The sequence below is a fragment of the Bidens hawaiensis genome, unplaced genomic scaffold, assembly GCF_021521415.1.
Source record: "Bidens hawaiensis isolate Kalapana, Puna unplaced genomic scaffold, B.hawaiensis_p1.1 tig00058904_1, whole genome shotgun sequence".
In the NCBI taxonomy this organism is placed as follows: Eukaryota; Viridiplantae; Streptophyta; class Magnoliopsida; order Asterales; family Asteraceae; genus Bidens; species Bidens hawaiensis.
This window is the reverse complement of record NW_027500602.1, coordinates 8,158-80,246: the sequence shown is the minus strand read 5'-3', so window position 1 is coordinate 80,246 and position 72,089 is coordinate 8,158. Positions and strand designations below refer to the sequence as shown.

General features: G+C 38.4%; 1 protein-coding gene and 2 pseudogenes across 1 annotated transcript; 2 read left to right on the top strand and 1 right to left on the bottom strand.

Annotated features, from left to right (window-relative positions):
• The first annotated feature begins 28,075 nt into the window (after positions 1–28,075).
• On the top strand, positions 28,076–32,834 carry LOC143602418 (uncharacterized). The gene is made up of 3 exons (XM_077079530.1): positions 28,076–28,147; positions 29,259–29,698; positions 32,342–32,834. Exons 1-3 carry the CDS (start codon positions 28,076–28,078, stop codon positions 32,832–32,834), a joined length of 1,005 nt encoding a protein of 334 aa, XP_076935645.1.
• Positions 32,835–41,528: 8,694 nt separating this feature from the next.
• Positions 41,529–42,698, top strand: LOC143602419 (F-box protein CPR1-like; annotated as a pseudogene).
• Positions 42,699–57,209: 14,511 nt separating this feature from the next.
• LOC143602421 (protein NRT1/ PTR FAMILY 5.14-like) lies at positions 57,210–67,742 on the bottom strand (annotated as a pseudogene).
• Positions 67,743–72,089: the final 4,347 nt, after the last annotated feature.

Genomic DNA, 72,089 nt, shown 5'->3' with positions numbered 1-72,089 from the left:
ATAGTAACAATAATAATAATAATAATTATTATTATAGTAATAAAATGAAGTAACATAAAGATTCAAGCAACAGAGGTATACCTCATCTTTCTTCTGGCTGGCCTCTAGAAAACGCTTGGTATCCATCGGATATTGCCAATCCCTGGCCATTTAAATAGATGAAAACAAACTACAAAGAGGAAAAGAAGCACATACTTACATGTAAGAGCCACTTGAAGATAACTCAAACCCTATCAGTATCCTATAATTTGTATTTCATGTTAAAATTCTGGTTCGAATCAACATAATTGATGAAAACTGTAAACGGGTCAAATGGTTTTGGCCATATGGTAAATATGCATAATTCAGTTTAAAAGAGAACTTACAAATTAAAGTATTTGGTTGTGCTTCTATAGCTGATCAATCGTATTTAAATTGCATATAAGAAACATGGATTCAGCACTACATTGGATCACATTACTGTCTTCTTGATCCAAAAGCCCATTTTCCAACAGATAACCATCTTCAAGTCACCACAAGACCAACTTTATTATCTAGCACATATAAGATCACTTTAAGTTGACTTGAAACACGATTTCATGCGAACTCTTTACATCATTTATAAAATTTAGTGTGTGGAGTATGATCATGAAACGTATATAACCACAGTATATATCTAGTTTCTTGCATAAAGTGACTTTCAGATGTATGCAAACACTATACCAATTAACAAGGATGGCGTGATATATACAAGTGAGACGTGGCGCACCTAATTATCATAGAAACAAGAAGAATGTCTTCAAGAACTGTAGCATAAAACAATAGCATATAAGAATCAGATTCACATGTATATGTGCTAATGACAAACAAATGAATGCAAAACATTTTGTTGATGCATTGCAACTGTTTTAACATCCAAAACAACCCATTCAAAATCAAACATTTAAATAATACAGGAAAGATATTACTAACATGTGATGACTCGTGCTGCCCTGAATCGCAAACTCATCTTCAGCCTCATAAGCTCTCGGATATGCAAACTCTGTAAAATCACCTTCAGAAGTTTCATAACTGAAGAGGTAGGTCCTAGCAGAGCCCAGTTGGACCCGCAGGACTCACCTTGAAGAGAGACGTCTGCGCAGAAACCAACTGGATCCGCAGGACCCACCATGCTCAGAGACGTGACGTCCTTACGCGCAGTACGCAAGCTGTTCCCGCAGGAAATGCCTCCCAATGGTGAAGTACTCCGCCTGTTCCCGCAGCTGCGGATACAAGCCATCAGGGAAGGCCACCCGCGCAGCAAGGCTACACGCACAAGGCACTTAGCTCTCAATAATTCAGTAGTCACCTGAAGGAATGAGCAAAGCCGGGAACAATCCCGCACAAAGGCGGGATGGGGAATACTCCCGCCCAAATAAGCCAGTCCGTACGATACTGGAGGATCTTTTGTACTGTACCTGACGAGGTATGGGCAAAAGATCTGACCAGAGATACGACAGCTCATCGACAACAGTATGGCGAGCAGCATGCTCTTGTACTGTATGTCACTATTAACCGCTGCCTACTCACCAACTCCTGTCATACCACGTGCATAGCCGGCAGTTGGTGGAAAAGGAATAGTACACAGCAGGCCTGGTCACTGTCAGCCGCTGCCTACCCACCAACTACCAGCATGGCACGTGCGTAGGCCACAGTTGGTAGAACAGGAATACTATTCAGCCGGCTATACCTTCTTGGAAACCTACCTTCGGCTATAAATACCCCAAATGGTATGATCATCTTGTATCTTATATCATATACCTGATATCTGCTCTAGCAATCTCTTAATATACACTTATATTCAAGAGCAATCTAGTCTGATTCTCACGCCGGAGGGTGGTCACAAGGAGGTACCCCCTCTTCTCAGTGACGAGCTCACGGTGTCTGTTTTGCAGGTTATCAGAAGAACCATCTTTGCCGGGTCTAACCCCTCGTGGGAAACATCTATTTAACCCCCAGATTATCCGTAATCTGCCCGGGGGTCGATTAGTGTTTCTTCATTGGCGCCATCCGTGCATAAAAGCTAGAACTTCATTTCTTTTCAGTTTTTTCAAACTTCTGGAAAGATGGTTAAAGAAACTCCGGTAACCACAACCCCAGCTACTGGGGGGAATACCGGCGACTACACAGTTTTTACAAACACTACCCCGGTTACCCAAGCCGGGGCAAGTGCAGTAAATTTTACGAACACTACCCCAGTTACCCAAGCTGGGGCAAGTGCAGTAAATAATCGCTCACTGGGATTCACCGATACCCAGTTAGAGAAACAACGAACGAGGCTCCCCCGCCAAACACTCGATGAAGTTAAAGCGTGGGCGGAAGCACGTCAAAAAGAATTCCAAACTGAGTTGGATGAACGCTTACGTTCACTCCAACAGCCTGAGGAATTCGAAGAATACTTGGACGATGATTCGGAGGAATCCGATAGTGACGCAAACCCTCGTCATAGGGCGAAAGGGAAGCGTAAGGAAACGGACTCCCAACCGAGAAGGCGTTTTGGAGAAACCTTCAAACCAAAAAACGCGGGTGGAAACCCACGTGACTTCTCCAAAACATTTACACCAACTGCTGCAAAGGCGGGAACGTCCAAATTTGCAAGGGACATTGCGGAAGCAATCGTCCCGAAAAGTGCCAAACAGATGTCCAACATCGGCACTTACGATGGTATATCTGATCCAGACGATCATTTAAACAGGTTCATAGCGGGGGCAACCGTCAGTAGTTGGACGGAACCTACGTGGTGTTACATGTTCCAAATGACGCTTGTTGGGGCAGCTAGAGCATGGTTCGATCGTCTACCGGTCTACCACATCTACGATTGGGAAGACTTCCAGCAGAAGTTTAGCCAACACTTCAGCCAACAAAGAAAGTATACCGAAGAGCAATGGACAATCCTCAAATGCATTCGAGAGAAAGATGAATCTTTGCCAGACTTCATCACTCGCTTCAACTCAAAGAAGCTAAGTCTGGGTAATATTAGCGAAGATCTTGTTCGCGCTGCTTTTATCCAGGGCGCGAACGACCCAGAGCTCATCCGCACCTTAACGGGTAAGGATGGCATGCCATCCACATGGGATGCCATCATGACAGCAGCTATACGCTTTGCGGAAACGGAGAAGCAACTGGGTAGAGATCTCCCCCAGAGCACAAACCTCTACACCCAGAAAACAAGAGAAAACAACGTCCTTACCGCCCGACTAAACAAAAAGCGGAAGCTAGGCATTTGGCAGTAAAGGGTAAACTTTGACACCTCATCCGGCTTGCAACATCGGTTAGGAGGAAGGGATAACGTACAGTCGAACCAGAACAGATGGACGCCACTCACCAAAAGCGTCACCGAGATATTCGCCACTGAGGAGCTCCCATGGCCAAAGACTCCAATAATCCGACATCGTCACAATGCTGATCGGAGCAAATACTGTGACTTTCACAGGATAAAAGGCCACGACACTGAAGAATGCACAGACGTAAAGGACATCGTCGAAGCATTTGTCAGAGATGGGACGCACGCGCACCTCGTGGCGTAACGAACGCTGAGCAGGCTGATGCGTGTAGAACCCTAGTTGGGGAAAACACGAATAAAATTGCAGCTTCAATGTTGGAGACTACATACTGCGTAAACAACGAGATCCCGAACCAGGTGCATATCGGCTCGATGGCACTCCCATCCCAACAACATGGAAGGGAGATCAATTACACAGTTTGCATGTAGATCAATTCCAAATTTGTAAAGAAAAGGCCCAGAGCCACTTCTAATGGAAATGATTCTCCTTATCACATTGACGCTGATGATTTTACATTTATACTTTATGAACTTTCCATACGGATATGTCGGTCTTCACCGCATACATAAGTGTGAAAGTCGTTGCGTGGAAAAGGCGGCAAAACCCGCATAAACCCATCACGCAGGTCAGTTAAAGGTAAAGTTCAGTCATCCCACTAAATGAAAGTGCCGGTCCTAACCGCACGAATCATGATAGAGGAAACTGAACACTAACCTATTAACAACCGCGTGTCAAACGGTTAATTTATTCAACACTGATGCCGGTATTCACCGCATAATTACGTGGAAAGTCGTTGCGTGGGGAAGGCGGCAAAACCCGCATAAACCCAAAAAACGGCAAACCTTCACGCAGGTTAGTTAAAGGTAAAGTTCAGTCATCCCACTAAATGAAAGTGCCGGTTCTATCCGCACGAATCATGATAGAGGAAACTGAACACTAACCTATTAACAACCGCGCGTCGAACGGTTAATTTATTCAACACTGATGCCGGTATTCACCGCATAATTACGTGGAAAGTCGTTGCGTGGGGAAGGCGGCAAAACCCGCATAAACCCAAAAAACGGCAAACCTTCATGCAGGTCAGTTAAAGGTAAAGTTCAGTCATCCCACTAAATGAAAGTGCCGGTTCTATCCGCACGAATCATGATAGAGGAAACTGAACACTAACCTATTAACAACCGCGCGTCGAACGGTTAAGTTATTCAACACTGATGCCGGTATTCACCGCATAATTACGTGGAAAGTCGTTGCGTGGGGAAGGCGGCAAAACACGCATAAACCCAAAAAACGGTAAACCCATCACGCAGGTCAGTTAAAGGTAAAGTTCAGTCATCCCACTAAATGAAAGTGCCGGTCCTAACCGCACGAATCATGATAGAGGAAACTGAACACTAACCTATTAACAACCGCGCGTCGAACGGTTAATTTATTCAACACTGATATGCCGGTATTCCCCGCATAATTACGGGGAAAGTCGTTGCGTGGGGAAGGCGGCAAAACCCGCATAAACCCAAAAAACGGCAAACCTTCACGCAGGTCAGTCATAGGTAAACGTTGGTCATCCCACTAAATGAAAGTGCCGGTCCTAACCGCACAAATCATGATAGAGGAAACCGAACTAACCTATTGACAACCATGCGTCGAACGGTTAACTTATTCAAAACACTTAGAAAATTTCAAAGAAAAAGATGAGGAAAACTTCCACGCAGGTCAGATATAGGTAAAGTTTAGCCATCCTAAGTGCAAGTGACGGTCTTATCCGCACAATCATGAAAAAGGACGCAAAACTTTAACTTATTATCTACCACGTTGAAAAGTTTAACTTATCTAAGTACTAAAGAAATTGCTAAGTTAAAACAAAATATGCGTGAAATAAACAAGGCAGGGAATTGACGCCAGGAATACCTGGGAAGTAAAGTAACCGTAAGACGAGTGCAGGTACAGTGTCAAGGCAAAACCCTTCACATACCTAGCGCTCCGCAGGGAATTGAAACCAAGAAGAATCTTCTGGGCAATGCTTGCGGAAACGGGAATAACATCCCCGCATAGCGGGACCGTCGAGAACTACATTGTTTGAAGCTCCAAGATGGAATTGGTGGTTTTAACATAATTGATCACTATGTTCAAAACTACCAAAACCTAATGGAGAATCTACACAAGTGGGACTCAACGCTCCTGACTTGCGAGGAGGTTACAGACCTACCCGCATCATACCCAAAGATCAAGCAGGAAAGTCGGGAATTTCTGCAAGTGACATTAGGACTTCCGCGGGAAGAATCCCCATGGAAAACCTTAAAACTAAACCCTTTGCTTAAGTCCAAAAGTTCACCTCACTTTATTAAACATTCATGAGAAGAACATTGGACTGGGGGGACTTGAAGAGGTAGGTCCCAGCAGAGCCCAGTTGGACCCGCAGGACTCACCTTGAAGAGAGACGTCTGCGCAGAAACCAACTGGATCCGCAGGACCCACCATGCTCAGAGACGTGACGTCCTTACGCGCAGTACGCAAGCTGTTCCCGCAGGAAATGCCTCCCAATGGTGAAGTACTCCGCCTGTTCCCGCAGCTGCGGATACAAGCCATCAGGGAAGGCCACCCGCGCAGCAAGGCTACACGCACAAGGCACTTAGCTCTCAATAATTCAGTAGTCACCTGAAGGAATGAGCAAAGCCGGGAACAATCCCGCACAAAGGCGGGAGGGGGAATACTCCCGCCCAAATAAGCCAGTCCGTACGATACTGGAGGATCTTTTGTAATGTACCTGACGAGGTATGGGCAAAAGATCTGACCAGAGATACGACAGCTCATCGACAACAGTATGGCGAGCAGCATGCTCTTGTACTGTATGTCACTATTAGCCGCTGCCTACTCACCAACTCCTGTCATACCACGTGCATAGCCGGCAGTTGGTGGAAAAGGAATAGTACACAGCATGCCTGGTCACTGTCAGCCGCTGCCTACCCACCAACTACCAGCATGGCACGTGCGTAGGCCACAGTTGATAGAACAGGAATACTATTCAGCCGGCTATACCTTCTTGGAAACCTACCTTCGGCTATAAATACCCAAATGGTATGATCATCTTGTATCTTATATCATATACCTGATATCTGCTCTAGCAATCTCTTAATATACACTTATATTCAAGAGCAATCTAGTCTGATTCTCACGCCGGAGGGTGGTCACAAGGAGGTTCCCCCTCTTCTCAGTGACGAGCTCACGATGTCTGTTTTGCAGGTTATCAGAAGAACCATCTTTGCCGGGTCTAACCCCTCGTGGGAAACATCTATTTAACCCCCAGATTATCTGTAATCTGCCCGGGGTCGATTAGTGTTTCTTCAATAACTTAACTGGAGGCAACCAATTTTATTACGTGGTCAACTGCCTTAAAATACTTTTCCACCTCATCCCACTCTTCATTTGTCACCATTTCCTTAAAGTAACGAATGTTGAAGAAAAAACCTTACTATCGCTCCAATCTTAACAAGAAAGCAAACGCAGACCAAAATTTCAAGTATGAAAAAAGTAAATATGTAGTAGATAACATATACAGAAAGAATATTGTCAAATTGGTACCTGTGAACAGATGCCTTAAACTTCCTTTCATCTAAAAACACAAGCTCCCTGCTTCTCAAAAGCTGTAGTAATTCAAATTGATTAAAAATATAATCCTCAAATTTGAACAAACAAAGCCCTACATCGATGTATGACTGATAATCTACACATCTAATTAGTAATTACCTCGAATATTGATGATACATGGCCGATTTCTACTTCATCGCATCCCTCTCTCGGCAGAGTTTTTTTTTTTTTTTTTTTGTGAATTCAAAATTTGAAATTTGTGAGGATTAGTAAAGCAGACGTGGGATTTGGGCGGGATAGTTTCTAAGCTTTTGGTGTTTAAGATTTATATATAACCACTTGTACTTAACTTGTTGTAAAACTCTTACATTTTCAACATCTTCATTTTCTCTCTCTTATCTCCATTATATATATATATAGTAAATAGATATATAGGGCTATAAGCCTACAACATCATTACACCCCAAAAAATAAAAGTTAACCCTTTGCTGACTGGGCACCTAATGGCGCAGATCGCCCCATTTTGTAGCCCCTCACTAGTCACTACACATTGCCTAACTAATAATGAACTAATAAAACAAATTTTTAACTTAAACAAAATATAATGTTTACATCAAAAGGCAAACGCGCAACAAGCTGCACCGCAATCCTAAAAAAAACAAGTTAACAATGTTGTGAAATTAAAATAAGAAACAAACTAGCAAATAACAAATATCAAGGATGCAATTTACTTATCTATAACAATGTTGTAATTTGTAATGTTCCAAGAAAACAACTATCCAGACGCACATACATATATACATTTATATATATGTATATTGAAATAAATTGGGAGTATTGGTTAACAAACCGTGGAAGGAGATGATAGCGGCTGTGTGGGTTATTGGTTAATATTTTGAAACCCTAAAAACATGAATAGGCTTATTTCAACCTCCATTTTTAACTTTTCTAAATAATTTATTTACTTTTTACAAAAACTATAATCAATCCCAAGCTTCTTCTTCTTTTTTTTAACAACTAAATATTTCCAAAATGTGTCAAGTAGGAACGAACGTTTTCAGTATCGGCTATCGAATTAAGTACCAAGTTTGAGTTTTCGATACTGGTATGATATTGGTATTTTTCTGAATTTTGCACAGAATACCGGTACCATCCCGAGCTCATCGATAGTCTCAAGTAAAACAGAACACGCAACATTTTGGTTAAAGGCCAAGCTAGTGGTATCACACAGGTCCGGCTCCGAGAAGCCAAAAATATTTTTGGGCCGAAGGCGAAAATTTGCGAAAAAAATTTTGAGCCTCAAGTAAAATGAGTATTTTGTTAGCTTTAAACAATTAAATTTTTAAATGGACATACTTGGTTATGATTTGAGTTGTGTAAAAAAGTTTTATATAAAAATAAGCTTAAACATGTTCCAAATGGGACTAGAACACACAACTTTTTGGTTGAGAGCAATACCTCTTTGTCACTAAGCTAAACTAGTTGTTATGTAATTGGGTTTAAACATTAAATATACATCTTACTATTCATAAAAATACATATAATTTTTTTTAAAAAAAAATCGGGCCTAACGGAGTGTCGGACCGGGTGCCGTCGACCACCCCGCCCTCCCTAAAGGCCGGCCCCGGTATCACAAGCACCCCAAAATTAGATCATGTTAAAAAACAAAACAAAAAACCGGCTTCTAACAAGACTCGGAGTGCAAACGTGCCGAGCCTAGCCTGAGCTTGAATCGTTAAAAAAACAAAAAAAACAAAAAAAAAAGAAAGAAAATGATTCCCTTAATTTCTTAACTCAAGTCAAGAACCCAATGTAAGAGCATTTTTTTTAATCTCTTTTTTCCTTTCTAACTAGAAAAGTAGAATAGTAATTTTACACCCACTTAACAACGATTTTTTAATGGTCATTCAAATTAGGTGGTATTAAGTGTTACTTTTTTTTCCAAATAGCTGGGATCAAGTCCGTAATTTTCAAAGTTAAGATTGAATTAAGGTGCAATTTTGACAAATCATATGAACCTTTCATATAATTTACTAGCTCTTATTATTATTATTTTTTATTCTAAAGATGAGTAGATTATATGGGTCATGATTTTAATTTGTAGCCTTTTATCGATTGGAACAAAAAAATTTCATTATTATTCCACTTCAATAAGGCTATTCGTAATGGGAGAAATTTTAGGGCGACAAGGGGCGATTTTTGGGGGGTGGGGGAACACCGCCCCGGGGCGATTTTGGGACGAATTGGGGTGGGGGCGGGAGGATTTTGTCGCCGGAAGGAAGAAAGGAAATATTATTATTATATTCATATGTGTTATATATATATATATATATATATATATATATATAGAAAATGGAAATAAAAAGAAGTTGTTTATTAGAAATTGTAAGAACCAATAGAATTTTGACATTTGACATTAAAACCTATGGTGAAAGAACAATTATAGGAAACTATAACGGTTTTTTGTAATTTTAAATCTCAACCATTGATTGATATAATCCAATGGCTATGTTTTATTCCTAGTCTTCTTAGGAAACTACTTGTTTTTAGGATAACCCTCCCATATATATAGGTTTAGGTTCATTTCAGAAGTATTTTTAGTCCGAGAAGTGCGAGAAGAGACTTTAACCAATCACATATTTTCTTTTTTATTTTCACTTTATTTAATCATATGGGTATATTAGTAAATTAACTAGTTTTGTTGTTATGGTAACTAATAATTATTTTTGCAAGTTACTAAACATCATTATTTATTTGATTATGTTTTATTATCATTCTTAATTCATGATTTTGTTTTTCATCAAACTAATTATTTTTCACCAATATTTTATTTGAGATTATGTTGACACCATCAAATTTATATGAACAATCAAATTCAATATTTTTGAATTGTCCCATATCCGTCTTCTATCAGTTCATCATATTTGTTGTGTTATATATTCGTATTACAATTTCGATTTTTTGATTATTCAAAACACAAAATCAACCAAACTAAGTTATATTAAATTCGTTTATGCCAAATTCTATATTGTCATAACATCAATTTTGTTATTTAGTTGATTCATGGAATTCGTTTAGGTTATACCATAATCCTACACAAGTTACATAAATCAAGAATAAAAATATACTACAAGCAGATGCTAGCCTATTAGATTAAAAAAAACACTTTCAGCATGTCAATCCTTCAACAAAAAAAAACCCAAATTCATAAATGATTCATAGAAACTTCACTGAAATTGTATATAGCCATAATCAAATGTGGTGAATGTCATTCTTGTGCCATCGCCCTTCAGTAGTTCAACGTTGTTTTTTATCAAACCCTGTACAATTTTTAGATGAGCCTCACACAATTTACAGAAAATTGAGTACCAGGTTTAGAAAAAAACAACTACCATTTTTCATATAAACCTTATACAGTCTGCATAAAACATAACATAACATGAATTCAAATTAACTCTACACAATTTGCAGAATAACAGAGTACCAATTTCTAGAAAAACAACTAGCAATTTGCATATGAACCCTACACAGCCTACACATAACATAGCGTAACATGTATTTTCGTGTTTATGTCTGAAAGCAAAATCTTAGTGGCAAATTCAATCTTTAAATCCAGAAATGGCAGATTCCACTTTGTTGACTCCACACATGCACCACAAACTGCATATAATATTAGTTTTAAGCATAACCCTCCACTCTTTTGTTTGGAATATTTTCAAGCGCCATACGCAACAATTAGTCACCTTACATAATAACAAATTACTTACATGAGAGGCCCATTAACCCTAAACATAAAGCAAATTACTTACACAACATGCCTATTAACCCTACACAGAAAATAAATTACTTACACAATAGGCCAGTTAATCCTACACAGAAAACAAATTACTTACACAAAAGACATGTTAACCCTACACAGAAAACAAATTACTTACACAACAGACCCGTTAACCCTACACAGAAAACAAATTACGTACACAACAGGCCTGTTAACCCTACACAGAAAACAAACTACTTACACAACATGCTTGTTAACCTACACAGAAAATAAATTCCTTACGCAACAGGCCCGTTAACTATACACATAAAAAATTACTTACACAACAGTCCCATTATTCATATTTAACTCGTTAAATATTTAAACAACATGCATACACGAAAACCACGTTCCCACTACGCATTAACACATTACTTACACAATAGGCCTATTAATCATACACATAAAACAAACTGCACACACCCATACACATGCAACATTATTCATAATTAATTCATTAAGTATTTAAACAAATTGCATAAAGAACAACCACAATCGCCCCTACAAAACAACAAATTACCAAACTCAACTTCACATGTACTTATATTAAATTAATTTTGACATGTTACCCAATTAATTCATTTGGTCATCTCTAGGTTGAGACTCGTCATTGTAAGAAAGACGCAAAATATACCTACATATTCTAAACTTGTTTGTAATACCAGCTACACAGATCATCATATAGTATTCAAAATGTATCGTGTATGAACTATCAATATTTTTTAATGGTTGCGTACACTAACAAGACAATAAGGTTACAAAGATCATAATACCAACTACATATTCTACACTTGTTCATCATACCAGCTACACAGATCATAATATCATCTACACAGATCATCATATTATTCAAAATTCATTCAAATATATACATACATGTCGTTGCATTAACAAACAATTACATATTAAACCAACATATCCCTACACAACCATTATCTACACATATGCAAGTTGACTCATAAACAACCTACATATAACATAATTCGAACTCAAATTAATACCTACACAACTTACAAAATTTACAGATAAACCTTACACAACCAACACATAATAAAATCTATACATAAATTAACACCTACACAATCTGCAGATACACCCTACACAGATACACATAAAAAATTTGTGGTGTATTGAACTATGAATAGCCACATCAGAATTACTTAAACGAGCTTCCATATTTAACATAATAATCTACATCTACTAAAAAACAAAACTTAAAATCGCCCAACATACCTTCAACACCTTGTGTAGGGTTCGATCCCTCTAGCATAAGAAAAACCCCCAATTCAGGTTCAAAACCAATTTCGTTCAGTGCACTGACGACCGTTTGCTTCTTATACTCATGGAATAGGAATCAATTGACTTTCGTTTGGTCGTTTGTGTGTATCAGTCGGACATCGGAAGAGGATTTCCAGCCATGAGTTGTGTGGAGGAGTTATAAAGTAAATCTAGGGATACTCCAGCCATTCCTTTTTGATAGCTATACACTAATGACTTTTTAGACCTTGCAAGCAATTAAAATCTAGTTAAAAGTTATTAATATTTACTAAATTGCCATGGTGTAACATAAACCATTGATCTTTGTAACCAACGGTTGAGATTGACTTCTCGCGCTTCTCGTTGTAATATTACTTCTCGCAAGATTCATCCCCTATATATATATATATATATATCACCTACACCATTACATCACAAAAACAAATTCTCACCCCTTACTGACTGGGTGTCACATGTCGTAATTCACCACAATTTGTAGCCCCTCCACTACGCATAGCCTCAGAAGTTAAGAAAAGTCTCCTAGTTATTATGATATTCTTCAAACCCATTTTAAAAACTAGAAAAATATGAAAGTGTAATTAATGATTGAATGAACTATCACCCCTATTAAAAAAAAAGTCACATACGTATCACCTGCGTTTCATTATATGTTTTTTTGATCATCTCCAAATCGGATGATGAAATGTTAGTTCTTACAAAAATAAATTACAATCATGACTTAAGTTGATGACGATGGTATCTACATGAAGAAGAAGTGCACACTTACGTAGGATTATGAACAAATTGACCTAGTATTATGACACGAGTTGACAATACAAACTAGTATACAATAGTTGCGCAAACTTAAAACGAAGTAAAATATAGAACAAGTCCTTTTTACCTTCTGTCAATCTTAGTAAAATATAGAACTAGTGGATCGATCGATGATCATGGTATCTGCATCAACAAACGCATACTTAATTACATAGGATTACGATACGAGTTGGCATAGGATTATGACACGAGTTGACAACATAAACTAGTATTTAAGAGTTTCTCAATAAACTTAGACCAAGTAAAATATAGAACAATCTTTTGTACCTTCAGTCAGTCTAAGTAAAATATAGAACCAATGGATTGATGATCGCGGTATCTCCATCCTAAAGCTCATACTTACATAGGATTATGACACAAGTTGACATAGGATTATGACACGAGTTGATAGTATAAACTAGTATAATTTAAGAGTTAGCTCAATAAACTTAGACCAAGTAAATACATAATAATTTTTTTTTCAGTCAATCTAAGTAAAATACCGAACAACCAATGGATGATGATGGTATCTGCATCATCAACGACGAGCACATACCTATTTAGGATTATGACACACGTTAGACAATATAAACTGGTATTTGGTAGTTTCTTAATAAACTTAGACTACGTAAAATCATAACATTTTTTTAACGACACATGTTACCTCAACTTCTAGTTACTCCTAAATTTACTCATTGTCTGAATTGAACCCAATACATCTCATCTAAAAGCCTTTCACCTCTACAATATGAACTAGTCCTATAATGATAAAGAGAAATTTAACCCACATAACCTTTATTTTGGAAATGTTCGAACTCACACTACTTTTGTAGAGATAAATTACATAACACTACACTACTAAATTGTTGGTGAATGTGTATGACTGATGAGTCAACTTGGACTATATGCTATGGTTAGCGAAAGGTGATAGTGCAAGACATGTCACGTAGGCATAAAGGCAATTACATTTCACACTTATTAGAACGCCCTGCTTGCGGTGCGCATATATGTGTGAAACCTCGGGTGGGCAAAATGAAATTGCACTAGTTTTAACGTTATTTTACTAATCTCGTGAAAATAACGTTAAAAGTGGCGGAAAGTTAATCAGGCATCATGTGGTGGCGTTGATAGCCCAAAGACAAGGGTACATGCACCAATCGTTCGGTGTCCCGATGGTTGAGTGTTACGTGTCTTATGTCCAAGGCTTGATGCAAAACTACTATCGAGCCGGGGACTCACCGGAAGCAACATCTCTATCTCTATGTGGTAGAGGTAAGGCTGTCTACATCTTACCCTCATCAGACCCTACCATAACTTTGCTATTTGTAAAATATACTTAGTACGATGATGATGATTCACAATTATTAGACATGTGTAATGTGGCGAGGTGAGTAATAAAAATTTAGAAAAAATTTGTAAGGTGAAGCTAAATTATTGATTGGTATATCAATTGATAATTGAAAAAAAGAAAGAAATCAATTGTGCGTACGTAGTGTTTGTAAAAGGAGGTAGTCTTGTAGCAAAATTAGTGTTTTTGGAGAATCTTGAAATCGATATGATGGGGTAGAGCTGACACGTTTGTGGGTGTTTGATATAGTAAGCGTTTGGTGGATGCTCTAAATAATATTTCAAATTTTGTCTACAAATTACAAGTTATATAAGTTGTGTCATAACTTTCTTTCTACCTCAAACTCAAGAACAAATGATCGAATTAACAAAATATATACCTATTCACAAGATTAACCGTATACGTATTCCAAAATTGAATGTGTGAAACAATCACAAGTGAATACCAAATAACCAAACTAACAAACACAAACACCAGGTTTGCTCTAAACAGTCGAGCGACTCTTTTTTGTTTATTAATCTACTCACGAAATTACAATACATATATATAAACCAAATTACAAAACATGTACATATATAGAAAACAAAAGACCTAAATCTTATATAGGCATTACAAACATGGAGGAAAAGAAAAGTAGTAAATAGAAACATAATCACCTTCTAATACTAAGCAAATCCTTTCTAAAAGTAAATAACTTAATTGGCCATCAAGTAACCAAGCCTTGATCTCCTCCAACCAACCTGTGAGACCAAACCGGACCTCACAAAACTTCGAGTGTTGTTACGTTTTACAATAAGAACAAGTAATTATAAAAAGAAAATTTTCCAAGATTTAAGAACACTTCTCACTTATATATCTTGTTCTTGGATATATAAATCCCAAACTAAATTATGAAAACGGTGTTTATTCTTGCATAGCGATCCACAACGAAACCCAGCAGTGATCTCCAAAATCACATGAAAATATATTGGGTTATTCTGCAGCTGATCAAATAAACCAGGCAACCCAGGTGCGCGCACATTAATTTCCTTATGGTTCGGTTGATGCTGGCTGAACCCTGGATCTATGTTAATTTCAACAAGAGCATTTTTGTCTGTCTTTTGATCAACATAAAACATAGTCATAGTGATGTTGAGATCATCATATGTAACTGATGTCAGTCTATTGCGGTTGTAGAAGCTGACATTTAAGTTGATCGTCTGCCTCATTTCTTCGGTTATATTGTCTGATTCTTTCTCAAATACAGGAAGATAAAGTAGTATATTGGGTTCCGGTGAAAAGGGATATTTGCATGCGGTTACAAGAACAAACACTAGATATAACATCAAAAAACTAAAATATAAAACATAGAAACAGACTTTGTTTATAAGATGTTTTTTACCAGATGAAGAGGTAGGTCCCAGCAGAGCCCAGTTGGACCCGCAAGACTCACCTTGAAGAGGGACGTCTGCGCAGAAACCAACTGGATCTGCAGGACCAACCATGCTCAGAGACGTGACGTCCTTACGCGCAGTACGCAAGCTGTTCCCGCAGGAAATGCCTCCCAATGGTGGACTCTGCCTGTTCCCGCAGCTGCGGATACAAGCCATCAGGGAAGGCCACCCGCGCAGCAAGGCTACACGCACAAGGCACTTAGCTCTCACAGTGTCACCTGAAGGAATGAGCAAAGCCGGGAACAATCCCGCACAAGGCGGGAGGGGGAATACTCCCGCCCAAATAAGCCAGTCCGTACGATACGGGAAGATCTTCTGTACTGTACCTGACGAGGTATGGGCAAAAGATCTGACTAAAGATACGACAGCTTATTGACAACAGTATGGCGAGCAGCATGCTCTTGTACTGTATGTCACTATTAGCCGCTGCCTACTCACCAACTCCTGTCATACCACGTGCATAGCCGGCAGTTGGTGGAAAAGGAATAGTACACAGCAGGCCTGGTCACTATCAGCCGCTGCCTACCCACCAACTACCAGCAGGGCACGTGCGTAGGCCACTGTTGGTAGAACAGGAATACTATTCAGCCGGCCACACCTCCTTGAAAACCTACCTTCGGCTATAAATACCCCAAATGGTATGATCATCTCATCTTATCATATCTGATCACATTATCATCATATTATACCTGATATCTGCTCTAGCAATCTCTTAATATACATTTATATTTAAAGAGCAATCTAGTCTGATTCTCACGCCGGAGGGTGGTCACAAGGAGGAACCCCCCCTTATCAGTGACAAGCTCACGGTGTCTGTTTTGCAGGTTATCAGAAGAACCATCTTTGCCGGGTCTAACCCCTCGTGGGAAACATCTATCTAACCCCCAGGTTACCCGTAATCTGCCCGGGGTCCGGTTAGTGTTTCTTCATTGGCGCCATCCGTGCATAAAAGCTAGAACTTCATTTCTTTTCAGTTTTTTCAAACTTCTGGAAAGATGGTTAAAGAAACTCCGGTAACCACAACCCCAGCTACTGGGGGGAATACCGGCTACACAGTCTTTACAAACACTACCCCGGTTACCCAAGCCGGGGCAAGTGAAGTAAATTTTACAAACACTACCCTAGTTACCCAAGCTGGGGCAAGTGCAGTAAATAATCGCTCACTGGGATTCACCGATACCCAGTTAGAGAAACGAACAAGGCTCCCCCGCCAAACACTCGATGAAGTTAAGGCATGGGCGGAGGCACGACAGAAGGAATTCCAAGCTGAGTTGGACGAACGCTTGCGTTCCGTCCAACAGGCCGACGAATTCGAAGAAAACTTGGACGATGACTCGGAGGAATCCGACACCGACGCGAACCCTCGCCATAGGGCAAAAGGGAAGCGTAAGGAAACGGACTCCCAACCGAGAAGGCGTTTTGGAGAAGCCTTCAAACCAAAAAACACAGGTGGAAGCCCACGTGACTTCTCCAAAACATTTAGACCAACTGTTGCAAATGCGGGAACGTCCAAATTTGCAAGGGACATTGCGGAAGCAATCGCCCCGAAAAGTGCCAAACAGATGTCCAACATCGGCACTTACGATGGTATATCTGATCCAGACGATCATTTGAACAGGTTCATAGCAGGGGCAACCGTCAGCAATTGGACGGAACCTACGTGGTGTTACATGTTCCAAATGACGCTTGTTGGGCCAGCTAGAGCGTGGTTCGATCGTGTACCGGTCAACCACATCTACGACTGGGCAGACTTCCAACAGAAGTTTAGCCAACACTTCAGCCAGCAAAGAAAGTATACCGAGGAGCAATGGACAATCCTCAAATGCATTCGAGAGGAAGATGAATCTTTGCTAGACTTCATCACTCGCTTCAACTCAAAGAAGCTAAGTCTGGGTAATATCAGCGAAGACCTTGTTCGCGCTGCTTTCATCCAGGGCGCGAACGACCCAGAGCTCATCCGCACCTTAACGGGTAAAGATGGCATGCCATCCACATGGGATGCCATCATGACAGCAGCTAAACGCTTTGCGGAAACGGAGAAGAAACTGGGTAGAGATCTCCCACAGAGCACAAACCTCTACACCCAGAAAACAAGAGAAGACAACGTCCTTACCGCCCGATTAAACAAAAAGCGGAAGCTAGGCATTTGGCAGTCAAGGGTAAACTTTGACACCTCATCCGGCTTGCAACATCGGTTAGGCGGAAGGGATAACGTACGGTCGAACCAGAACTCCAGATGGACGCCACTCACCAAAAGCGTCACCGAGATATTCGCCACCGAGGAGCTCCCATGGCCAAAGGCTCCAATAATCCGACATCGTCCCAATGCTGATCGGAGCAAATACTGTGACTTTCACAGGACAAAAGGCCACAACACTGAAGAATGCACAGACGTAAAGGACATGGTCGAAGCATTTGTCAGAGATGGGACGCTCGCGCACCTCGTGGCATAATGAACGCTGAGCAGGCTGATGCGTGTAGAACCCCAGCTGGGGAAAACGCGAAGAAAATTGCAGCTTCGACGTGGAGACTACATGCTGCGTAAAGAACGAGATCCCGAACCAGGTGCATATCGGCTCGATGGCACTCCCATCCCAACAACATGGAAGGGAGCTCAATTACACAGTTTGCATGTAGATCAATTCCAAATTTGTAAAGAAAAGGCCCAGAGCCACTTCTAATGGAAATGATTCTCCTTAGAACATCGACGTTGATGATTTCACATTTATACTTTTATGAACTTTGAACACGAATATGCCGGTTTTCTCCGCATAATTACGTGGAAAGTCGTTGCGTGGGGAAGGCGGCAAAACCCGAATAAACCCAAAAAACGGCAAACCTTCACGCAGGTCAGTTGAAGGGGAAAAGTTCATGTCATCCCACTAAATGAAAGTGCCGGTCTATCCGCATGAATCATGATAGAGGAAACTGAACACTAACCTATTAACAACCGCGCGTCGAACGGTTAATTTATTCAACACGGACATGCCGGTTTTCACCGCATAATTACGTGGAAAGTCGTTGCGTGGGGAAGGCGGCAAAACCCGCATAAACCCAAAAAACGGCAAACCTTCACGCAGGTCAGTCATAGGTTAACTTGGTCATCCAACTAAATGAAAGTGCCGGTCCTAACCGCACAAATCATGAGAGGAAACCGAACCTATTGACAACCGCGCGTCGAACGGTTAACTTATTCAAGAGAATTTCTAACAAAAGGATGAGGAAAACCTACACACAGGTCAGATGTACGTAAAGTTTAGCCATCCTACTAAGTGCAAGTGACGGTCCTACCCGCACAATCACGAAAGAGGAAGCAAAACTTCAACCTACTATCTACCACGTTCAAAGGTTAACTTATCCTAAACACTTAGAAATTTCAAAAAAGATGAGGAAAACCTCCACGCAGGTCAGATGTAGGTAAAGTTTAGCCATCCTACTAAGTGCAAGTGACGGTCCTACCCGCACAATCACGAAAGAGGAAGCAAAACTTCAACCTATTATCTACCACGTTCAAAGGTTAACTTATTCTAAACACTTGGAAAATTGCTAATTTAAACTGAAGTATGCAAGTCATATAACGTTTATAAAGCAAGGAATCCAGTGAAAATAGCGGTCTTACCCGCACAAAGATTTATATTTCATAATATTCGTTACAAGAATGGCCGGGTAACTACCCGCCTACAAGAAAATAAATCTATACAAGCTAAATCTATCCTAGCAGTGGGAAGGGATCTTCAGGATCAAGCTTCAGGGCCACTTCCACTTGGACCAGCACCATCAGTAGAGCGTGGCAGTTCAAGGAAAGCTTTAAGGATAGCTAGCCCATCATCAGCAGCAGCAACTTCGTTTACCTTCTCCACCACCGGATGCGGGAAGGCGGCATACTGATTCACTGCTTGGTCGTATACAGCTTCAGTATCTACATCAAATAAAGGGAAGTTGGAAGGCGGGATGCCTTTCTCAACGAACCCTAGACCAAGCAGGAAGCCGGCCTTTTCCCCATCCTCGTGAGAAGCGTTGAGGGCTGCGCTCATAGCATCGTCATAAGACGTCTCCGTAAAGACTCGATGCACAACCTACAAAAAAGAAAATATACAAGTATCAGAACCTTTTCTATTTACAAAGAAAAGCGTAAAGACATGAAAAGCATACCTGAGACAACGCTTCTCGAAGAAGCCATTCCTTGGCAACCAGAGCCTCCTGGAGGGCAGCTTGAGCTTCGTTACGGGCGCGTTCGGCTTCACCCTTGTTGAGGTTGGCAAGCAACACTTCTTTAGCCGCAGCCTCTTCGACGCCCTTTAGCTTCCGCTCAGTGTGGTCAAGCACCCCCCTTTGGTCCAAGATCTCTTGGAGCTTTTTGGCGTCTTCCATCGCCAAGGCATCATGAGCCTGCTGGAGAGCCTCTAATTTGGCTTTAAGCTCTTCATTCTCCACGCGTAGAGGCTCAGCAACAGCTTCAGCCTTGGTGGCCCTTTCAGTTGCGTTCCTAGCAGTTTCCTTAGCCAGCCGAAGCTGTTCATTAACAGCTTGGGCAGCCTTGGAACGGGCCTCGAGACGGGCCTGAACCTCAACTTCAAGGGCCTTGAACGCCTTCTCCTTCTCCGCAGCCGCGGCGGAGAGCCTCCTATTCTCCTCCCGGACAGCCCGCGCCTGAGCTACTTCCTGAAGGCGAGCTGCTTTTAACTTGTCGTTTTCACGACAAAGCAGCTCGACGCGCGGCTGCATCCGGGCCAGGAGAACCCGAAGCTCATTGCTTAGCCTACCCTCCTGGTAGCTAGCCATGGCTTCCCCCAAAGCACCACTGGGAGCAGCGTGACGAGACCACTCCACGCACTCCACAGGTGTGCGAAGGGTTGTTCCTCGGCGGATGTTCCATCGTGGAACATACACTTCATTGGAATCCGACACTGCAAAAAACAAAAAGCAGTTAGGAAAAGATGATAAAAAAATATATAAAAAAGGCCAAAAGAACCCTACGCACCTGTAGGGTCAATAACAGGCCGATAGCCGCCAAACCCATCACCTGAACCCAAGGGAAATCCATCCAAGAGGTCAGGCAGATGGGAAGGAGGCAGAGGTTGGCGATAAGCCCCATGCATACCTGAAGGATCGGCCGTCGTTGCCGATGACGGAGGAGGCATGGTAAAGGCCGCCGCGGCCGCCGCTGCGGAATCCGCAGCAAAAGTAACCGCCGGCTCGGTGAAAGATGCGGTAAAAATGGCACTCACAGCCGGCGGTGACGTCATCACAGCTGGAACACTCGGCTCAAAGGAGTGAGCAATTGAACCAGCGGAAGCAGGCGCAGGCGCAGCCGCCTGGGTCGTCGCCTCAGGTAGGCTGACCAAGCCTACCGTCATGGGCGGAGGGGTACTCCTCTGCGCTCCACCCTGGAATGCGTCAACATCCACACCTGCATAAAGAAGATAAGTATTAATGATGGAAAACTATGAAGTTAAAGATAAAGGAAGTTTATACTTACGGGTTTTCTTGAGCCTAAAGGTACGGAGAGGCGGGGACGAACCCGATGGAGCCGGCCTCTTTGCGCCGCTCACCGTCGTCTTCCTGGGCTCTCCGGAGGTGACAGTCGCAGCCTCCGGAGCGGTGGTCTTATGACCACCGGGATTCCCCGCCACCTCTTCGCTCTCGGTCTCCGAATCAGACCGAGACAACTGATCGGCAGTGGAGGCCACCTTCTCCTTCCCCTTCCCGCCGGCAGCCTTCTTCTTCCGCACCAACGGAGGACCATCTGCGGATTCCTCATCAGAACATAAGATTAGAGGAATTCCAGCAGAGGTTTCAACATTGAGGGGTCGAGGGTTGAATAGCGCCTTACCTGGCCGCCTGGCGCTAAGGATCTCGTGGCCTAACGAGTAGACCTCCACGAACCGATCCGCCGTTTGTTCTAGGATGGGCAACTCGTTCTCGTCTAGAGCGCGAGTACCCATCCGAGCGGGACCGTCAGCCTCCCGCGGGTACAGGAGCGACTGCAAGTCGTTCCCCTCTGAAATAAACAGGAAAGAAGTTAGAAGAAATTCTAAATCAACAAAAAGAAACAGAGCATACCGTAAGGAACAGAGTTCAAACCGTATTCGAGGACGATCGGGATCTTTCGCGCATCCGCATCCTTCCACACCCGGCTCATCCCGAGCATCACCATCCCGGACTCCGCAAACCGGTAAACCGGAGATTGGACTCGGGATATCTTCGAAAACCATTCTGCCTCCTCGTAGTTGGAGGCGTGAAGGCTGGGAAGTGCTTGCCCATTCTTGAACTTCATGGAAAGGGGGATGGCGCGAGCGGAGATGTAGAAGAACTCCCGCTTCCATGTGCGAAGACTGCGCTCGGTTGCGCTAATCTTCAAACCCTTGATCCGGGTTATCAACGTATACCACCCCTGGATGCACCTCCAAGAGTAGAAGGTCATCAGGCGGTCGACATAGGGCTCAATGCCCAGAATCCGGCACACCCACTCGAAGTGGCGAATCTTCGCGATCGCCATCGGGTGCACCTCGGTCAAGTGTACACCGTGCCTCTCAAGGACACGGTAAACAAACTTTGTCAATGGGAACCTAAGATTCCCATAGACAAAGAATGCAGCATATACCCCGATCTTGCCTCTGGGGGCATCATACACCGTCTGATGGGGTTCAGGAAACTCAGGCTCGAGAGACTCGAGAATGAACTTCCTGACGATGTACTGATACAGATCGACAGGCAGAGCACACTGGCACTCGCCAGCAGTACTCTTGTCATCGGCTGTAGATTCGAGATCACGAGAAGACATTTTGCAGAAGAAAGAAGAAAACGATTTCAAGAGAATGCTTGCCTGAAAAGGTGAGTATTCGCCGGAAATCGTTAAAGATGAAGAGAAGTGAAAGTGTGAATTACAAAGAACCCTCTCCCCCTTTATATACTAATCGCAATTAATGCGATGCATTTAATGCGGAAGAGAGAGAAATCGAAGGTGCAATGACATTATGACACGTGGCAAAAAGCAAGCTGGCAACAGCTGTTGAAAGGACGCGTACCATTAATTTCGCGGCCACGCGCCCGAAAAATCGGGCCCACGCGCCTGAAAAGGCGTCTGGAATGACCATGTACTGTCACGTCACCATAACTTCCTGCACGTCCTGACACAGTCAGAAGAAACCGTCGCACGACGTTTCAGAGGTTTGGACTGTTCTTATCCTTTTACCAACTCTTCGAATTTCAAAAAAAAATTCAAAAAGATTCAAAAGTAAGCGGGAAAATACCCCTTACCTTGGCAACCAAGTAACCGTAAGACGGATGCGGGTACAGTGTTAAGGCAAAACCCTTCACATACCTAGCACCCGCAGGGAATTGAAGCCAAGAACACCTTGGCAACCAAGTAACCGTAAGACGGATGCGGGTACAGTGTTAAGGCAAAACCCTTCACATACCTAGCACCTGCAGGGAATGGACGCCAGGAATACCTTGGAAGTAAAGTAACCGTAAGACGAGCGCGGGTACAGTGTTAAGGCAAAACCCTTCACATACCTAGCGCTCCGCAGGGAATTGAAACCAAGAAGGATCTTCTGGGCAATGCTTGCGGAAACGGAAATAACATCCCCGCATAGCGGGAACGTCGAGAACTACTTTGTTTGAAGCTCCAGGATGGAATTGGTGGTTTTAAAATAATTGATCACTATGTTCAAAACTATCAAAACCTCATGGAGAATCCACACAAGTGGGACTCAACGCTCCTGACTTGCGAGGAGGTTACAGACCTACCCGCATCATACCCAAAGATCAAGCAGGAAAGTCGGGAATTTCTGCAAGTGACAAGGACTTCCGCGGGAAGAATCCCCATGGAAAACCTTAAAACTAAACCCTTTTCAAAACCCTTTGCTTAAGTCCAAAAGTTCACCTCACTTTATTAAACATTCATGAGAAGAACATTGGACTGGGGGGACTTGAAGAGGTAGGTCCCAGCAGAGCCCAGTTGGACCCGCAAGACTCACCTTGAAGAGGGACGTCTGCGCAGAAACCAACTGGATCTGCAGGACCAACCATGCTCAGAGACGTGACGTCCTTACGCGCAGTACGCAAGCTGTTCCCGCAGGAAATGCCTCCCAATGGTGGACTCTGCCTGTTCCCGCAGCTGCGGATACAAGCCATCAGGGAAGGCCACCCGCGCAGCAAGGCTACACGCACAAGGCACTTAGCTCTCACAGTGTCACCTGAAGGAATGAGCAAAGCCGGGAACAATCCCGCACAAGGCGGGAGGGGGAATACTCCCGCCCAAATAAGCCAGTCCGTACGATACGAGAAGATCTTCTGTACTGTACCTGACGAGGTATGGGCAAAAGATCTGACTAAAGATACGACAGCTTATTGACAACAGTATGGCGAGCAGCATGCTCTTGTACTGTATGTCACTATTAGCCGCTGCCTACTCACCAACTCCTGTCATACCACATGCATAGCCGGCAGTTGGTGGAAAAGGAATAGTACACAGCAGGCCTGGTCACTATCAGCCGCTGCCTACCCACCAACTACCAGCAGGGCACGTGCGTAGGCCACTGTTGGTAGAACAAGAATACTATTCAGCCGGCCACATCTCCTTGGAAACCTACCTTCGGCTATAAATACCCCAAATGGTATGATCATCTCATCTTTTCATATCTGATCACATTATCATCATATTATACCTGATATCTGCTCTAGCAATCTCTTAATATACATTTATATTTAAAGAGCAATCTAGTCTGATTCTCACGCCGGAGGGTGGTCACAAGGAGGAACCCCCCCTTATCAGTGACAAGCTCACGGTGTCTGTTTTGCAGGTTATCAGAAGAACCATCTTTGCCGGGTCTAACCCCTCGTGGGAAACATCTATCTAATCCCCAGGTTACCCGTAATTTGCCCGGGGTCCGGTTAGTGTTTCTTCACCAGATGTTTGAGCTTCGATGTCAGGCGATAGATTATCCATTAAGTTTATGATTTGTGACACATATAAGAGGAGGATATATAGAAGGGAGCCAACGGTTCTTTAGTTTATAAATTAAAACTAATGATGGATATATATTATCACATTCAATGTTGGAATGGTCACAACTAAACGTAGAAATGGTCATAGACACTGTTTTGAAAATCATACTGCTAAACGAGCCGTAAGCCGACTCCACTATGTAAACATAGTTTTTACTGTCGATAAAATCTGTCGATGAGGTTACCAACCATCAGTTATATATCTTATATGTGAAATTTAGGCTCCTCATACTTAAGACTTTTTGACTGCCACCTCCATCGAAAGGTTAGGCCAGCACATGTCAGCAGTGGACTACGATGCCATTCTTAAATATCGTTTAATGATCTCCATGTTCTCAGTTGATGAGCTATGCCCGATCTGCCGTAAAGTTTGTTTAGATAATTTTGGTGAACATGCGGTTCATTGCAAAGAACTCCATGGGTTTAAATATAGACATGATTTGGCCAAGGATGTCATTTGTGATGTGTTAAAACGGGTGGGAATCTCGACAAAAAAAGAGGCTCCTGTGAATTCTTGTCGGATCCGTGTGAAGGAAGGTCTACATTCTTGTGTTTCGATGAGGATAAATGTATTTAATTGAATGAGGATAGATGCATGTGCTTTTTAAAAAATTGATAAACAAATTTAGAAAAATGTTATATTTAGTTTAGATAATAAGGTTGGAGAGGATGCTCTAAGCAACCCGATAGAACAGAACAATACATCAGTTACATCAATACAAATCAAATCATAAAAACAAAGAAACCTAAAAAGATATATGGACAACTAATTAAATAATTCTTGCGTCTCATGTAAGACGTTAACTTCGGACCTTTCTCTAAACATACATTTGAAAACAAATAATCTTTTTTATCTACATTCGGCATTTAGGTTCATGGATCAGGAGATCGAATACACGAAGCTTTGTGAACCGTTTTACAACGAGTGTTAAGAGTGTCGTTAATTAGAGATGCCATCATCATCATCATCATCATCATCATCGATTGGTTTTACAGTTATTCGGTTTAAGATATGACATTTCATCATCCGACTTGAATTATTCACACCACTCAATTTGTGGAGGTAGATTTGAAGAAGATTAGTTTATCATACTAAAAATATAATATAAAGAAAATGGATGAGATATACCAGTAACAGTGTGTTTTGAGTGTTGACTTTTATTTTTAGGTGATGTTCATTCGAGCAGGTTTTTAAATTACACTTGCATTTTTTTGGTGTCTTTTAAAATGTGCTTGGAAATATCTTAGTAGGTCGAAGATTTTTCTATTAACGTTTTCTTATACTCATAAGTTTGCTAAAATTAACGAGAATCTCGTGTACACGGATTGAATAAATGTAATCTTATATACTTAACTAGTTTGATCCTTCCGTGTTACGGGAGTTTATTTAAGTTTTTGTTTTTAATCGTTTTGCTATTTTATGATAATTTATTTTATTATTTAACGTAGTTTGTTTTAATTTAATACATATATATTAGTTTGTTATTATATTTTTTTGCGTTTGGGTATTTTCAATTGAGATGAGTAGGTTTTTTAGATTTTTAACGAACAAAAATACATGAACATGAACATGTTGATTTTTTAAATGAACAAATATTAACACAAATATTTGTCTAATGAAAAATGGGACGTTGATGTAGTTGACGATGGCGGGTAGTATCGAAAGTTAACCGGCGATGAAGATGATAGACCAGCAATGGAGAACATGTAAAGAAGATAAATTAAATTAGGGTTTGAGGATGAAAGTATTTACCAATAAATAAGATCTTATAACCCATTTGAGAGCTATTAGGGTTTGGTAAAACCCATAACCCGTGGAAATTATTCTTTGATGATTAATGGGTTATTTCATAAATAAATAAGATGTTATAACCCGTTTAAGGGTTATCCGGGTTTGGTGAAACCCATGACCCACGAAAATTATTGTTTGATTATGAAAGAGTTTCATAAATAAATGAGAAGTTATAACCCATTTAAAGATTATCTGGGTTTGGTAAGACTCATACCCGCGATTTCGGGTCAAATGCATGAGAAGCCTCCATTTAGAAATCAAGCAATCTGGTGGCTCTAGAGAATTAGGGGGACAACCTGAGAGCGACACATAGGATTTTATAGTAGGCAATTATATAGATAGTTATATAATAATAATAAAATTATGTTTTTAAAAAATCATGTGTATTGCACGAGTTTAATAAAATATAATTACATTCGTCTAGATATATCTTAAATATATGAACTTTAACGTGACAGTTCTGTTAAGTATAAATGGGTCAATATTGATGAATTTTTTTTCAAAATGGTATGTATTTACAAAAAAAAGGAAAATGAGGAAAGTAAATAATAAAAAGGTAAATGGTGTATCATTTCCTGCCACCAGAGGATTAGGAACAATGGTCTTGAATATGGATTAGGATCCGTCATTGGCAGGTGATGTTCAATCATTGGGACCTATTCCTTCGCTGCCAATGGAGGATTAAAGGAGCAACTTCGTTTGTGTTCCGTTGTACACTAACACCGGTATAATCGTAATTCTGGGGTCTTTAAGGGTGTTCGTGTAGTCAAACAAAGAGGATACCCAATTGTTATCTTCATTGATGCTTAATGATCCCTGTCAAACATTTTGAAACAAAGGTCGATAACTTTCTTTTCAATAAAAAAGTTATGGACGTTGTTAAAATGATGGTGGAATTTGACATGTGCCTTGCATGTGGAGAGAGAAAGTCAACAAATGTGTTATCCCTATTATGTCTTTACCCTTGTTTTGCACTTAATGATCTCTCTAATCTAATCTCAACCATTCAATTATCAAATGAATGGACAAGATTATTTTCTATCCTTCATAGGAAAACTAATCTTCTTATTATAATTCAACCCTTATTACAGATAATATCTTTAAACTTCTATTATATATTAAATAAATTCAAGTTTATTTTGCATTGGCTTAAATAGTTAGTTCAGAAGTTGGTATGATGATTGGTTGTTTTAGTAGACTAATTAAGAAATAAGTAAACATTATTATAATGTGATTAGTTGAGGGAAGGATTGACCAAATTGTGTTTTCACTGTTTACCATTAAAACTCTACATAGTACATATATACACAAAGGTAGAGGCAAACTACATACAATACAAGTTCTCATGGCAGATGGTGTCGCCTTTATTATTTCCTATATCTTGTTGGGATTCTTGGTCATTTCCCCTTTTATTCTGGTATTCTTCTGGAAAGATTATTATTTTAAGTACAATAATCGTCTACTCTTTGTCATTGGTAAGTTCATATATCAGATGGACCTGTAAATCTAACTAGTTGTATGTATTTACATGTTTGATATATAATGAATCTTCATATTCGTGTGTTCCCGAATATAGGTTTGGTATTTAGTCGTTCCTTGACGCAATACGCGATTACAAATATACTAGCATGGTTTTTTATATATTACAAGGATAGCCTTGTCACGTCTTCAATTTTGAGCAACGCTCAAAGTTCATTATCGTCGCTTTTGGTGATATTTATGGCTCATGCAGCTGACTCGTATGTTGGAAGATTCTACACGCTCTTGTTTTCAAACACGGCGTATATAGGGGTAAGTATATATATATTACACTGGTTTAACTAGATATCACTTTCATTTAGCTTCTTGTGTTCTTAGCGAAGTGTCGTTTACGAACCACCTCGAACGTGATCCATATTTCCGACCTTCCATAGTTGTAATTGTGGCCCCTTCCATGATATATGCTCTTCAGTTAGTGTCATAAAGTAACTAAACAACACTTAAGGGTTGTTGGCGATCTTTTGCCGGGTCAATATAAGAGGTCTGATTGACTAAGAGATTCCATGAGTCATTAAGAGGTGTAACTAAACACACTCTACCTCTGACCTACTCAAAGGTAATGGAATCATTAAGAAGCTACCAAACAGCATCATAAATTTATATTGGTTGAAAGATTAAACTAAACTTAGTATGCTACATGTATAAATAAGATTCTAAGTGTCATTACTGTAAATTTTGTTTTATGGCACTCAAAAATGTATATTATAAACAAGATTGCAAAAGTCGCTAGACGGACAACTAATGAGTTGGAAGTACATGTGGAGTACCCAAAGAATACGAATGTTTTAAATATGTTAAAATAAGCGTAATTCACGTTAAAAAGGTAGCCTAGTTGACTTAACTTTGACCGCCTAGCCTCTAACTAAGCGGTCCTAGGACCGACTAGTCGGTCTTGGAATCCGAATTTTACAGATTATAAATAGAGTTGCATGCATGTATTGAGCAAACTGCAATCGAAATATGAAATCAGTGTAATCGCATTTCAAGTTTGTGTGTTATGTCTTTCAGTCCAACAAAACCAAACACTGATTTGAATTTCTTTAAAATAACTAATTCATTAAGCATGAAACTTATAGGATGCAATTTTAATAATAGTATTACTGTTTATATTATTTATGTAAGATTAATTAAGTTAAAATAAAAATATGCCGCGAAACAATAATAGCTTAATAAAAAGTGAATAATGAATTTGACTTATTAATTGTGGTGGTATTAGTCTAATACTACTATGTGTGTTTCATTTTTTGAATTTTCTAAGCTTGTTTTTTTAATGCACTTTAGAAAAAAACTTTACCTTCTCTTTGTTTGAAAAGCCCATCATATCATAACTACACTGATTTTTACATCGAATCTTTCGGTACAGGGCTTGATGCTTTTGTGGCTGTTCAATCCATACGATATCATATGGCTTGATTTGATCTCACTGGTTTTAATATCTCTTGGAACATCAGGAGCCTATATTTTAGAGGATGTCATAAAGGACGTAGTGAACCACATTGACGAGTCAGAAGATCAGGATAAAGAACGATCTCTTGCACGTGCAGAAACCTGGTTACGTTTAGCACACGTGTCTGGATCCCTTTCCGCAATCCTTTGGGTTGCCGTTGATGCTGTTGGTGGGGTTATACCGTCTTGGGAAAGTTCGGTCTTAATTTGCATTATCGCAATGACAGCCACTTCGATTATTTTTTGCGTAGGTCATAAAAACTATCATCAGGGCGAGTTGACAAAAAGACCCTCTCAGATCTTCTTTAGACTGATTGGTAATGGTATTAAGAAGCTTTCCAAGTACATTATACCACGGTACTTATTCATTTTACTCTCTTTTGATTTTATTTTCTAAAGATTGTAATCATTATTAATTTATTATTAGTCATAGTGTCAAACTAAACTATCCAAAGAGATGATAAAAATCAAAAATAAGATTGATAAATCCGGGTTCAACCCGCTGTCGCCCAACAATTTTAGAGACCTAAAGCGATAGACAAATTTGGAGCCCTTCTTCATTTCACGAGTATAAAACCTACTCTTTTATTCGGGTTTAAGACAGACAATATTAAGTTTTTTTTATAAAATAAATGTAGTATTATGCCAGTAAATAGTATTTTTATGTAGTAATTCGTAATAGCTAACAACTTCAAGTTATATATCGAGTGGTTTCGTGTTCCTTATATAAAATTATAAAATTTAGAAACTTTTTTTTAACAAAAATGAGTGATCTATATACAATATAAGATTAAGATATATGTATATAACTAAATAAAAGCTTAAATGAAAATTGAGAAACAAGGAAGAACAAATAAATTACCGTATGAATCATAATCGCTAAGAATATGTGTGTTAAAATAAAAATATATAGATTTAGAAAGTAACACAACTAAGAATCGAATTTGAATTGAGAAAACAAAGAAAGGAAGAAGAAATAGCATTTAGCCATTACACTAGGAGAAGATTATGCTTTAAAAATGAATTACATTAATTATTAACACATATTTCTTATTATATATATATATATTTAAAAAGTTTGAAACTAAGACCTTATTTATTAGGGGTCTCAAGCCCTAGTCTCATCCAAAAATATTATTGGGTCGGCCTTAGGTCAGCTGAGAACGTACCTACATATGCTTTTGTGGTCTCGATGACACAATCGTGGTGTTTGCAGGATCACATCCTTTGAGGATGTGGTATTGATGGGTTTGACTCTAACTATGAGTGAGACATGGATCGCTTGCACATTTCCCTTCCCGATTTTGTTCTTAACAGTTTCTCTAAAAAAGACACACACACACACCCCACATACACCCCCACCCCCTAAAACACAACATACGTTGACGAGTTCCTTTTTAGTGGAATCGTCTAGAGTCTAAGGCTGAAGTTTGTTCTATCCCTTCGCCAAAATACAATCTTTGAATGTCTTCGAGCTTAGGAGTTACTAACGGCCATCCCCATTGAAGGACTAGGCTAGCATATATATGTAGCTTTGAAGTATCGTGTTAATCTTAAGTATTGGCCAATAATCCCTATATTTCAGCTGATGAGCCATGCCTAGTTTGGCGCAAGTTTTCTTTGGATTCTTTTAGCGATCTCGTAGTCCGTTGCAAGGAGTTACATGGGGTTAAACATCGGCATTTCTTAGTGATGTTTTGTGCGATTTTCTAAAACGCGTGCATGAGTTTATGCTAAAATGAAGGCCATTGTGAACTTTTTAACGAAAGACTGTCAAGGATGTCTACTATATGGTAAGATGATATTTTAGTGTTGTGGGTAGGCATGGGAAAACACACTTGTGTGGACCTCATAGAAGTATCCCTCTTCTAGGGATCAAGAACAATGAGTTTGCTGCGGGTAAGACTGTGTTGACGGCAAAATCATGCAAAGTTGCTAAACACGAGAAAACATGTTTAGAGAATAAACACGTATTTATCCATTTTTCTTTTGATACATTTGCTTTCTAGCCTAGAGGCTACATGGTTCAGCGGGTCGTGCATAGTAAATTTTCACTCCTAAGGCCCAAATCTTTGTTTTTATTAAGATTGGTTTCCGGGAAGGGGGGTTGCGGCACAACTTGTTGTATGTTAATCTGTCACTTTATTTTAAATCGTTTGGTTAATGAACCAACAATTTTCGAGGAAAGCAAACGTTATACTAACACCCCTTACAAATCTATACCCAAATTTGAGATACAACAAAAAGTTCTTTCATGGAGTTCATATAAGTTAAACTTGGTAATTGTAAATATTTTGTATATCTATATATGAGTGTTACAAGGATATATATATATAAATTATAGATAACATAATCATAAAACACTTAAGTCTATTCATATCTCGTGTTTGTTCATATTCCAAGTCTTTTCATATTTTGTCTAATAATAGAAAACTGTGATCATTTAGATTTTAGTGAGGAACCTATTTCTATAGAATAGTCTTTGTAAATCGGGGTTTAGTTGTATCTACTTATATTGAGCTTCTATCCACATGCACATTGAAAAGTGCAGGGTAAAAAGTGAATATGTTGACTTTTAGGTGTTCCTAGTAGGTTTTGTGTATTAAATCTGACCTGCTTACAACATATGCTAAGAGTGAGCTACACCACCAGTAATGAGATACAATACACTACCAATGATCCTCAAATACTCTTATTGATCGCCTCTATTTTTAAAAATATGGTCGCTGATTTCGAAACCAAACTTTGCCTAGGATTATTACATTATAATTTTTGTGTGACCAATGAATATGGTTGTAAAAATCCCGAATATCACCGATTACTCCCAGTTAATCCCAATTAATCCTGATTAATTGCTAGTCTCATCCCATCGCCTGGCTAGCGATTATGACAACACTGCAAATGAGAAATCAAAGAATTACATTACTTTTGAATATAGTAGTTGTGGTCATTTTTTACAGTAAAAATAATCTAAATCATTATGACTTTATATATGACTAGGTGTTGCATGAAATCTCCAAGACCAGATAAACCCATTCAAAATATAGAAACTGAAAAGCTTGACTATGTAAAGATTCCAAAGGAAAGACGAACGACACGATATCTAGATACCAAAGGTAAGGAACCCAAAGCTGGGAGTACTTCTCATGAACAAGCAGATACTGTGATAGTAAAAAGTCTTTTAAGAATGCTTCCTATGTGGGTGATGTTTTTTGTGGTATCCATAATGTCAGCAACTGGGGCTACCTTCTTTTATCTACAATACAGCAACCTAAATGTGACCCACAATATACCAATTCAGATCTACAGCGTTTTTCAGGGTTTCTCAAGCTTTGTGATCCCCGTTTTGTATAACAAGATTAACTGTTTCAGTGAAAATGAGAAGACGAAGAAGGAGAAGGTCCGAATTGGTATTGGAATGCTATGTGGAATATTTAGTTGTATTTTCGCTTGGCGACTGGAGGTTCATAGGTTAAAAGAAGTCGGTTATTAGAGTGATAAGGATTCAAATACTTCCATAAGTTCTCTTTGGTTAGTGCTGTTAGGATTAAACGCACACACGAAACCGAACACACACACGAAAGCAATAAACGAACACGAGGATTTAACGTGGTTCGGTCTAAACTGACCTACGTCCACAGGTGGCAACTAGGTATATCTTTATTGAGTGACAAATATTACAAGTACATAATGTTGTTTATATAGAGACTGAACTAGGGTTAGTAAATTATTATGCAAGAAATCTAAACCGGGCCGGGCTTGGGCCCGACCGCCCACACCCGTCTCCTCTTTTGACTTCATATAATAAACCGGGCCAACAAGGCCTACGAACCCAACAATCTCCCACTCGGAGGCCTTGAGTACTCTCGTCTGCACTCCTGATTGTACTTCTGTAATCTGAACATTAAACTTCTTCTAGTTGCCACCGCCTTCTCATCAATTAACCTGAAGGCCCGTTGAAGCTCCCCGGAGCTCCAACACGTCAGTCACGGCTGAAACTGCCCCTGACCCATTCCCTGTCCCTACCGGCTCCCACTGTAACGAACTACCGGATCCTGAGATAACCTGAGAACAAACACTCTCCATATTCAGCAAGTAATTCATTGGAGAGACTTTTACAGCTTGAATACTGGTTTTCTTAATCCACTGTCGACCTGGAACTGTAACTGAAACACGACCTGTGCTCCCACTGTCACGATGTCCCCCAACTGATTTAACCTTCCTAGCTCGTTCATCCTGAATCTTCACTTTGGCTCTGGGTTTGTTACTTGCAAAACGAACCTTCTTCTGCCCACGAGATTCTGTGAACCGGACTTTGTCTTTCACCAAAACTGGATCCACTCCTTTCGGTGACATATCGACCATATACAACGAACCCATTTTCTTGCCACGAGCAACCACGAGATTCCCTTTGACTACTTTCCACTGCCCATTCCCGAACTTAACATCGTGCCCTTGGTCATCCAACTGCCCAACTGATATCAAACGTTTCTTCAAACTTGGAATAACCCTCACGTCTTTCAAAGTCCAAGAAGTACCGGCTGAAGTTATCAAATCAACGTCTCCCATACCCGTAACCTCTAAAATATCATCATTCGCTAGTCGAACCTTTCCAAAATCCCCAAATTTAAGATTCTTCATCGTTTCACTATAGTGAGTGGCATGAAACGATGCACCAGAATCCATCACCCAAGCATCAACGCTACTCTCAACACTACAAACCAAAGCCTCATCACTACTGACCCCGTCATCTGTGTCGTCTTCTGTAACGTTCACCTCTTTCTTACCATTCGGACACTGATTCCTGAAGTGTCCTTTCTCTTTACAACCCCAACATTCAATATCCTTACGAGTCTTAGACTGACTCCTCTTCCTGCTCCCACTGCCTCGCTGTTTTCTCCTGCCTCTACCTTCTGTGACTAGCATATTGCCTGATGATTCACCTGAACTTCTGCGTCTTGAATCTTCTCCCAAAATCAGATCTCGAATCCCATCGAAAGTAATATTTGTAGACGAACTACAAACTGCAGTCACTGTTTGCGACCAACTGTCGGGCAAAGAGGATAATAACAAGAGACCTTGAACTTCATCATCAAACTTAATGTCAACTGACACTAAGCGGGACAAGATCGAATTAAGATTATTGATATGAGTTGTAACTGACCCACCCTCTTTCATTCTTGTTGTCACTAGCTCTCGGATAAGATAGACTTTATTCGCTGCCGAAGGCTTCTCATACATGTTGGATAGTGCGTCCATCATACCACGGGCTGTGGTTTCTTTCATGACGTTAAACGCCACATCTTCCGACAACGACAATGTAATACAAGCCCTAGCTTTCTTGTCTAACTTCTTCCAATCTGCTTCTGACAACTTTTCTGGTTTTTCATCCTCAAACACTACATCCAAGTCTTTCTGACAAAGTAGTGCCTCAATCTGCATCTTCCACCAACCGAACTTCTGTCCGTCACTTCTGTATCGAAACATTTCCGTCTTCTGCCATAACAATGACTAAAACGAAAAACTGGATAAAAACAGAGACAGACACAACAATGGCACGAGCCTGAACTTAACAACTGTTCTACTAAACTCTGTTAAAAAATCAACCTATTTATACGCAGCGGAATATCGAACTGAAAATCAGAAACCGAAACTTTAAACTGAAACGATAAACCTGACAAACGCGGTTGGCACTGGTTCTCGATTTCTTTAACGTTTCTTCTGACTTGACAACTGTTCTTCAAAAAATAGGCTCTTGATTCAATTGTTCCCGGCTCGTACTTTGCAATAATATATGATCTCCACCCAATATATAAATATTTTCTATTTCTTAATCCTACCAAAAAATATTGAACTTGGGCAACAGCCTAAGTCACGGACCAACAGCAAACCAAAATAGACCACTTTTAATTTGCTAGGCCCATGTGGGATCTGGTCCAAAGAAACATAAAATATCTCGGTCTCCAACCTACTTGGAAATCACACTCCAAGTCAAAACAAACCTATCTTCACGGGACGACGCATACGATGAGATACCAATGGTGATGCTCTGATTAATAGCTTTCAACAAAATAAAAGAACATCAAACTAACCATTGATCGTTGGCGACAACAATTCTAGCGATGGCGGAAACTGCCAACCGTTGGTTACTGGTGGTGTATGGCGGTGGACTGAACCCTAGTCGCGATCGTCGGGCTGGGTTTAGTGGCGGCGAAACAGCGGCGGCGTAAACCCTAACGACAATCGGAGAACCGTAGCGGCGGCGGAACCCTAGCGCAGTAGGGTGGCGGCGGCTGGATGGTTTGGCGGCGACTCGGCTGGTTCAACGTGTTCTTCGCGTGATCCGAACCTAAGCTCTAGATACCACTTGTTAGGATTAAACGCACACACGAAACCGAACACACACACGAAAGCAATAAACGAACACGAGGATTTAATGTGGTTCGGTCTAAACTGACCTACGTCCACGGGTGGCAACTAGGTATATCTTTATTGAGTGACAAATATTACAAGTACATAATGTTGTTTATATAGAGACTGAACTAGGGTTAGTAAATTATTATGCAAGAAATCTAAACCGGGCCGGGCTTGGGCCCGACCGCCCACACCCGTCTCCTCTTTTGACTTCATATAATAAACCGGGCCAACAAGGCCTACGAACCCAACAAGTGCCTCAATTTTGTGTGCTTGGGTGCATGGAAGGACTTACTCTGAAAGGGGTGTTAAGAAATTCTACGTTACGAATGACAGGTTTACCAGATCTAATTGATTATGGAAATGAATATATCGAAATTGTGATGGGCTTAGGATACTTGATGATCATCATCCTCCTCATAGTATTTAATAGCCTAAAGGGATGGTTTGGGTATACTATCAACGACAGTCGGCTAGACAAGTATTATAAGGTTTTGATATGTGTATGCTCGGTAAACTTCGTATTATATTGTTGTATCTCAAGATTTTATTACAAGGACCAAGCCATGGATAATAATGATCGGGAACGAGAGAATCAAGACTTGGCGGATGATCATCATTAACAACATGAAAACTTAATGTTGATTACTATCTCAATGCTTTGGGGGTTATCTATATAGGTTTATGTTTCAACTCTGTAGTTTAATGTACTATTTTATCATTTTATTTTGTCATCCGTTGAGAAATTTTATTGAACTTAGCTTTCTATAAATATTATTGTGTAGTTGTCTTCCCGAGCCTCTCATCAAGAGCTAGAGTCACCTACTATACAAACCAAAAAGTTTCTTGTATCTTTCCTTTCATAAAAGGAGGGCCCTAATAATGTTAAGTCTTTTCCAAAAGTGAAATGTATATGAACTCTAAAACCCGAAAATTTTGATGTTTAATTCAACGATGGTTATTTAACAAAAAAGATATGGTTGTAATGACATTATCATATTTATAAAAGACCACGTTTCGAACCGCGTAAGGGTTAAAAGGGTTTGTAAACCGGGCAAAATCAATGAAAGCTCACCATTCTACAAATCAAACAATATGATGGTGTGAGGACAAAAAAGAGAAACCACCATGAAACACGGTATAGAATAAACAACCAAGAAGGGGGCTGCGAGAAATGAAATTGATATGTTTAGAGGAAATGAGATTCCATTTGGTAATAGATGATTTCTTTTCTTTCTTCAACCAAACACACTAATATTCATTACCTTTTAATGAATCATTTTATTCATCTTTCGTTACGCCATACCAAACGCTGTCTAACTTCCTCATGGTTTGGTTTATGTTGGTAAAACCCTGGATCTATGTTACTTGCAACATAAATACTTTCTATCAAACCATGGACCGAGATAAGCTAACTGTTACAAAAATTTTGTCTGAAATGACGAAGTTTTCAAGCTTTGTAGCGACAATAAGTCGTGGCAACACCCTTTTGCGACGACAAGTTGCAAACCTTTTCGCCGCCTAGGTGATGTTGATATAGGTCTGGAAGTCGTTGCTATAGAGTTCAGTTTTTGTGACGACTTATCATCCTATAGGCTTTCGTTGCAAACATCTTTGAGTGATAAAAATAAAGATTTAGTGATAAACAAAGTTTAAAATTACCTATAAATAAAATAAATTAATCTATAGCGACGATTTACGTTGCTACTTATATTTATTATAAAATTAAGAATAAAGGAGATTTTTTGTAGCGACGAGACGTCGTTGCTATAGGGTAATAAATTGTTTTTTTCTTTTTTGTATTTTAACTAAAATTTCTCCTAAGTTTTTTTTTGTAAATTATATGTGAGGGGAATTTAAAAATTATATTGTATGGTTATAGTAGTTGTGATTAAGGAGAGGGGAAATGTTATATACGAAAAAGTTAAATTTACGATTTCACTGTTCACACCGTATAATCAATCTGTTTTAATATTTTCTGAAAGTAGTTTTGAGCAAAGGAAAGATAAATTATAATTATAAAAGTATAAAATTGTATTATTTAATTGACAAGGAGAGAGAAACTGTAGTAACTTTTAATGTAATTATATGATATATATGGATATATGGTAGAGAACTGAATGTGAATGCTTTAAGTAGTTAACTTCCGGGAACCCCAATTACGTCATGGTTGGCAATAAAAAGTCCCAATGAACATTGTCGAAAGCTTTATCAAAATCGAGAATTTGATGGCCACATTTAACATGAAGTCACTGCTTGCTGTTATAAAATATCATAATCTCATCCAAAAACGTAAGGAATAGCTCAGCTAATCACTTTCCTCGTATTCTTAGGAAAATGCTTATAGCCTTATAAGATCATATTTTTTTGAGTGTGTGGGTGTGGGTGTGTGTGTGTGTGTGGTGTGGGGAGAAGTTGGATGGGTTTGTATTTAACCCACCCATTCGATGGCTCCTACGATTTTCATCCTCTGCAAGATTGGCATTTTGGAGCATTGCCGAAGTTTGGACGAAAACGCAGAGAGCTCAAATCAAATGATTTTTTTCACAAACGAGTGGGGCTCAAATTTTCGGCAAACAATAATTAAATTTACACTACGTATACAAAGTTGCGGATGAAAAACGAGTTAATTTACATTGCTGCGCAAAATAACAGCACCCCTGACTCTCACTATGCTTCGTCCCTGTCTTGGAATGGTTTAAAGTTAATTAAAGAGTTACATATAATTGTCAAGTTTGATATAATTATTTAATTGCTTTATTATTTTTATTAGAGTACTAGTAAAGGATTAATATTTAGGTATATATATCGACTCGTGATCAGGATGTAATCAAATTCGAGTTATTTTTTTTTTATTCATAGAATTTAATATATTTCAATATTAATCGTTTCTCAACTACGCTTGTATCATCAACTCACCGCCTCATTAACCACATGGGAAAAAAAGATTTACTCAAAAAAATTATATACGCGGTATCATTTTTATATTGTTGACAAAATTACAAACTTTGTCATTTAAATAAATGTGATTTATGGATTAAATCATTTAAAAAGTTTATTTGCGTGCGATATCCTTTATATGGCAAAATACGCTTACCTTTTGTCCTTTATACCAACTGCCATTCAAAAACTCAGTTAAATCCAAACATGCCAAGATTTAACGGGGTTTGTTTAACATATTTTATGTAGTTTCTTTTTCTAATAATATATTTACTTTGGTTTTAATTATAAGACAGAATTACAAATTTTGTCCTTTAAAAAAAGCCAAATTACGGTTCGTGTCCTTTTTTTAGTTTCCTTGCAGGCGGTGTACTTTAAACTTTTTTTTTTCTACACGTTATGTCCTTTACGCTAACTGGGTTAGAAAAACTCAGTTAAATGCCCTCACGTGAGGCGCATGTGAGGGCATTTTTGTCTTTTCGTCTACCCTGCAACTTCTTCTTCCTTTTTCTTCTTCATTGTGCCTCTGATACGTGAGTTTGATCCTTCAGATTATATGTGCCTCTCAGCAACAGGATGTTGCCTAACATAGACTCCAAAATTCAATCGATAACAGTAATATGCAATCAAGTTAATTACTGAAGAAATCTAAAGTACAGATTACAGTTAAATTAGGTAATCAACATAGATTTCAAACTTCAATCAATAACAGTAATATAAAATCTCAAGAAATCTGAAGTTGAGATTACAGTTGAATCAATAATCATCTTTCCCTAATTCTGTAAAAAGAATGTTACAATTCGACCTAATTACTACAGAACACTGTTAAATTAAGTAATTAATTAATACAATCAATAATCGTGTAATCGATCTTTAACATAACACAATCCAATTCAGATTACAGTTAAAACATTAAAATTCAACCTAATTACTAATTAAAGAATGAATAACCGTCAATTTGAGTGCTAATTGAGGAATTAGATAATTAATCGCAGACTGAGTGCCAAATTAGGTAAATAACAACAAAATTAACGATCAATTCGTAATTAACGAACTAATTTCAGCAATTATGAAACCCTAGAAAACTGTAAAGGAGTTATAGAGGATTACAAATGGCTATAAGAGGACACGGTCCATTCTCGTTCTGAAGTACGATTCTAGTAGCGTTTCCTGAGAAGTATATCTTCTTCGTTCGATACATCGTTTGATTAACCGGCTGCTTCTCTTGCCACTTCGACAGCAGTTCCGACGGTGAAGCCATTGCAGCAGCTTCTAGTAACAATTACGAACTGAATACTGTAATTGAGCGTGTTACTATGTGTAATTGAGCGTGTAATTTGGTAGGTGTGAAGATGATGGGAAGTTGAGAAAGGAAAATGAAGAAGAAAGAGGAAGAAGTTGCAGGGTAGACGAAAAGACAAAAATGCCCTCACATGCGCCTCACGTGAGGGCATTTAACTGAGTTTTTCTAACCCAGTTAGCGTAAAGGACATAACGTGTAGAAAAAAAAAGTTTAAAATACACGGCCTGCAAGGAAACTAAAAAAAGGATACGAACCGTAATTTGGCTTTTTTTAAAGGACAAAATTTGTAATTCTGTCTAATTATAAATCTTAAATATTATGCGTAAATAGACTTAAATGCCCTCACATGCCAAGACTTAACAAGGTTTTTGGATGCCAGTTAGTCAAAATGACGAAAATCAAACAAACATGTCTTTTAAAGGACACCGCCATCAAATAATCTTTTTAAAAAACACGATTCATAATTTGCATATGTTTAAAGAACAAAATTTATAATTCCGTGTTACAAGATATCCAATAAGTTTATGCTATTATGATAGAATTTAGTATAACAATTTTTTTAGCGGTCAACAAACAGAGAATCACGCAGGAACTCCATAGGGGGTGACCCGATGACAAAAGAACTCCAAGTTATCTTTAATTCCAGGAAAAACCGCCCGCCCGAAGACTCACTGATGGTAAAACCCGGACGCCCTTATGATCGAATTAACTTGAGATCACAAAGTGTTGTCAGTGGAGTTTGAACTTGAGAGACTCAGGCTTCCTACCACTAACGAATTTAGTTGTATGATAATAAAAAATATAATAATATAAAGTATGTAAATTGCTTCTTTTTTTGTGAATTATATACTTTCCAACTTTTAAACAAACAGTTTTTATCAAATGAAAGGTGTTAAGATTATATATATAAATACATTATTACTTATAAAATAAAATTTGTTGTAATTGCTGCTGCATAACATTGCTTGATTCAATCTATAGACGTTCCTACTGAAAACACGATCGTTTCTTGTTTTCCACAATAACCCATCCGTATAAATAATCAAGCCTATACAGCTATACTTTCCTCGTGGTTTCTAAAACTTTTGCCTAACTTTGAGTCATGCATAACTCATAAATATATGGTAAGTGTAACTATATTAATGTATAAATGTTCTAATAAAAAAGACAATCTTTATACAAAATAAAGTATACTATGTAAGAACTATAACTATAAATAGTACACACAAGTTGTATATTTCCTCTCAAAGCATTTACATACATACCAAAAAATTGTTTATTATATATTTTTTTAATATAGCACATATCTCATTTCTATACGTATTTACATTTAATTAAACAATATATATATATATATATATATATATATTGCCTTTTACTTTTTTTTTATCACAAAATATATGTAAAGAGAATATACTATCAAATTTGTTTAAACTTTCCAAATAAGGAAAAATATATTCCAAACACAAACATTATTATTAAACATCTAAAGTACATATAATAATCCTTGCATACCTCACCATTTCGATCCATCGATGTCTCCTAGGATCTTCAACCTCCCTCAAGACATTATCTTCAACATCCTCTCTCGTCTTCCCGCCAAATCCCTCATTCAATTCCTACATGTTTGCACTTCATCCAAGCCTTTGATCTCCCACCCTTGTTTCACCAAGCTCCACCTCACCTCCTCCGCCGCAGCCGATAACCACCGCATCCTCATTTACTATGAGACCACCGATTACATCAACTACTTCTACTCCCTCCGATCTCCACTCACCTTCCAAGAAACCCTCAAATTTCACCCCCCTTGCGAAGCCCTTAATGGGTACCTTCAAGTTGTGGGATCCGACACGGGGTTAATTTGTTTGTTCGATACAAATTATCATGCAAATGATGGTAATGTAGTTCTCTGGAACCCTAGTATTCAAAAGCTAAAGATTATTGATGACCATCATGTTGATCATAGTAGGTTTTCACACATTGTTTTGGGGTTTGGTTTTGTTTCAAGGACTTGTGAGTTTAAGGTTGTGGAGATCGCTTATGATTTGGATGATTATAAAACTAAGAACTTTGTGTATATTTATACACTTGGTACTAATTCATGGAAGAAAAAGGAAGGTTTGAGGGCACCTTGTTATTTGACTAGGGGTTGGTCTAGTAATGTGTTAGTGAATGGTTTTGTTAATTGGTTAGTAATGAAAGACACTAATCGAAATGGTTTGTCTCGTTTTAATGTTATCATGGCATTCGACTTAGACAATGAGCGGTTTCTAGTTCTTGATTTACCGAAGAATATTGGTTCAAATTATCAACAAGCATAGGTTCGTACGGGGAGGAATCTATATCTTTGTCGTTGTATGCTCGTTATGTTCGTGGCAATGTTGAAATATGGGACGTTTGGGTGATGGGAGATTATGGGGTAGTGGATTCTTGGAAGAAAGTTTTTGTGGTTTCGCAGCCTTCGATTAGGTTTCCACCGTTGTTGATGAAGAGTGATCGGGAAGTTTTGATTGTGATGGATGATGGAAGGCTTATGTTGCTTGATGCAATCAAGAATGAGATGCAAGATCTCGAGACTCAAGGTTTGTCTAATACGTTTTGTGCTATTAGGTATCCCGCTAGTCTTGCTCTCCTTCATGGTTGATAGAGATAATTTTGAATGCTAGAATTTCTTAACTTATGGTTTTAATGTTTTAAGGTTGTGTTATTGACAATTTGTGTGAATGGATTTATATATTAAAGTTTTAATGGTTATTATGTTTTGGCTGTTGATGTTTCATATGTTATGTTGTACATATGTACTTGTTTAGATTTTAGATAGATGGTAAAACACAAATGCTCTAAACTATAATTTATATGCTATTTCACTTGCTAACGATCATATAACAAGGTCTGATATTTGATCTTATTTACCGAGTGCTGCCTCGCCCTAGTCATGTCATTATACCATTGGAGTATCATTATCCATAAACAAAATTGAAATTCTGCGTTTATAAGTTAACTATCTTTTAGCCCTTGTATATTCGTATTAGCATTATATGACCCACAAAAGCATTAACAAGACAATTTAAACTTAGCATTAGACTATTATTATAGTTATTTTGGTTGTGTTATATGTTCATCAGTTCATGTAACATTAAGACTAATTATTAGACTTAGGTTTAGTATTATAATTATTATTATGTGTTTTGGTGGTTAATTAACGAACACATATCCTAACCCTTGCAACGTTTCCTGCAACGGTTGTGTACTTTGTACACGCCAAATACACTATAAGTATGTGTATCCGTTGTAATACATTCACCAAGTTATTAGTACCATTAACGTTTGTTTGCCGATTCACTCATCCGCTGCAATTTACACACACAATCACAATATTGTTTCACTTCTTCAATTATCAGTTAGTTATCAATGAACAAGAAGTTGGCCAACCATTTCAAAGACCTAATATGTGAACTAATTGATAGAAGCCCCATAAGAATTTTTAGATCCGTACATATTTTAAAATTTTAGCCCCATAAGATTGGCTTATATGTTGGAAATTAAGGCCAAAAAACAAAACTCAGCAATGGGTTATGTGATCAAATAAAGACTCTTTCTTTTGTTCAACAAACTTGCCCACCAATTACATAGACTTGAACTATATTATTTTTATTTATAATAAAACTTTAACTTAGAAAACAAGAAAACCTCTTCTAAGATGGAAACCATGTTTTTATGTATCAAAACAAACAATATAAAATAAAACTCATACTAAAAATAACTAAAAGTTAATTAAACTAGAATCAAAGTCATTATACATCAAAGCTCAAGAACAGTCAAAATATAATAATTCACATGATGAACCACATATATACCATATATCGTACCGATGAAAAAAAATACTTATCCCTTAATTTGTGACTTGTCCTGAGTATGAAAACGGTGTTTATTCGTGCATAGAAAACTACAACGAAATCTGACGGTGAGCTCCAAGTTCACCGCAAAAGCCATTGTCGTATTTAATTCCTCCCATTGCTTCAGCAAACCAGGCAACCTAGGTGCGGTCATGTAAACATTAACTTCCTCATGGTTTGGTTTATGTTGGTAAAACCCTGGATCTATGTTACTTGCAACATAAATACTTCTATCAAACCATGGACCGGGATAAGCTAACATAGTGATGTTGAGATCGTCATATGACACCGATGCTAGTTCATTTCGGTTCTTGAATGTCACATTTAAGTTGATCGGCTGCTTCATTTCTTCGGCACTTATATTGCCCGGTTCTTTGTCAAATATGGGATGGTGATATTTGATATAATATTCTGGTGTAAAGGGATATTTACATGTGGTTACAAGAACAAGTGCTACATATAAAATCAAAAAACTTATATAGAAAATATAGAAATAAACTTTGGTTTTTCTAGGTATAATAATGCGTTGTTCATTTACCAAATCATTGTCGTTCGGGTCCTCTAAATCGGTTTCGATCTCCATGCTCAAGGGATGTTGTTGTTCTGGAGTGTTGGTTAAAACATGATTATTACCATGTTTTTGATCACCGGCTACAGTGTCACCCAAACTATCACCCATTGCGTTTATGATCGGTGAAAAATATGAGGCGGTTTCACGAATCCAACTCGCTAAACGGAATAATCGATTAACAAATCCCATTAGTTTCTATGAGAAAGAAAGAAAGAGTACTGTGGTGTTTGGGCGTTGAAAGTTGTTTATTCTTCTTCAAAACAGTCTATCTTGATTCGCATAAAGTAATTAGATATATGGTGGGTTTTATATTGAAATTATATTATATATATTCCAATTAATTTGTGAATGAGAAGTATGTGTAGCCGTGTAGGGGAGTTGAACACGTTTCTTTAATTTACCACCTAGCTAAAGTTGGATATATACATGCATCCATGTGTTTCATACTTTCATGTGTTGTTACATTCAATGTCACCACTAAATGTTGAACGGGTCATAATAAGACGAAAGAGTTGAACAATCACCAAAGATATAGTCACTAACATAAGTTTCCGTCGGTAATCACCAACAGATACGTCGATTCACATTAGAAAAGAAGTTTTTTTTACAACTGAATTGTAAGAAATTTGTTGAAAAATCCAGTTTCTAATGGTTTTTCAACAAAAAAGTTTTTGGAAAAACACATGTTTGAAAACTGTTTTCAACCGTTTTCCAACAACTTTCTTACAAAATTACGACAAAAACATGTTGTTGTAAACTTTATACAACTTTCCTACAAAAACTATTTTGATTTAACATAATGTTTATTAGATAATATTATAGCAAAGTTGGAGCTTATATTTTTTGTTGGAAATTACTTGTCGTAAGAAATTTGTAGAGAATTTTTGTAGGAAAATGTCTTATTTTCTAGTAGTGTAAATATTGGGATAGCTAGGTAGGCTTCGACCCAGTTAGTTAACTTATTGATTAAGTTTTCAATTGAAATTTTCTTATGTTATTTTGCATAAAAATCTTATTCAAGTCTTCATTTGAAATTTATTTTCCAAAGACTTAATAAATTCCACAAGTTAGATATACTGATTTCAATTCCACACGTTTTGAAATGATGATAAGAGGCAATTAATTAAAACTTTAGTTGTAGTCAATAATCAATGTGGTAGTTGAGGGAGATATTGACTAAACCATTAAAAGTTTGAAACGGTATATATACAAACAGGAATCCCACAAAACACTTGACAAATTAACAAAATATATATATATATATAGCAAATTTATAAGCTAATTAACAAAATATAATCCCAAAGTTCAAAAAAACCTGTTATAATTATCTATGGATATTTCGCTTTTCATTTCCTATTTCGTTTTGGGATTCTTGGCCTTGTCTACTTTGGTTCTGATTTTCTTCTGGAAAGATTATTATTTTATCTACAATCATCGTCTCCTCTTTGTCATTAGTAATATCAAATGGATATATATCTCTCTAAAACTCTAAATCCAATTATATTTGTTTCGAATACACGTTTGATATACATACCAAATGTTATGTGTGTTCTCTCATACAGGTTTGGAGTTTAGTCGTTCTTTGACGAACTACGCAATTATAAGTGTACTAATATGGTATTTTACGTACTACGAAGATGATCTTGTCACGTCGGCTGTTTTGACCAACATCCAAGGTTCATTATCATCGTTGTTGGTGATATTTATGGCTCACGCAGCTAACTCGTACGTTGCAAGATTTTACACACTCTTGTTTTCAAACACTGCGTATATATGCATAAGTATATCTATCGTGTGTCTTAGTTGCATATTTCCGAGCTTCCTTGCTTGTTAAATATAGTATGCCCCTTCCGTATTGTGATCGTTAGATTCTTAAAATAACCAGAACAACTCTTGAATATATTTTTTATGATCGATCTTTATCTTCTTCCTCCACCACCAACAAACTAAAATTCCTAAGGTTAGAACCGAACCTTTTTTTTGTTTTTTAAGTTATCGGTGTTTTAGCAATACGATAACTGTTTCTAGGAGGTTTTTGGCATGTTTTGGTTTCTAGGGAGTTCGCTTTCTAAGGTTATCTAAGACAACAAACTAAAAAAATTTGACATTAGATATTCACGTGACACGTGGCATGTGAGCTCCTCGAATACGCTGATGTGGAAAACGAGGCTGCTCATTTGACTAGAACTGAGTATATGCCTTTGACTAGCAGCCCCCTGGAACAAGAGCTTCAACAACAAACCTGCACAAAACGTCACATCATATTTCAAATTTTCCTAAAAAAACCCAACTTTGTTCCTAAACAACAAACATCCACAAACTCCATTTAAATTATTTTGAAAGTGTATGTGTGTGTATATGTGAGAGAGTGGGGTTTTGGGTTCGTTCGCTTGGTCGTCTGCATCCGCAAACTAGGTCCGCGGACTTCACTTCCACAACGATGGATACTGGTGTTGGGGTTGGGGTTGGGGTTGTCCTCAAGATTCCACACAATTTGGACCTTGGGATGGGGAGCCCATTGTGAGTGCTCTAAGTTCAAAAGGTTCCTAGAATTAAATGCAGTCCGGGGGCTCGGAGGGTGTGCCAATAGCACCATCGGCCGGGGCATATAAGGTTCGAGGGCACAAACTTTTTTATACGTATCTATAATATATATAAACGAAAACATAAAAAATCCTACGTGCCGTGATGTGGTCGCTCCCCCTTTTTTGAAGTCACCAGATTTGCTTAATTTTTAAATGGAGACTTCTCATGCATTTGACCCGAATTCATGGGTATGGGTCTTACCAAACCCGGATATTCCTTAAACGGGTTATAATATCTCATTAAATAAAAAATTATTCTCACCAAATTATTGATGTAAAAATCCTATAAAATAGGATATACTAAAAATTAATATCTTATTTATTTTAAAAAAAGATATATATATATTATTTAAATTAAAAAACCAATTTTATAGTAAAAAAAATAAACGGGTCTTAGGTCTCATCAACCATAAGTATATTATTAACTTTCATAAATATTATTTATTATTAATTATAATTAAAAAACCAGTTTTATAGTAAAAAAAATAAACGGGTCTTGGTCTCATTAAAACCATATAGCTTTTAAACCGGGCTATAAAATCTCATTTATTTGTGAAACAATTTATTATCAAACCGTAAGTATATTATTAACTTTCATACAATAAAAAAATATAAATTCAGTAAATAAAAAATATTAGAACAAACATTATAAAACAACCCCCGTAATACGGGGGATAAAAACTAGTTACATATATATGTTTTTTTGGTTTTAAAAACAAGGTTATTTGCAATGATTTATGAGTTAAGTACACGCTCAGAATGGTTTCTGCTTTTAATAAACAGGTCGATAAAAGTTTTATCCATGTACGCTAGTGAATAAAAAAATTCCGTTAAGACATACGAGCCTTTTAATTTTTGCTCGGCCGAGGTATTTAAATTCTAGGAGACGGCCCTATAAACGCTTATGATTTTGCTAGACAACTAGAAAAAGTTCGGTTGAAGCTGTATGATATAAATTTTGTTTTCTATGAATTCTAGCTAGTGTCCTTGATGTTCAAATTTTGTATGAAAATAGTTACAAGATTATCCTTACAGGGGTTGATGCTTTTGTGGTTGTTCAATCCATACGATGCGAAATGGCTTGTTGTCATCTCACTAGTTCTCTTATCTCTTGGAACATCAGGATCCAGTATTTTACAAGATGTACTAAAAGACTTGGTGAACGACATTGATAAGTCACAAGACCGGAATAAAGAACGATCTCTTGCACGCACGAAAATCTGGTCACGCATAGCATACGTGTCAGGTGTCATGTCAGCGATTCTATGGGTCGCTACGGATGCTGTTGGAGGGGTTCATCCATCTTGGCGAGCTACATTCTTGATTTGCATGATCACAATAACAGTTACCTCTATTATTTTCTGTGCGGGTCATAATATCTATCACCAGGGTCAGTTGACAGAAAGACCCGGTTATGTCTTCTTTCGAGTATTTCGTGCGTGTATTAAGAAGCTACTGATCAAGTGCAGTTCCCGGTACTTAGATATTCATTTCACTCTCCCTTCTGATTTTGGTTTCCAAACATATTTTCACACGTTTTCTAGCGAAAAAAATATAGTGGAAATTCCTGGCGCGTTGTAGCGGGAATTCGGTCGGCGTCAGTATGGTTAATTGCAGTATCAGTATCGTACCGACACTCGACATAGCAATCGAAAAAGATAAAAACGAATAATGATACCGTTACCGATATTGTTTGGATAACATATGTTCGGGTTATTTTAGCAAAATTTGTAGTGGAACCCATAAAAACGAATACTATGATACCGAAGTTATTCAGGTGACATCGGTTCAGTTCATCATGGAAAATTACAAAAGTCTCAATTGTATCTGACCCCTTCAATTGTGAAGAAAAAAGAAACTTACTAGAACAACAAAAAAGGTAAACCGGGTCACTCTAAAGGAAACAAAACCAACAAATTAAAATGCAGTAGCTTTGACAGCTTGTACATTTGTGTTTGGTTTACTTACGCATTACGTACTACTCACAAGACGTTTCACAAATATTTAGATCGATACATAGATACGAATAAGCATGTAGCAACGGCATACTTAGATTTTATAAAACATCGTATTTTGTAAGTTATATGAAAAAATAGGCTCAAAATTAGTTATTATAAAACAATAAAAAAATTAAAAGTATAGAAAAAAAATCTAGAAGTTTTTAAAACACCATTCATCGGGAATGTTAACGTATAAATGAAATTAACGTGTTAAACGTGAGAATCAAGTAGAGTAATTGCATCACTAAAGACAATTTGCTTGTGGTAATTACATTTTTTAATAACACAAATCTGAATCACAACATAATTTGTGACTAGGTGTTTCATGAATGTTTCAAGACAAGATAAAACTACAAAGAATTCGGATACCAAAAATATAGGAAATGAAATGATTCCACAGGAAACACCAACACTAAGTTTAGATACCAAAGGTATGGAAGTCAGAGGGAGTACTACTTATAATCAAGAAGATATTATGGTAGTAAAGAGTCTTTTAAGAATGTTTCCTATGTGGGGTATATGAAATATTGATTGTATGATTAAAAGCTTGAATATATTGTATTACATTACAAGGCTTATATAGCCTATTACAACACAGAAGATACAAAATGGAATGGATCTCATCTTGCCTACAGTTACGGTGGACAATAATAATTTTATAACAACCTCAATCATATCTAAATATACATTTGAACATAAATGGAAATACTTAATTGACATTATTATTGGTATCTTTAATATGCCCCCGCAAGATGGAGGATCCGTCGGAGACTCCAATCTTGGCTCGGAATCTATGAAAGGGTCCTCGACCAAGTGGTTTGGTAAGTACATCAGCGAGTTGATCTGCAGAGTGAATGTGTAGCACTCGTGACGAACCATTTGCAATTTTCTCGCGAACAAAATGATAATCCAGTGTGACATGTTTCATACGCGAATGGTAGACCGGATTTGCACACAAATAAGTAGCGCCCGCATTGTCACAATATAGTGTAGGTGATTTAGACATGGATAAACTAAGTTCCAACAGTAGATTCTGGACCCACGAAAGTTCAGCCGCACCATTTGCTAATGCCTTATACTCCGCTTCGGTTGAGGAACGAGAAACCGATTTTTGATGCGTTGAGCGCCATGAGATGATGTTGGATCCAAGGTATAGAATATAGGCAGTTGTGGAACGCCCCCCATCGGCGATGCCACCCCAATCAGAATCAGTAAAGGCTTGAAGATCGAGAGGAGAGCCACGATTAAGAAACAGCCCGTGATGAATGGTGCCTTTTAGGTACCGGAGAACACGTTTTAACGCTTGCCAATGAAGTTGAGTTGGTGCATGCATGTACTGAGAGAACTTGTTGACATCAAAACAAACATCGGGTCGAGTAAATGCTAGGTACTGAAGGGAGCCTACGAGTTGGCGATAGGGTGTAGGATCAACTTTAGATGAGCCATCGATGAGAGTTAGCGTCTCGGTGGAGCTAACTGGTGTAGCAACAGGTTTGGCACCGTCCATTTTAAATTTGTTAAGCAAGTTTTGTATATGTGCATGTTGAGATAAAAATAATCCCTTAACTGTGGAAATGACTTCTATCCCAAGAAAATGGTGCAACATACCAAGATCTTTAACTGAAAATTTCTCGGATAATGCTCGAATAACATGTTGTACAAAGGGACTGTTGTTGCCGGTCAAGACGATATCATCAACATAAACTAAGAAATAGGAAACAATGCCAACCCGATTAAAGATGAACAACGATGGATCGGCCAAGGATTTTTTAAAACCAAGATGTACAAGAAACTTGGCAAGCTCCAAGTACCATGCATGGGGTGCTTGTTTAAGCCCGTAAAGCGATTTTTGAAGTCGGCAGAGATGATTAGGTAGATCCGTATGAACATAACCTGGAGGTTGGGTCATATAGACTTCTTCATGCAAGGTGCCATGCAAGAAGGCATTATTAACATCTAGCTGCCGAATTGTCCATTTTTCAGACAAAGCGATAGCAAGAACCGTACGGATGGTTATGGGTTTAGTGAACGGACTAAATGTTTCAAAATAATCTTTGCCATGGTCTTGAAGAAACCCCTTTGCGACTAGACGGGCTTTGTATTTCTCAATGGATCCATCTGGATGACGTTTGATACGGAATATCCACTTGCATCCGATAGGCTTGTGTTGTGACGAAGGAACAAGTTCCCATGTGGCGTTTTTAATAAGTGCATTAAATTCGATATCCATTGCCTTACGCCACTCGGGATCTTTCATTGCCTGAGTGTGAGTAGTTGGTTCTATGGAGGGAGGAATCGAGTGAAGTGTAGTTTGGTTAACAAACTTGGAATTAAAGTATTTAGAATTGGGTTTGCGTTTACGTGGAGGTAGGGGTGAGGGTGGAGTATCTGAAGAATTCGATTGAGGTGGTTGGGAGATGGGACTAGATGCATTATTGGTTGGAGTGTGAACTGAGGTCGAAGTGGTGGAAGAATTGGAGTAAATGGACAAGGTAGATGGGGTTTCTTGGGCTTGTGGTTGCAAGTGTTGGGGTGTCAAGTCGGGTTCAGGTTGTGAATTTGTGTTGGTGGGATGTGAGTTGGAGTGGGCTGAATTTGGGTTTGGAATGTGAGTGTGGACATGTGGACCGATTGGCTCAAGAGACATTGAATGGGAAGCCGGCTGGTTAGGGATATTGAGTGGTTGTTGTGTGGAAGTGGGAATTGGAACTGAATGTTGTGAGTGGGCCGAAGAAGTGGAGTTGTCCACTAAGATACCTAGAAATTTGTCAACAGTGGGAATGGCAATGGGTGTATTTAATTGTGAATGTAGAGGAAATTGTGTTTCAACAAACTCAACATGCCTCGAGTGATATAGGCGTCGATTTGTTGGATCATAGCATTTGTAAGCGGATTTAGATGGTGAGTAACCCAAAAAAATACATTGTTCTCAGCGTGGGTGTAGTTTGGATTTTGCGTACGGACGAAGCCACGGATAACACAAACATCCAAAAGGTTTGAGTTTTGTGTAAGTTGGGTTTTTTTGGTAGAGAAGAGCATACGGAGTTTTGAAATCAAGAATTGGAGTGGGTAAACGGTTGATTAGGTAGACGGCGGTTTGGAAAGCATGTGTCCAAAAATTGAGTGGAAGTCGAGCATAATGGAGTAGAGATAGACCGGTCTCCACAATGTGACGATGGCGGCGTTCGGCAACACCGTTTTGTTCCGGGGTATGCGGCGGGGTTGTGAAATGAGAAATACCTTGAGATTGGAGATAGGTGGCTAGACCAATGTATTCGCCACCGTTGTCGGTAAAAAGAGAGATCAAAGGCGTTTGAAAAAATTTTTCTACTAGCAATTTGAATTGTGGAAACAAGATGGATACGTCGGATTTACGTTTCATCGGGTATAGCCAAATGTACTTAGTGTGAAAATCAACAAAAATCACATAATAGGTGAAACCATCAATGGATTTTTCTATCGGTCCCCAAACATCCGAATATATTAATTGTAAGGGCTTGGTAGTGGTAAATGAATTCATGCCAAAGGAATCTTTATGACTTTTATTGATAGAACATGAACTACAATGAAAATTGAGAAGATTAAAATGTAAACCTAAGCATTTGGCTATTTTCTTGAAAATCCGAATTGATGGGTGTCCAAGCTTGTGATGCCAATCAAGAGGCGATGTGGTGGACAATGTATTTATTTGAGGTGATGAAGGAAGGTTTGCATAGTAGACATCAAGGTAATTCTCGCCCCGCATTAGACGTGCCCCCGTTCGAAGATCCTTGACAAAGAAATGGGTGGGAAAAAATTCCACCGAAACATGGTTAGTCTTACATAATTTAGCAACAGATATGAGTTTATTTTTGAAATGAGGAACACACAAAACATCTTTTAGTGAAAGTGAACCACTAGATGTTGGAAGGTATCCTTGACCGATATGAGTAATAGTTAGAGTATTACCATTGCCAAGGACAATTTCATCGGGTCCTCCATATTCGGACACAGAGTGGAAGGACGCGCGATCTGGATCAACATGATTAGAAGCTCCGGAGTCGAACATGTAAGATGAGGTAGCGACATTAGCAGTAGGTGAGGTCTTGTTTTGGGTCATGGAACCTCCTGTGGTGACTTGATTTTCCCGAAGAAACCGGGAAAGTTTCCTACACTCTTTGGCTTCATGACCTGCAAAATTGCAATATTGACAATAAATGTTGTTACGGGTTTCACGGTTACCACCACTAGAGTTAGATCCAGTAGACCACTGATTTCGGGACGGTTTGTTGTTGAAGTTTCCACGATTGTTACTTCGGTTGGGTACAGATCTGAAACTGTTTCATGTTTGACGATGAGTATAATTGGCGGTGGCCATGACAGTCTGTGATGGAAAGACTGTGTGATTGAGCTCCCTTTCATAATCAACTAGTTTCTCAAATAATTCAGGGAAAGTAATTTTTGACTGAAGTAGGCGAAGAGATGTTGCAAAGTTTTTGAAATCATCACCTAATTGGCAAAGGATATGAACCATTAGATCTTCATCCTTCACGGGTTCTTGAACCAAGGCGAGTTCATCAGCAATCGACTTCATATCGCGCAAGTATTCGGCGACATTACGGCTTCCTTTCGGGTTTGAAGCAAGTTTGGATTTCAGTGAGATAATCCTAGACCGAGATAGCTCGTTACGAGCTGTTCCCAATCCTGTCGTGAGGTTTCAGCAGAGGCAATCATGGGCTGGATAGTGGGCGAGCAACTGCCAAGTAGAGCAGCCAAGATGACCTGGTCTTGGCGATACCAGGGTGAGAATTATGGGTTTGACTTGGTTCTTTCCATATCGAGAAATTCTGCTGGAGCGGGTTTATTGCCGGTAATGAAGTGGTCCAGATCCATTCCGATTAAGGTGGATTGAACGTGTTTGCGCCACACCGAAAAATTGTCGTGTGTGAGAGTAACATTGAAATTGGTAGAAGCATTGATCTGAACAATAGGAATCGGAGCCATGGTGGTAGGAATAATTGGGTGATTGGGACAGTAAGGGAAGAATAAATCAGGCAGGATCAAAGACTCGTTTGAGTTACAGTACTCTTGATACCATATGAAATATTGATTGTATGATTAAAAGCTTGAATATATTGTATTACATTACAAGGCTTATATAGCCTATTACAACACAGAAGATACAAAAGGGAATGGATCTCATCTTGCCTACAGTTACGGTGGACAATAATAATTTTATAACAACCTCAATCATATCTAAATATACATTTGAACATAAATGGAAATACTTAATTGACATTATTATTGGTATCTTTAATAGGGTATGTTTATTCTGGTGTCCATAATATCAGCAACTGGATTTACCTTCTTTCTTCAACAATACAACAACCTACATATGTACGAAAAAATACCTTACAAATCTACAACATTGTTCAGGATTTCTCAAGCTTCGCTATCCCGTTTTTGTATAGCTGGATCAAGTGTGTTCCTAAAAATGAGAAGGTTAAAATTGGCGTTGGAATGTTTTGTGGAATCGTTAGCTGTATTTTCGCTTGGCAACTCGAGGTTTATAGGTTAAAAGAAGTCGGGTACTTGGATGATAATTATTCAGAAACTTCCGTAAGTTTTCTTTGGTTGGTGCCGCAATTCTGTGTTCTTGGATGCATGGAAGGACTTACTCGGGAAGGCGTGTTAAACTTTTACAAGATACAAATGAAAGAACAACACCAGCTTATAAGTTAGCTTATAAGTTATGGGGAAGAATATATTGAAATTGTGATGGGCATAGGAAAGTTGATTAATATTTTTCTCATCTTGGTATTGATACCCAATGGGGATGGTTTGGGGAAACTATCAACGATAGTCGGGTAGACAAGTATTATTTGGTGTTGGTGTGTGTGTGCTCAACAAATTTGATGGTGTATTGCTTCATCACGCGTTACTTTTACAAGGAGAGCTAGTTATGAAAATCAGGATAATCAAGTTTCGGTTAGTGTTGATATGAAACATGATAATCAAGTCTTGTCAAATCGAAAACAAGGTGATCAAGTATTGGCCGGTGATGATCAAGGTAATCAAGTCTTGGCCAATCTTGATAACAAAGAAGGTAATTAAGTCTTGGCTGATGAAGATCAAAAACAAGATGAGCAAGTTATGTATAACTCTAAATTATACATATAAACCTCACACATTGTCCCACATTTCAAACGTTTAATACAAATTTATTGATTTGGTACTTAAATTCTTTGAATTTTTAGGTTTATATGGTGTTTTGGGGAAGTATGGACCGTATAAGTGTTAACAAAACATTTTAAACTTAGCATTAGACTATTGTTATTATTATTCGGTCGTAGTGTGCGTAACATTAAGACTTAGGTTTATTATTATTATTATTATTATTATTATTATTATTATTATTATTATTATTATTATGTGTTTTGGCGGTTAATTAACGAACACGTACGCATCCTAACCATCGCAACGGTTGTGTTCTTCTATGTATCCGCCAAATACACTATTAAGTATGTATCCATTGTAAATACATTTGCCAAGTTACTAATACCATTAACGTTTTTTTATTCACACATCCGCTGCAAATTACACACACACATTCACAATATCGTTATTCACTTGTTCGATTATCGTTTCGTTATTAATCAACAAGACGTGGCTCAACCATTTCAAAGACCTAAGGCGTACTAATTGATAGAACCCCCCCCCCCCCACACACACACACACATATATATATTATGGTAGGGTTAATGTAAAAAATAATATTTTTGTGAGAAGAATAAGATTCCTAGGAAGAATAAAAATAAATCATAGTTATTGGATCATATCAATCAATTGTTGAGATTTAAAATTACCAAAAACCGTCATAGTTTCCTAGAATTACTCTTTCATCATTATAACCGACATAGTTTCCTAGAATTATTCTTTCACCATAGGTTTTAATGCCAGATGTCAAAATTTTATTGGTTCTTACCATTCCTAGGAAACTACTTCTTTTTATTTGAACCCTTTTCTCTCTCTCTCTCTCTCTCTCTCTATATATATATATATATATATATATATATATATATATATATATAGGGGAGAGTTATCTTAAAAACAAGTACTTTTCTAGAAAGACTAGGAATAAATCATAGCCATTGGATCATGTTAATCTATAGTTGAGATTTAAAATTACCAATAACCGACATAATTTCCTAGAATTGTTCTTTCACCATCATTTGTAATGACAAATGTCAAAATTTTGTTTGTTCTTACCATTCTTAGGAAACTTCTTATTCTTATTTGAACCCTTTTCTATAGCAGACCAACAATGTCTCCCCAAAGGGTCAAAACACTTATCCCCCCATGAGCCGGGAATCAATACCTGAGACTCCTAGAAGGAAACCCTTGTAACACCCCGGCCTCTCGTACCACCAATATTGTCCGCTCTGCCCACGAAGAGCTCACGGATTTGTTTTTGGTTGCCCAAAATGCGTTGGTGATGTTAAGAGGCAGGACATTACTTATGAACCAAGGATCTCTCTTGTCCACGGCCGATGTGGGATAGCCTAAGAGTGGGACGATGTTGTGTTTGCCAAGGGTGTTACAAACAACCCCCCTTTGGACTCATCGTCCTCAATGAGCATGTCCCATCATCCCAAACGGCGCAAGAGTGGCTCTGATACCACCTGTAACACCCCGGCCTCTCGTACCACCAATATTGTCCGCTCTGCCCACGAAGAGCTCACGGATTTGTTTTTGGTTGCCCAAAACTTGTTGGTAATGTTAAGAGGCAGGACATTACTTATGAACCAAGGATCTCTCTTGTCCACAGACGATGTGGGATAGCCTAAGAGTGGGACGATGTTATGTTTGCCAAGGTTGTTACAACCCTATGGAATAACTCTTGACCAGCCCTATCAAAGCAGTGATGGCGAGTAGTTCGTTATATGAGAATGTAAGTACAGACATGGTAAAAATCACCACACAATATTGGAGGCGTTCAAGTATATAATTACAGGATATATAAAAATTAAAGTATGCAAGAATAAACATAAGTTCACAAATTGAGATAATAATGAGTAATTAACAAACTAAACAAGGCGAATCCTGTTATCTTGAAATTCAATTTCATCACTATATTCGTGTGTGAAGCTTCAATATTAATACTAATAGTAAGATAATACCTAATCATGTTGGTGTGGATCATCGTGAGACGAGCTGTGGTCTTGGTTCGTGTCCTTGTAGAAACATATCGCAATGCAACAATAAATTATCAAGTTTACTGAGCAAATGCATACCAAAAGTCGATAGTACTTGTCTAAACGAGTGTCGTTGTTTGTTTCTGGATCAAACCAGCTTTTAAGAATTAACATGAGACCAATGTTTGCCAACTTTCCAAGACACATCACAATTTCCATATAGTCCTCACCGTAATTCTTCACGGGTTTATCTACTTGTGACCAGAAAAACGTTAACAACCCACTCTCTGTTTTCCATGAATCCTAGCATGATGAACTGCGGCACTAACCAAAGAAAACTTATGGATGTTTCTGCATGCTCATCAGCAAAATTTCGGAGTTCTTTTAGCCTGTGAATCTCTAATTGCCAAGCAAAAGTACAAGATATAATAGAACAAAGCATTCCGACACCAATTTTGAGCTTCTGGTTATGGCGAAAACAAGTCCACTTATACAAAAATGGAATGGCAAAGCATGAGAAATCTTGAATCACATTGTATATCTGGACCGGCATTTTGTCATTATTTTCAAGATTGTCGAATTGTTCGGTATAGAAAGTGCTTCCGACTGCTGATATTAGGGACACCACAAAGAAAGTTCCCCATAACGGAAACATCCTTAACAGGCTTGGAAGTACCTTCAGATCTTCTTTGTAGCACCTATCTCCTTGGTCCATTTCCCCTAGTGGTGATCTTTTGGGTGTAATCCCTTCATTTTCCGGGTTTCTTTCTTGAGATCTTTCTTGTGTAGAGGTATTGGTTGAACATCTACTTAAGAAAACAATATATTGTAGGATTTAGTTTAAAAAAAAATAAAGTGTCGTATGGAAACATTTGAATCTACACTAAAAGATATATTGTCAAATGAGGGGAAGGTTCATGTACATTTTAATCTTAACATGAGAACGTAGGAAATAATACTAATTTATAAAAAAATGAGAACGTAAGCAAAATTACTAACTACAATACCAATCTACATAAACAATAATTTATAATAAAAAATAAAAAAAAAACTAAAAATTACAACAAAAGAATCAAAATCAAGAACAAAATAATAACAACATATACCAACAAATACTTATAACAGCAAAAGAAAAAAAATATAATAATAACAACAAAATATAAATCAACAAATACTTATAACGTCTCATAATCGAAAATTAGCAACTACGAGCAAAAAATAACAGCAAACACCTATAAAAATAAACTTAATGATAACAGCAAATTGGTTCTCACCGTTTTCATGTTAAGAATAAAATGCTTTTGATCCTGAAACTGTCAAATGATATTACGTTTTTTTTTCTTTTTATAAAGCAAATTTCTTTGTACTATGTGGGACTTGAACCAATGATCTTGGGTGTTTAAGATTTTATCTTTGCCATTGGACCACAAGTCCCAGAACAATATTGCAGTTAAATCATTTAAGGGTGACCATAATCTCGTTTGATCTACTGATAGGCTCCCAAGGTAAATAAAAAAAGATAGTTCTCTCTGTATAGAACGAGGGTATTTTCATAGTCATCCATGGGGAAGAGGTCGATCACTGTTTGGCCATGGCAGCGAATGAATCCAATGTTAGAACTGTAACATGTATGTAGGAGGAAGAGTGTAGACTCTTCATGGCAACCAGATATGAGGATGAACCTAAGTGTGGCAATTTTCATTTCACTATCAATGGTTGTTTATATGTGACAACCACATATTTGACTTTGGTTGCACATCAAAAGGTTTCACAGGAGGTTCCCGTCATGATACTTGTTCCACCTGAGTATGCTTAACTAGTGGAATTTGTCTCACGTTCATTACCAATAAGCGCGCAAAACACGTAATGATAGGTAATGTATCCACCTTCTTATCAAGAAAGCTTCATTCTCCTCTCCAACTGATGTTGGATGTTAAGAATATGCCCTTGTGGGTCTAGAGAACATATCAAGTGTGGAGTCACGTAGAGCATGCATTCGTCTTTAAGAAGAAACCGATATGTACTCTAGTTTTTTGTTGACCATCTCTTACCTTTGTTTGTTTTCACAGGCCCGACTTCAAGAACAGTTAAATTTGTTTGCGTAACTTTTTATAGAAATAGGGTTAGAATATCTCAAGTGAGGTTAGAACCCACAACCTTTTGATTAAAAGTCATACCCCTTTACACTAAACCAAACTAGTGGTTGTGTAATTAAGTTTAAACATTATATATATACATATCGTTTTTCATGAAAATATATATATAATTTATAAATAAAAAAATCCAGGCCTGTCGGGGTGTCAGGCCAGGGTTCGTCGACCACCTAGCCCTCCCTTATAGCCGGCCTTGTGTTTTCATTTGTTTTGGTTGTAGCTATTGTAAGAATATATATATAAATATATATATATATATATATATATATATATATTAGTTTGGTAATTGTTGATATGTCATATTACCTTATTATATATTAGTAAGGTAATTGTTGATAGGTCATATTACCTTTAATTAACTAATAAAGGGTTTCCTTTGGGTGTATATAAAGAGAGATAAATATTAACATCATAAACTAATCTCACACACATACAATTTTGTGTGCCTCCTCTCTCTTAAACCGGGTCCCTCTCAAGAACCTCAACACAATTCTTAACTATATATCCTAAAGGGGGACTCGATCAAGCTAACAACTATGTCATCTACATCATTCTCCGATGCGGTTACTACTCTCAATGCTATAACAGGTATGCATATGATTAATGGGTTTATCATACTATCATGTTTTCCATTATCACTATGAGGAATTGATCAACATGTGGTATCAAGAGCAATGTTGTTTAATCGGTTCTTCATGGTTTTCCATTAAATCTGGATTTAAACCGGAAGACTTGAATCTAAAGTCTTGATAAACCCTAATTTTGATATTTTATGTACTTATTGAAATCGGTTTATATATAAACTGTTTAAAACTTTTAGAACCCGATTTCACATTAAAAACCTGTTAAAAAATTATTTTTTTTTGTTGATGCTCTTCGTATTCATTATGGTTTTTTTTTCCGAAAATAATACATATTTTGGTTAAAATTCGGATTATGATTGTGTTTTTCCTAAAATAATTGGATAAACAAATCTCTAAAGATTTTTTGAAATTTGAATAATTACTAAGAATATAAATTTAAAAATTAAACAAATCTTGGAGATAAAATTAATCCCTAACCAAAATATTATTACCTTAAATAATTTTTGTATTTTAATGCTTATCGAAATCTCGGTTTGACCGAGATCTCATAAAACCAAAATCTCACAAAACTAAGATTTCATCAAAACCGAAATCTCATTAAAACCGAGATCCCATTAGGACCGAAAACTTATTAAAAACCAAAAACCCAATAAAAACCGAGAACACAAGTGTTGACCGATAACTCATAAGTTGACCGAGAACTCATAAAGGTTAACCGAGAACTCATAATTTAAAGATATTCCATTGTGGGTCTAGAGAACATATCAAGTGTGGAGTCATGTAGAGGATGCATTCGTCTTTAAGAAGAAACCGATATGTACTCTAGTTTTTTGTTGACCATCTCTTACCTTTGTGTTGTTTTCATTTGTTATGGTTGTAGCTATTTAATGAGGGTAAAACATTTAATAAAAAGTGTTTTAACATTCCAACTCTTTTTGTGAGTGTGTGATACTGATATAACCAACAAATATTACCGTGACTTGGATTTAAGTAGCTCGTGAATGCGAGCACGAATCACCCTGAAGAAGATCACAATGGGTCTGTGAGTTAATTCGCCTTGATGATACAAACCATGTCCTTTACAAAAGATCATCAAGGTGGCTATCATTGAGATTAAGAAAGTCCAGAACGAACTCTTCCAAGTTGTATGAGCTCCCCAAAGAGAATATGGGGCAACCCACATTGTTGCTGAAATGGAACCAGAGGCAGATGCTATATTCCACCACAATGTTGCTCGTGCATAAGATCGCTCTTTGTTTCGATTTTCTGATTTGTCAACTTCATTAACCAAATCATTAAATACGTTTTCTAAGAGATTATCTCCTGATCTTCCAAGAGCTAAGAGAACTAGTATGATCACAACAAGCCATGTTGATCGATGTCGAAAGGTCAATCAAAAACATTTATAAATTACATTTACTAGCAACGGCAAGTAAGATGTCGAATCCACAGGGAATCAGTGGAAAGTGCTAATCAAGTTCATACTTTATAAAATATTAAACTAAGTGGACAGACGATGTCAAGCGGTTTAAATATTGTTTGGTTGTAAAACAATTAAGAGAAAGATAACCAACTCCAGGTTTCAGGTTGTGAAGAAGACTAGACCAATTGATTAAACTTCTTTGGAAAATTCATTTGATTACACCTATAATCAAAAGACTAGATATTTGACCTTACTGATTGATAGAACTTAATCCAAACAATTGCTTTGGATAAATAATAACCTAATTAATTACCAGTTTTAATATTTGATAAATGTAAGTGATTTAATGGTAAATGATAAACGGGCCAATGACTCAAAGAACTTAATCCTAAAAGTTGATGACCACAAATCAGTAAACTGATAAAAACACAAAACATTCAATTACAAAAAATTGTTGAATGCATAAACAAATGTAAAGATTTAACTAACCGAATGATTAACCAAATCCAAATCCAATATTAAGGTTTAAAACCAAAAAGTCTAACCACAAACACAACCCTACGCCCGGAGATGGTCACAAAAGGTTTAGCCTAGCATATGCATCTTAAAGATCTTGATTCTTGGTTGAGATGATGATAACATGGATGATTGTGGTGAGTGGTAGGTGTTAGGATGGTGTATGATAGCCTCCAAGACGTCCCAAAACTGATGGTTATTGAATTGAGTCGACCGTAGGGTTTTTGGGTTTAAATATGGAAGAAAAATCACCAAAATCCCTTTTTCCGTCAGACCAGACCGTAAGCTATGGTCTGGCCACCGTAAGCTACGGTCAGACCGTAAGCTACGGTCTGGTCAATCTGCTTTACGGTCCTGCTATAAACTGTTTTCTTCATAAAATCTTCGTTTCAACTCCGTTTTCCTCCCCGTTTGCGGCCACGTCTTCATATTTCAATTTTCTATCATCTCATAGATCATCACTTTAATTTCCACTCCATCATGAATGCTCCAAATTAGCTTCTTTAAGCTCCAATAAGCTCCGTTAAGCTCCGCACACCTGTAAACATAAAACCTATCAAAGTATTTGTGTTCGATACATATTAACAAGTAAAACACACAATATAAAACACTTAAAGCATGTAATTTTACCCACACATAACATCCCCAATCTTATCATTTGCTTGCCCTCAAGCAAACTCTCATGCAACACATACACCTCGATCAACGGTTTATCAATTATCAGTATTAATACTAGTGAGGTATAAGGTCATACCCAATTCCCAAGAACTGACACTGTTAAGGTTGATAACCCACCAAATAATTTAATGATACATTTTAAAACTATGAAACCGCCCAAACGAGTGTACTTTGTTTCCGGTTAAGGCACACATGTTCATACCCCTCATAATATAATATCTCTTCACTCGGTTTAATATCTGAACCAACAAAAAAATGTGCTAGTATCTCTCTGCCCTCTATACCAAGTATGAACACGATGTAATAAGCTTGGAAGCAAGTCATATCTCCACTCATTACCCACCGGTTGCATAGAGAAAAGAACTAAGGGTTTTGTTGTGGCTTAGGTTAGGGTGTGGAAGTGGATTTATTTAGTGACTTATGGTGGATGAAACCCAATTTATTGACACCAACAAAAAAACGTACAAACAAACTCACTAACTATTATTTACAACCAATAACGACTTTAAACACGAACTCTTTTTGAGTTTTTCTTTAATTTTTTTTTTCTTTTTTTTCAAATTTTTTTAACTGACAAATACTAACATCAATATACACAAACAACTGACCCGAGACATACGTACATTGTGTACTATGCTCGACAAATAACTTAAATACAACTCTTAACATACCAAGTTTCATCCACAGGGTTAAAAATAATAAAGGCCAAGGCAAACACGGCTTGTAATGTGGGTTAAAACAAACGAAAGGGAAAAGGCACAAACTTGGCTCCTAAGGGATAATGTAGGGTAGGGAGTATTATTTTTTTTATTTTTTTTTATTTTTTTTATTAGGCCAATATAAAGTAGGTTTTCTACAGTCCTATTTCTCCATACAGGTGGTGGTATTAAGATCTCGAAATGCATGAGACAACCAAGTTCTAGATATCATGGACATACTGGTTACTCTCTATAATGGCACTCAAATGACATGTGTATATACTATATATTATATGTGTATTATATATAAGGCAAATCTTACACACGTACCGGAGGAATTAGGCTGCCGATATGAAACATGTGTACCTGTCCCCATGACTCGTTATCCCTATCTAAACGGTTCATTTTAATTGTCCAATTTTTGAAAAACATTTGCATGGAAAGACTTTCGAGAAGCTTAAAAACTGACCATGACCAAAGACACTCTACTTGGCATTAATACTAACAATTAACAAATTACAATTTCGGCTTTTGCGCAAAATCAAGCTACTCTTAAGGCTAAAATTTTTTAATTTCTCCATATTTTTCCATCCCCACACTTGAGATTTACATTGCCCACAATGTAACTCAGATTTTCAAAAACAGATGCAAACACGGGATATTCATACCAATTGCAATTCAAGGGACAACCAATTACCCATCTCCGGATTTAAATAAAGTTGCATACCATAAAATAAACATAAAGTTTTAAGCAAACATAACATACACACCACCCACACGACCAAAAGGTTCATCACGCCACCCAACCACCCATAAACACAATTATTAAATAGTCAACAGCAAATAAAAGATAGGGAGAGACACATGGACCTGATTTAAATCTCTTATGTCAAACGGGTCTTGCTGATAAGTACTTTTGCAACCTTGACCTACACTTCTTGAATATGATATGACAATATCTACTTCATCGAATGTTGACACAACCACCATGAGCTTCCCCACACTTAGGGTTCACTATGACCATAAAACACAAACAAAAAGTAACACGCAAAAAGAAAACCAAAAATAAAGAAAACAAAACAAAAAAAAGGTCGGGTTGCCTCCCGGTCAGCGGTAAGTTTTTGTTAAGGTCTTCAGCCAGACCGCTACCTCATTTTGCGGTTATGGTGGTCGCATGGAACATTTACCTACTGAGTTTCCTATAAAAGCACGGTAGTTGACACGCCTCGGTTCTACTTCATTCTTCATGTTCAGCATGTCCGATAAACCAAAGCGGGTCGATGTAAATGCATATTTACCTTCAGAATTTCCAGCATATGCTCTGTAGTGAAGACGTCGAGCCCACACACTCTTTCTTATCTTCGAAACATCAAATATTGAACGGGGCCGATCTGAGCATTTTCCAACTGAGTTTCCCGTGTATGCTCGGTAGTTGAGGTGTTGGGACTATACCTTATTCCTCATGGTTGATATGTCTATAGAGCCCACATGACCCCACTTTTTACCATTCTTCCCACTATTCTTCACATTCACCTTCTCTTTATTCGAGTTCAAATCATCATCCCCTACTTTATCAATATGAATAATGTGTAATAAAAGATTATCGGGATGATTTGAAACTATCTTAGTCTCTGCTTTTTCTACTGATATCTCTTCATCCGGGTCTAGGCATTCAATTCTATGCTCCAACAAGTTTGGATCATGTCCTTCAACTTCATAATCGGCAACTATAACCGTTGCATTCGATGGCTCTTCAGTAACTGGAGGAATTGGTGTAGTATTAGTCTCCACAACCACATCCTCAACTTCATTTTCTGATTGATCAAGATCCTCTTCTATCACTTCCTCATCAATCATGGCACCACTAGCCAACTTTTCTTGTTCTCGTTCAATTAGAGTCACCTCTTCTAATAGTCGACTCACCAGTTTATCTTGGGCAGCATTAGACGTTTCTTGGAGTTCTAACCTCTGATTTAAAGCCTGATTGTGAGCTTCTTGATCTCTCTTCATCTCTTTCAGAAAATCCATAACGTCTTTCCAAGACACTTCTTTGTTACCCGAGGAATCTTCTTGATCTTGCTGATGGTTTCTTTGATATGTACCACCATGATTATAATATTGAGGGTCATCCTCGTATATTGGTTGATGATGTTCATGGTAGTTGTAGTCCTCCTCCTCTTGATAACTTACAAAACTTGGCATATCGGACCCATCACTATCATACTCCGAATCATCCTCAAACTGGTAACAATTAATTCTCTTTTGAGATTGAGACCTTCTTTGATACGAGTTTTCATGGTTACTTGTCGTTGACCCAAAATAACCCTTATAATCAGATTGAGGCGATGAATAATTTTGGTACTGCATGTTGAGACCCTGTTGGTTGAAGTTCCTTTGGTTATCTGACTCGTAGAAGCCTTGAGAGTTTGGTGAAGGTGGGCCATGATATGAATGTGTACGGTACGAGTCATCGTCCTCTACGGCCTTATATCCTTCATGTGGGTCATAGACCCAACTCCACGTCATCTTGAGTTACCTACACACATAAGACAAACAAATACCAAGCGTAAAATCAACGAAGAAACAATTAAAAACAAAAACAAAAAATTAAGCTAAACTAGCACTTTGCGCGTTGATTCCCTGGCAATGGCGCCATTTTGATCAATGTCGAAAGGTCAATCAAAAACATTTATAAATTACCTTTACTAACAAGGGCAAGTAAGGTGTCGAATCCACAGGGAATCAGTGGAAAGTGCTAATCAAGTTCATACTTTATAAAATATTAAACTAAGTGGACAGACGATGTCAAGCGGTTTAAATATTGTTTGGTTGTAAAACAATTAAGAGAAAGATAACCAACTCCAGGTTTCAGGTTGTGAAGCAAACTAGACCAATTGATTAAACTTCTTTGGAAAATTCGTTTGATTACACCTATAATCAAAAGACTAGATATTTGACCTTACTGATTGACAGAACTTAATCCGAACAATTGGTTTGGATGAATAATAACCTAATTGATTACCAGTTTTAAGGTTTGATAAATGTAAGTGATTTAATGGTAAATGATAAACGGGCCAATGACTCAAAGAACTTAATCCTAAAAGTTGATGACCACAAATCAATAAACTGATAAAAACACAAAACATTCAATTACAAAAAAACTGTTGAATGCATAAACAAATGTAAAGATTCAACTAACCGAATGATTAACCAAATCCAAATCCAATATTAAGGTTCAAAACCAAAAAGTCTAACCACAAACACAACCCTACGCCCGGAGAAGGTCACAAAAGGTTTAGCCTAGCATATGCATCTTGAAGATCTTGATTCTTGGTTGAGATGATGATAACATGGATGATTGTGGTGAGTGGTAGGTGTTAGGATGGTGTATGATAGCCTCCAAGACGTCCCAAAACTGATGGTTATTGAATTGAGTCGACCTTAGGATTTTTGGGCTTAAATATGGAAGAAAAATCACCAAAATCCCTTTTTCCGTCAGACCAGACCATAAGCTACGGTCTGGCCACCGTAAGCTACGGTCAGACCGTAAGCTACGGTCTGGTCAATCTGCTTTACGGTCCTGCTAGGCCAAAACTGTTGTCTTCATAAAATCTTTGTTTCAACTCCGTTTTCCTCCCCGTTTGCGGCCACGTCTTCGTATTTCAATTCTCTGTCATCTCATAGATCATCACTTTAATTTCCACTCCATCATAAATGTTCCAAATTAGCTTCTTTAAGCTCCAATAAGATCCGTTAAGCTCCGCACACCTGTAAACATAAAACCTATCAAAGTATTTGTGTTCGATACATATAAACAAGGAAAACACACAATATAAAACACTTAAAGCATGTACTTTTACCCACACATCACATGTCACATCGTACGGATTGAATATCAACAATAATATCACTCCCCGTAGTAGCAAGAGACATGTGATTACAAGCATATATTATATTGGAACAGCCTAAAAAAAGCTAACAAAGATAATTCTCGAATAATCCGGATGAATTAGTCACACTTACACTTATGAATGCAGTGGTTGAAAACATAAGTGTTCGGAATCGTCCCACATATGAATCAGCCAATTGAGCCATGATTATCACGAAAAGCGATGATAATGATTCTTGAATGTTTGAGAGAACTGTAGACCTTACAAAAGGTTCATTGTGGTCTACCAAGTACCACATAAGAATGTCCACAATCGCGTAGTATGTTAAGGAACGACTAAACACCAAACCTACATGCCCAACACATTGAAGTAGGTTGATATATACCGAAACATAGCTTTTATAATCAAACACGAAAACACATAACACTAGTCGGATATGAAACTGAACTTACCAATGACAAAGAGGAGACGATGATCGTAGATAATTTTGTAATTTCTTCTGCAGAATATATAAACAAGAGTAGAAACAATTAAGACCCCCAAAATTGAATAGGAAATGATGAGCGTAAGGTCCATTGAATATTATAAGATCAACTAGATTGCTTCTTGGGAATGCAGTTTGTTTGTGTATTTTACATTCTTAATGGTAAACACCATGTTCTGTATATCACATTTCCACAACTCATGTTTCACATGTTGTCCTTTCTACACACTAACTAACAATCATTCTCCACTTTTAAAAGCTCATGGTAAATATAATGTTAACATAAACACAAGTTAAAGTGACCGTATCAAAGACCGGAAAATATATATGTAACACTTCGGATGTCATACATATATGACTTAGATATCTTTCTGAATCACGAAGATTTCGTTTTCAGATTAAGTATTTCACGGGTAATGTAACTAAATAATCAGATAAGACAAAAAAAATTATTTTCAAGAAGTTTTAATATGTGAAATTCGAATGAATTCGATAATTTTAATTAGGCTAAGTGATAGAAGCCAAATTCGAGATTGGCGATCTCCGACTGAAATTAAGAAACTAAATAAAAATATAAAGATACTTGTTGCAATTTTCTCTTTTTTTCATTACTAAATTGAAATGTCTTTTTATAGGCTACAATGCAAATGAAATAAGCTACACCCACTACTCCACTACTATACCTAAGTTAAAGGAAACGTGCATTTAGGAAAAACAAAATAACAAACATGCATGCAAAGAAAAGGGAAACATGGAACATGGATAAAATAAATGTGGGTGAAATAGGCTACGGGTTGGTTATGGACGGGTCATGGAGGATGGATCGTATCTCTAAGTGATTTCCTTTATAGACGTGTCAAATCAACACAAATTTAGGTTGGGTGAAATGTCACATTCAGAGACTGGTAAGGTATACTCGAATCGTTATATACAAATACCAATTGACAAGGTTCGTGGCTTCAAAATGAGTTATTTTGGCAAGGAGATTTTTTTATGGTAACTTACACACCTTAAATTCTACTTTAAATTTATACCTTTGTGTAACATTCTAAAAATTTTGTTTCAAATTTGACAACTTAGAAAGATAAATGACCCAGAATATGTGATGGAAAATGTGAAATAAGGAAATGGGTTTATCTCATACTATAGGTCCTTGGCAACGCTCAAACATAAATCAGTGAATTGCACTGATCATAATAAAGGTGAATACGTCTAATCTTTTTATAATCATAATATACGATTCATTTATACAAAAGTTTGCATGAGATTACAAATTCCTAAAACTTTAGTATATGTTGGCATCAAGCTAGTTATACTTATGCCTGGATCCTTACATATGTAGGTAGAGGGTAATGAAGAAACGTGGATCTACTCACTGGTAGCAGATCTACTTTCCTCGGGTGTGATTAAACTATTTCACCGATGGTTCTTCTGGATCCGAGTTCTTCCACCTACAAAATGAACAGCGCCGTTACTTACCCCTCAGAAAGGGACAGAGGGGTCCTCTTTGGGGTAACCCTCCGGCGTGAGAATCAGTATCTTTTGGAGAAGATAATAATGTTGTATGTAAGTGAATCTCAAGAGTATTGCTGATCGCTGAATACTCTTGATTTGTGTGACTGTGTGTTTTCTCTGTAACTGACTGTGAGTGAATATAATTCAATATGATTGAATGTGATATCACTGCTTGTAACTGTCAATGATTGAGTGTGAATGAATGTCCCATCAAAGTGGAGTTGATGCTGAATTTATAGTGCTAGGGTTTCCACTGGTTGGGCTCAGCCTCGTTGGCCTCCTCCAACCGCACTGCGCCATGTGTCCTCTGGGACACCTGGCGCTTTCTCGTTGGTTGTAATTATGTGGTAGCACATGTGTCATGCTGAGTTGTCGACCTTTCATTTGGCAGCTGTCAACATCAGCATATTCTTACTCCTTAAAAAGATGCCTTCTAGAAGATTGTCTGACGTGCACAATCAAGGTTGCCCTAACCCTGATTTGGATAAGGACGAGGTTGATTATGTGCACGTGTGATATGCGCCCATCCTGAGGATGCGCGAAGTCTTCTTTTTATTCTCACGCGCAGATATTTCATGCGCAGGTGTGATATGCACGAGCGTGTGATATGCGCCGCGCGATGGTGCGCCGCGCGCATATGCGACGCGCGAGCATATGTGATGTGCAAGAGCATGTGATATGCGCCGCGCGTTGATGCGCCGCGCGCATATGTGATGCGCGAGCATATGATGCCTGAGCATGTTTTGTATGCGCCATGCGCCTAGGTTTTGGCTTTGTGCCTTCATAATGTCTTTATCTTGTGGGTTGACCCGCCTTGATTGGTGTTGAGGCGGGTACATACCTCTTCAAGCCCCCCCAGTCTAATGTGTGTCTTATCTCGCGCGAGCGTGGTAAGATAGATATTAGACTCACTGGATTGTCCTTTTATAGGGGATTTTGTCGTTTTCCTGGTTGTTTCCGTCATCGCGCGAAGTTCTATCCACTTTGTTGAAAACCAAAGGTCCAAACACGTGGTTGGTTGGTGGTGACGTGCGCCGTAAACGTGTCAGAGGTTTCGTGTGCTCGAGGTGCTACAGTTGCCTTTCACGTCCCCTCACAGCTGTCTTGAACACGTGTCGCGCTCGCATTGGTTAGTACCTGCGAGTGGGGGCGCGTGTCTGTTCCGTGGCAGGTCGGTTTGTCACCTCACACAGCTGTTAGGGACACGTGTCGCGCCTTCGTTGGGTTGCCTCTGCGAGTGGGGGCGCGTGGAATCCGATCAGCTGCCACTTTTCTCTCTCCTGGTCCTATAAAAGCAGGCCCTTAGGTAATTTTTATCCTCATCTTTATTGTTATTCAAATTCGAATTCCTGCTTTCACATTCTGACTTGAGTGTTTACATCGATTCGAATCCTCGATTATCGGCTATTACAGTTGTATGTCTGATAGTTCATACTCGTCTAGCCCTTCAATCACCTCCGTTGCCTCTCGAAGACGCCGTGTAAAGTCTGTGGTGATGTCGACATTGAAGCAAAAAGGAAAGGGGAAGAAGGTTGTTGAAACCACATCGGAGGAAGTAGGGAGGACCAAGGCGACCAAAAGGTGGAATGAAATCCCCTGCAAATTGAAGCAGGCGGATCTCGACAACCTCATCACCTCTCAGGGGTTTCCCACCCTGTTTGGCTGCATGTTGCCTAGGTCCGGGCAAACGGCGGCGAACCCGCCTGCCGGCTATATATCCCTATATAGCCACTTTTTCAGCCACTGCAACCTTCGTCTCCCGATGACAAGGTTTGTGGGTGCACTGTTGAAGTTCTATGGGATTCACATATCCCAAGTCCATCCGTTTGGACTCGTGCGCGTGACTCACTTTGAGTTCATGTGCAAATCCCAGCGCGAGGAACCCACTCCTCGGCGCTTTCAATATTTTTATAAGGCCAAGATCCAAGACAATTGGATATCTTTTATTCCTCGCAGTCAGAAGGTGAAGTGCTCCACTGTTTCATTCAAGAGCCTTCATGACTGGTCAGAGAGGTTTTTTTACATTAAGGCCGGTGTGATCCCCATCCGTATGACCATGCGCTCTATCACTTCTGCGCCTGCGGATGAGGATGTCCTCAAGAACCCAACTGGCGCATGGGTTAAGAAACTGACCGCCGAACCATCCCCCGCGAAGAAAATTTGCGAGGAGGCGCTGGTTGGGGTCGGCATGAGCAGGCTCTGGGCCGACAGCGCGCTTGAGCCCGTTATCCAAGTCGACGGGTTGTGTAAGTTTTTTTTTTTTTTTTTTTTTTTTTTTTTTATTTTTATTTTTTTTTTTTTTATTGCGCCAACATCCTTCTTTTGCTGATATCATTTAACTCGTCTTTGCGCAGTCACCAAGGATTACATCCTTGCCGCTTATGATGAACATGTGGAGGGCGGCTCCGTCGAACTTGGCATTGGGGAGGTTGGTTTCCCGGATCGCTTCGATGACATGTTCATCCCAGTGGATCTGGATTTTGACTTTGACGGTGACGCGCCTGGTAAGCCTTCGCACTCTTGCTCATTCCTTTAGAAGACCCAAGCTTATTGACACTTCTGTCGCTTGTTTTTGTAGATGCGCTTGAAAACTACGAGCTAGAGCTCGCGGAAGAGGAGGAGGAGGAGGAAGAGGAGGCGCCTCTACTAAAGCGCAAAGCTAAGGGGAAATCTGGCGCAGGGGCCAGTAAGAAACAGAAGAAAGAGGACACCCCTGTCGCTCATCCCCATGCTCAAACGAAGAGACCTAAGGAAACCACAAAGGTTTCTTTAAGTTCTCTGCCTGTGAGAGTGGGCAGACCTCCTGTCCACTTGAGGTATGGTGCCGTCGCCTCCTCCGTTCGCGCTGCTGAAGAGATAAGCCGCGCCGCGCCTGCAACAGGTATACTTTGCCTATCTTCATCTGATTGAGTTATTATTAAACC

Coding starts and splice junctions, on each gene's coding strand:
- LOC143602418 (XM_077079530.1), top strand. CDS start 28,076: ATGGCTCATGCAGCTGACTCGTATGTTGGAAGATTCTACACGCTCTTG. Junction 28,148..29,258: donor CAAACACGGCGTATATAGGG/GTAAGTATATAT, acceptor CTTTCGGTACAG/GGCTTGATGCTTTTGTGGCT. Junction 29,699..32,341: donor TCCAAGTACATTATACCACG/GTACTTATTCAT, acceptor ATATATGACTAG/GTGTTGCATGAAATCTCCAA.